Source organism: Ctenopharyngodon idella, chromosome 17 (assembly GCF_019924925.1).
Source record: "Ctenopharyngodon idella isolate HZGC_01 chromosome 17, HZGC01, whole genome shotgun sequence".
NCBI classification, from domain to species: Eukaryota; Metazoa; Chordata; class Actinopteri; order Cypriniformes; family Xenocyprididae; genus Ctenopharyngodon; species Ctenopharyngodon idella.
In genome coordinates this window covers 23,211,392-23,283,480 of record NC_067236.1, presented here as the reverse complement: position 1 = coordinate 23,283,480, position 72,089 = coordinate 23,211,392, and the positions used below count along the sequence as shown (strand labels likewise).

General features: G+C 37.8%; 3 protein-coding genes and 1 long non-coding RNA gene across 5 annotated transcripts in view; 2 read left to right on the top strand and 2 right to left on the bottom strand.

The window, feature by feature from the left end:
- rnf144aa (ring finger protein 144aa) overlaps positions 1-8,520 on the bottom strand; it is a 42,323-nt gene extending 33,803 nt beyond the window's left edge. The window contains exon 1 of one of the 2 annotated variants that reach the window (XM_051866878.1): positions 8,385-8,520. Coding sequence is in view for 1 of the 2 variants with exons in the window: in XM_051866877.1 (XP_051722837.1) it covers positions 7,718-7,728 (11 nt within the window). In the remaining variant the exon portion in view is untranslated. Of the gene's footprint in view, positions 1-7,717; positions 7,739-8,384 lie in introns of those variants that run through there. The other variant, XM_051866877.1, reaches the window with a different exon arrangement.
- Positions 8,521-9,295: 775 nt separating this feature from the next.
- rsad2 (radical S-adenosyl methionine domain containing 2) lies at positions 9,296-14,285 on the bottom strand. Its single transcript, XM_051867665.1, has 6 exons — positions 13,905-14,285; positions 13,330-13,491; positions 12,117-12,346; positions 11,880-12,029; positions 11,563-11,595; positions 9,296-10,358 (listed from the first exon to the last, which is right to left on the bottom strand). The coding sequence occupies exons 1-6, from the start codon at positions 14,242-14,244 to the stop codon at positions 10,194-10,196; spliced, it is 1,080 nt and encodes a 359-aa protein (XP_051723625.1). The 5' UTR covers positions 14,245-14,285; the 3' UTR covers positions 9,296-10,193.
- Positions 14,286-14,872: 587 nt separating this feature from the next.
- cmpk2 (cytidine monophosphate (UMP-CMP) kinase 2, mitochondrial) lies at positions 14,873-21,476 on the top strand. The gene is made up of 5 exons (XM_051867664.1): positions 14,873-15,499; positions 18,409-18,523; positions 18,721-18,922; positions 19,297-19,530; positions 20,698-21,476. Exons 1-5 carry the CDS (start codon positions 14,933-14,935, stop codon positions 20,816-20,818), a joined length of 1,239 nt encoding a protein of 412 aa, XP_051723624.1. The 5' UTR covers positions 14,873-14,932; the 3' UTR covers positions 20,819-21,476.
- Positions 21,477-45,363: 23,887 nt separating this feature from the next.
- LOC127498122 (uncharacterized) lies at positions 45,364-66,813 on the top strand. The gene is made up of 2 exons (XR_007925820.1): positions 45,364-45,510; positions 65,124-66,813. It is a non-coding gene; the product is annotated as an uncharacterized LOC127498122 (long non-coding RNA).
- The last annotated feature ends 5,276 nt before the right edge of the window (positions 66,814-72,089 follow it).

Genomic DNA, 72,089 nt, shown 5'->3' with positions numbered 1-72,089 from the left:
TTAAACAAAAAAAAAAACAGTTATGAAGAGTACAGTAGCACCTATAAGCAATAGTTGTGAATAAGCTCTGAATCACAGACGCTGAGGTCAGGACATGCCCAAACTGGTCTCCCTTCAATGAGAAACACTTCATACACATTTTAATCCGCATTGTCCTGGCTTAACACTTCAGACACACACTTCTAGACATCTAACAGTCTTGCAAAAACCAAAAGGGTGTCTGAAAAAAAAAAAAAAAAAAAATATTTGAACATTATTGTACAAAACAATTAGCTGGCACAAAATGTTCTGTCTTATAAAACCTTACAAAACTGAAGTCCTGTGATAAAAAAAATGCAACTCAACGGATGAGTCAGGTTTCACTAGTTTGCTGAGCAAAACAAAGTTCCTCTTGAACTCGTAAAATAGTGGTGGCAAGCCACTTCAGCTGCTCAGAATTTGAAAAATGTTCCTGTTTCAAATTTGTTGAGTTGCAAGATAAAGTTTAAAGGGGACCTATTTTGCCCCTTTTTAAAGATGTAAAACAAGTCTCTGATGTCCCCAGAGTGTGTATGTACTCAAAATTAGCTCAAAATACCCCACAGATCATTTTTTTTATAGCATGCTAAAACTGCCATTTTTGGGGGGTGAGCAAAAATGCACCATTTTTGTGTGTGTCCCTTATATTACCCATATAAGACTTTTAAGAATTTTCTTCGGGACATTTTCTTTGAAAATTAAATTTAACCACAAAGTCCTCAGTGACTCAGATGGCAGGAGTCTATGGAAACTCTTATGTACATTGGTAATGCTAATAGGGCAGATCGTCATCTGCTGTGGGCGGGGCTTCTCTCTACGATGACGTCATCGTATGGGGGGAATCTGAATTATCTCATTTGAAGAGACTACTTTTGATTTATGGGAATTATAAAAAGAAAAAAAAATGAGAGAGTCGATTTTTACCATTATAGACTGGTTGTTCTCAAACACTGCGGACACACATCGGTGTTCAGTGAATTTTGCATAATAGGTCCCTTTAAAATAAATAAGTCAGATTTATAGGAAATATAGTGACACTGTGAGATTTAAAAAAAAAAAAAAAAAAAAAAAAAAAAAAATGTAAAATTGAGAGATATATAGTCTCAGTTGTGAGATAAAGTCTTAATTATAAGATATAAAGTTGAAATTGTGAGGTATAAAGTTGCAATTCCGAGAAATAAAATCACACTGGGGAATAAAAAGTTGCAACTATGACAAATTAAGTCTTAATTATGAGATAAAAAGCTGCAATTATGTAAAATAAAAATCACATTTTAATCATCTCATTTTATCTCATATTTTTAATTACTGAAAGAAGTAAGTAATTAAAAATTTGGTGGTTCAAAAACACTGCATCATGTATGAGAATATCATTTTCGTGACATTGAACTGTTGCTGAATTAACCATCATGATGGCACCAGACTTTAGATGATGTTGTACAGTGCTGTACAAAGAGCAACAATGAGGCAAAGCTTTGTTCGGTTTTACAGCCTTCGCTGCCTGATGAGTTCACACGTTGCCATCAAGCTATTAACATGCAAATGTCTCACTCTATCACCAGCCACATGTGGCAAAGCTTGATGCTATGGGCTGGTGTGAGCGCCAGGTTTTGAGTGGGTACCGGCTGTGAGAACTGAATGAATAAACATTTTTTACCCGTCAACCAGGTAGGCTGCAGTTTAAATCACATCAGACAGACAGTAAGCTTGTTAACCAAAACATCTCGATGATCTTATTTCAGTTTAAATGACACATTTTCTCACTGGAGTAGTTAAAACTCAAGCCAAAAAAAAAAAAAAAAAAAAAAAAAAAGTTGAATCATTGTCTGTATTACGTTAGTGTTTCCAAACTTTGAGAAGCACCCATATTTGGATGTATAATATAGGCCTATGTGTTTTGAATTACAGTTCACAGACTTAAAGTAAAAACTGCAGCTCAGAGGCGGAGTCGGATGTTGATTCAGATCAATAACCACACTGACAGATTCAGTTAGTTAATTCAGTGGCAGATTCATCAGAATTAAACCAATAACTTTGACCTATGTGAGTCTTTCGGTGTGACTCATTTATGTCATGACTCCCAATGTGTTCTTGGCACACTCACTTTGGAAAATTATTTTGCACATATGCAACTTTTATACACTAGGCTAGGCTACTGGGAATTATCCTGTGAAATATCTGACTCAATCAGATCTGAACCCAGCTGAGGTCACCTTCTGCCATAAGCCAGCCAGCCATTCTCCTGCCTGCATTACAGAGCTTTGCGATAACTGCTGTTGGGCAGCAACAATGTACCTATTGATATCACAGATAGGAATGATGACTGACTAATAGAGAAAACATGGTTTGTTATTAAGAGATGCATTTAGGTAATACTCAAATTTCAGACCGACAGAATTTTAACGCTTGCTTCTGGTAAAAACAACGTCTTGAGTGATGAAGGCATCGCAGATTTGATTCAGGAGGTATGCAGTGGTAACATGGAATCTTGAAGTAAATAATATATGATTGGAAAAGTGCATTATTCATTAGTTGGTATGGCAATAACAAAGTCCTGAGTTAAAATGTCTGTTGTCATACTCCCTCTCATAATTAAATTGCAAAATGGTTGCACATACGTCAAACTGCTGGCCATAACTTAACAGCTTTAAGTGCTCTGTAATGCATTTAGTGCATTAAATGTATGTGACTGGGGGTTGAAAAGGTCAACCAAGGACATATTTTGGTTAAGATACAGTATGCTTGTCTGTGAAGCTCATCTATAGATTGGAACACATTTGCAAAGCTAGTCAAAGGATTTCCTGTAAAAATTCCCAAGTCAGGTGCATTAAATGGGATGACCAGGAAGAGTTATTAAATATTCAATATGGCCAGGTCAAGCTATTCAGCGTTCTTTGTTCTTTTATTGAAGTAGGAACAAATGATACCAACACATAAATCAGAGTACACTATAGGCGGTGTGATGATATATATCATGACCACAATAGAAGTGGTATTATAAGTATTATATCATAAAGTATTGCAAAAATGCAATCTGAGAGAAATGCTGATGCCCGTGAAATATTTAGCATGCTAAATATCTGGACCTGTCTGCGATTGAGAGAAAAAAAAAGTTCAGGTGGAGGAGCCATTGACCTGCAACAGAACATTAGCAAGCATGGCTGCTGCAAGCAATCATTCTCTCCTTCATTCTTTTTTTCCTTTTTCGCTGCAAAATGCAAATCAATGAGGTAAAATAAACTGCATATGAGTTGACATTCTCTTGATTTGTGCCTACATGAAAATGCAAAAATTCTTATTCATAAGTCAACACCATTGCTGAGTATTTTTTCTTTAAAACTGCAGTGATCTAAAGATCTCGGTATATTTTTCTGTTGATATGAAAAATCGGGTAGATTTATCAATATAGCAGTGTATGATGTATATTACAATATTATGATGAACTATATGCCTTTCTCCACTGAAGTTCTCAGTTGTTCAAAGTGTTTCTAAGGATACTGATTGTTAGAAGGCAGCTGTTTGACTCTGAGATGGTGAACGGGAACATGGTTGTGTAACATTAGCAACACATTATTAGCTGTTTGATAACATAGTCAAGCAAAAGGCTAATCATATTAATTACCGTTATATGTCCGACGTTGTAAAAAGCGATACCATTGTGCAGCGTTTACCTCAGTAAGTTGACCGAGGGGATCTCTGAGCTCATGTGAGTGGCTAATTAGCATATTCATAGATCCCCGTATACTAAATGAAGCAAGGGTGTAGAGTTACATTTAAAATATTTTAAAGCATGAAGAATTTTTTTTTTTTCACAGGACAAAATGTTTAAATATGTTATTTTGATGATCAAAGATGAGTTTTAAGGGATAAAATTATTGACTACAGGGGGGCTTTAACCATTATTGTGCAGCTCTAAAGTAATCAGCATCCAATTAGTGCTTTTTACCACCATGCATACACGGTCTCTCTCCTTTTGTCTCCTTGAACAGGATGAGAATCTAGAATCACACTTTAAACTAGCTTAACTAGCTAATATTTCATAAGCAAAACCCTAAGGGCCAGATTTACTAACAGGTTTGTACCAGTGCAAACCCTCTTTTGGTGTTAAAAAACTAACGCCATTTACTAAAGACACGCAGTGAAAGATTAGCGATGAAAAGTTGTGGTCATTGCTGCTATTTTTGCAGCTTACCTTATTACATATGCATTTGTAGGAGTTTCTCTTTCAGGCACCAAATTTATGGGAGGAGAGGGTGTTTTCACACTTGAGTCCAACTTTGAAAGGATCAAGTGTGAAAACACCCTAAATCAGGCAACGTGATTTACTAAGGTTTGCATTGGTCAGTTTACTGGTATTTGCACCATTATTCAATGCCCCAAAGAAAAGCATGTCTTAACCCATTTTGCGTTTAGCATGGCTGCGAAAGCTGCTAATTTGCACTGCTCTTGGTAGACTGCATTTGTAATTATGGAAAAGATATGGTTGCGCCTATTTTCAATTCACACACTGTCAGTAGATTACCCTCAGAACTTTCCACTCCCATCTGTGCTTTTATGGGATTGCGGCCTCACTCTAATTTGCCCTTTTTAGCAAATCTGGCCCAACGTTTGCATGTTTATTATCATATTCTTGAGATGACTGTTGTACTTGCCACTGTTGCTGCTGGGTCATCACAACCTTTGGCTGAACTGAAGCATCTGTGAGCTCCTTTGAACAGCAGAAATAAAGCCTATTGGAGAAAAGTCTGAGTCTTTTTATTTATTTAGAATGTCTATTTATGGTGTGGAAAGATAAGTGGCCTCATTTGGGAGTGTCTTTCTGGCTGTTATGAGCAACACACTTATCTGATCTCTGTTCTACTGTTTTTCGGGTGAAAATTTAAATTGTGTATTTAAATTGTAAGTGCATATGATTGTTTTTCAGTCAAGGCTAAAATGCAGAAGCAGGCTTGATGTTAGACGAAAGACAAAGAGTTGTCTGATGTTAATGCTTTAAATACACTGCCAAGCACAAAGTCAAATCCAACCCCAGATAACACTAATCAGATAACGACTCTCCCATAATGTAAACAGACCGCCGTTATCCCATTTATAAGCCCTTCTCTAAAGTGCATGATCCTACTACATATGTTTAAAGATGATTATAATAATAACAACAACAAACATTCTTGGCCAAAACATTCAACCGATGAGTCAAAGGGCCCCATGATTTCCATGATGTGGAAAACACAGATGTGGAATTACCATCCCAAATAACACAGCTAACATTTTTCAAAACTCTATATTTGTCAAAGATAAATACACGTCACCCTCACAGTAACCCATCTAAATGATAACTCTGAACCAGTATAGTAATGAATGCTGGATGTTGAGTAAATACCAGAGGGACTGGACTACCAAATGTAAACACTGGCAGATTGCAACATGTGGTGTTGTCAAAGCTTTGCAGCCGCTAGTTACTTGAGAGGACCAATGGGAGTAAAGAGTGTTTTCCTGGACACTGACTGGAACTATTTTGTAAACCCTCTTTCCTAAGAATGCAATCTACCTTGACCACAAAAAGAAAAGAAAAAAGTATGGTGTATGATGCCACTAACTGAATTCTCTCAGTAAAAGATGCTTATATTACCATGTTCCTGATACTGAGTCTACTTGTAGGCCAACACAGAAGGTTTTGGATTTGGACTACATATGTTTCCCTTCAAAGTTGTGAATTTAACTTATGCGCAAAATTGGAGCATTGCATAAAACACTTGCAAATAAAGCAGCGTTTCAATCTCATTTTCAAGAGAACAAAATCGTCAATACCTGGGAAATTGGTGCAAAATATCTGCAATAAAAATGGAAGTTGTTGCAATTGGGAAAGCCATTGTGGGTCTTTTTTCCTACATAAATAATCATAAATTACTTGCCTCTCATAGCACGCAGACAAAAAACAATAAATTCTGTCATGTTATCTTGCGTTTGGATGCCTGGTGTTTGGGAACGCAATCATGCGAGACAGTTCTGGAAGGTCATTAAACCAAATCATTTTGATGACAGACTTTGGCTCAGGCATTTCAGAATGATCAAACCAACATTTGAGATGCTGTGCAATAAAATTGTTCTCCAGTAATCTTATCACATCCACTGTTGAGGCAAAGTCACGTGAGTTTTTTTTTTTTTGTTGTTGTTGTAGATCGAGCGATTTGTGACGTTTTTGCACACGTCTTCTTATCGGATAAAAAAAAATTAACCGCCTCAATTGAGCTCATACACTTTATGCGCTTTTTTAGAATTTATGCTCATCTTGGTGCATAAAAAGTAGCCTAAACAACAACAACAACAAAAACTATACAATTCAAAAAATATTTATTTTTCATTAAAGCAAAGTCTGAAAGTTGAGTGATTAATTTTACACTTGTTGTCAATAAGCTCTGAATATTGCTTTAAAATAAATTAAATACTTGTACTGTAAATTTACAATAATGTGCAAAATCATTCATTTTGTCACATCCGTCAGCTGGAGTGCCCATAATCTCCACCAGAGGGCGCTCCTCCCGACTCCTGGGCTATCTCATCATGAACTTTAATTCCCATAATCCATTGCCTAGACTAATGATGTTGTGATTAGGTTCAGCCTTGTATCATTAGCTTGTTAAGCCCTGCCTATATAAGCCCATGTTTTCACGCTTTCTTTGTGAAGTCTTGTAAGTGTCACGCTGCATTTCTGAGTGCTCGCACTCTGGTTTCCTGTGACATGGTTTTTGCGCTTCTGCCTGGTTTTGTTGTTTTGTCTTTGTTTTTCTTCCCTGTTCTTCTTTTGGATTATCTGTCCTGTGCTTCGAACACAACTCTGCTTTTAAATACTTTTTCCCACTTTTAAATATGACTTCACAAGTAATTTATGAGCTTGGAACTTATAATTACAAAATTTCAGAGTCCACTTGAAAGGCACATAAAAAAAAAAAAAGCTTCAAAATGAATGATTATAGTATGACTTTATGTAATTTATGTTGTAAGACAAAAAGTAAATGTTAACCACAGGCTGTATTTTACTAAAACTTAAATTAAAAACTTGTTATTCTCAGAATCCAATGGAAATTGCTGAGGGAACCCATGTCTTTAAATTAAATTCTCTTCCAGGTTGTAGAAATGCAAACCGAACATTTCTATGAGGCTGAAACCATAGTCGTAAGTTAAGGTAGAATGACACTATGAACTTTCAGAAAATATAAAATGTCTAGGCCAACATTTGAGGAAAAGAAATTTCAAATAATCAGATGATTATTACATTTATATTTCTAAATTATATTGATTTCACTGGAACTATTAAGATAATCCAACTAAACTCTTTTTAGCAAATTAAATGAGGAGGATTAAAACCGAAATAACTCTGATATCAGGAACATAATAGATCAGTAGTCACATATGGTGGGGCAGAGATAATTATACTTTTGATATTGGGAAAATAGCATTAATTCTTCATATAGCCTAACCATATATCCTCATATCTCTCCTGCCTTATTGCAATATTACAAATAACTTTCAAACCAAATGTACACCCTTACACAACTCACACAGCACATGCGCTGAGAAGATCCTGGTACCTTGGATCACACATGCAGTTTTGACAACCCAGGGAGGACCACTTTATTCCTTTATACTACACAATCCCCAAAAAAGCATTGAAAAATCCCTATAACTCAAAGCTACTTACTGTCTTTCCATGGAGTGTTCATCCAGGGTTTATGTCAAAACTTAACAATCCACTGTCGAACTATGCAACACAATCCTGATCCTCTAGACCCCTGCAGAGCACCAGCACCTGAACTGGAGCACATCAACTCCACAAACACCACAATGGGTCATTTCATATGAATATTTGCATCATCTGACTGGACGGGCCAAGGGTCCCATGATCCCAAAACAGAGTGTGCTGCCCTGCCTACCTAGGCAGCTTTTCTTAAGGCATTACAGCAGCATTTTTGGACATCACGATGCCCAAAAATGCTGTCTAGGTAAGCAGCACACTAGGTTTTGAGAGCCAGAACATCTTAATGTGACAGTAACCCATGTACATACAATAATAGTAAACAGCCATCTTAGACATCACTCGGGTAAACAAATCTATATGAGAGCTGCACATCCAGGAAGAAAGTGGAGTTTCGCCGTTATGTAGATCATAAAGCATTTCCACAAAAAAAGTAAAACGAAATTGTATGGTATACTGACTGCTGACATCTGGCTTTAAAAGAATGAACGCTGCACAAATCCTATTGCATTAATGAAAGTCAATATAGTGTCGAATACTGTGGATAAGCAAACATTTTAGTTTAAGACAGACGCATTCCTCACAGCCATCTGTAATTGCACGAGCGTTTTACCTTATGTCTTCATGTAGTTTTGCAGGCAGATATAAGAATCAGCTGATACGTCGGACGCGTTGTGAAGACGCCATTAGTCTGAGTATTTCCTAGTGCTGTTCTGTACAGACAGCGAGTCTGTACGTCTCTATATATGTATGTGTCTCTGAAGCCAAGGCGCAGCACTAGCGCCCTCTGTTGGGTGCAATACACAAACTATTTTAGCGCTTTAGGACCGTTTCAAATAATCAAGAGCAGTTTTGAGAAGCTGTAGCTGTTGAGGTAACATTACATGAGGTGTAACCTCAAATATTATTATGATTTTATTAACCATCTTTCGAATTTTTTATAGTTTTATAAAAGTATAAAAATTTCGAAAGATGGTTAATAAAATCGGTGATTTTGCTTTATCTGAAAGGATGAAATATTTTAAAGTGAGACAGAGCAGGTACTGCAACAAAATGAATCAGATCCATTGCAAATACTCATCAAGGACCTGTTTTTTCTTCTTCTTTTTTTTTCTTGTGAGTTATATTTTATTAGCTGGTATTACGAAAGACTAACAGGGTGAAATATTAGGCTACATATTAATTTGTTTTGACAACAAAGTAACATATGTATAATAGGACATATATTCTTAAAGTCCCCCTGTAGTCAATAATTTTATCCCTTAAAACTCATCTTTGATCACCAAAATGACATATTTAAACATTTTTTCCTGTGAAAAACCAATTCTTCATGCCTTAAAATAGCTTGATTGTACTGTTAATGATATGCTAAAGCCCGCCGGCACGTTGACGTGATTGGTTACAAGGTAGTTTGTGATGTCACAGACGGTTTTAAGGAGAAAATACTCAGCAATGGTGTTGTTGACATATGAATTTGCACATGGTTTGTTTTAAAGCGTATTAAAAACACCAGATAGACATAAAAACAATATTAAAAACTTTATTTTCACACAGAGGGACTTTAACAGGTGCTTTTTATATTAGGAAGGCCTAAATTTCATTTTAAAAGATGACTCTTTGAGTAGTTTGAACAATTATAGGATTGAGAACAGATGTAACAAGTAACAAGATGTTGTCAAAAATCTTTATTTACAAAATAAAATAATTAAATAAAAAAATAAAGTTACAACTTCACTGTAAAATTAAAATAGATTTTCTATAGATTTTCTTTTTAAGGTGCCTCAGTGAACTTCACTATATATTACAAGTGCCTCAAAGCTCTTCCATTATAATGGAGGAATAACAGGAGGAATCGCTGACAGTCTTTTGAGTTCTTGCAAGAATTAGAATTACACATTAGATTCCAATGTTGTGATCTGAGGAGCCTCAAACTGTGCCTCAAGTAAATTGCCAGTCCTGTATGACAAATAAAGCATCTAAGGTTCATAGTTCTAATTCAAAGTGTCTTCATGCTTTCAAAGTGCACATAATCAAACTATGAGATGATAATTCATCAACAATTTTCCTACAGGTTTACATAAAAACAATCACTTCTACTAAGAAAGTCAAGGTAAAGAAAACCACAGCACAGTAAGAGTTAAAAACATACTTTGGGTAATGCAAATACTCACGCGTGCATAAAATAATACGAACATAAAAATGAAGCACATGTCTATATAATCAATAAATCTATTTAAAAGTATTTCAGTGCAGAATCTCTTTAAAAAAAATATTGAATATGCAGACACATAGGCACCAATGTATCCAACCAGCTTATATATGGAGCTGTAACTATATTGTACAATTATTTATTGTTAAAAATGTATAAATAAAAAATCAGATTTCAATGTAAACAGAGTAAAAACAGCAATGTCGAGAAAGGTCACCACTCCAGTTTCATCTCTTCCTTGCTCCACACATATTTCCCCCCTCTCTTGAGGAACATCTTCTCATCAAAACCACTGAACTTGATGGCCTCTTCCACACCGACATCCAGAATGGACTTTGACGGATCTTTCCTCCCCTCTCGGCAATCCAAGAAGCGCATCTGCGGCATCAGATATGGAGGATTAAAAATCTATTTATGATGATTGCTCTTTCTGATGATGTAGCGTAGACAGCATGATTATTAATAGAGATCAGAGATTATCCGAGGGGAGAAGTAATTTGAAGCCTGGAATGAGGCAAATTACTGCAGGCCTTATTATATTTCTATCCATAATCCCTTTGCTACTGATATGATGACATAATGTAATTTCAAGGAATCATTTGCACTGTAATAATAGTGTATCTAATATACAAAAAATCCTTTAGACTCTAATGACAAGATAATTGAATATATATAAAAAAAAAAAAAATCTTTGCGCAGTAATGAGAAGAAAACTTAAAGGATTAGTTCACTTCAGTAAAATTTCCTGATAATTTACTCACCCCCATGTCATTCAAGATGTTTATGTCTTTCCTTCTTCAGTTGAAAAGATATTAAGGTTTTTGAGGAAAACATTCCGGGATTTTTCTCCATATAGTGGACTTCAACAGTTACCAATGGGTTGAAGGTCCAAATGTCAGTTTCAGTGCAGCTTCAAAGAGCTCTACATGATCCTAGCTGAGGAATAAGGGTCTTAAATAGCGACACAATCGGTCATTTTCTAAAAAAATACAAATTTATATACTTTTTAACCACAAATGCTCGACTTGCACTAGCTCTGCCATGCGGCACGCATTACGTAATCATGTTGGAAAGGTCACGCATGACATAGGCGGAAGTACCGATCCAGTGCCTACAAGGCAAACATGCGAAGACTAAGTCAAACAGCCTTTACAAAAAAAGATAAAACAACGATGTCGAACGATTTTGAAGTTGGAGGAGAAAATGAGAGTGACCTTTCCAACGTGATTACGTAATGCGTGGCGCATCGCAGAGCAGTGCAAGACGAGCATTTGTGGTTAAATGTGGATTTTTTAGAAAATGGCCGATCGTTTCGCTAGATAAGACCCTTATTCCTCATCTGGGATCATGTAGAGTCCTTTGAAACTGCAATTTGGACCTTCAGCCCATTGGTAACTGTTGAAGTCCACTATATGGAGAAAAATCCTGGAGTGTTTTCCTCAAAAACCTTAATTTCTTTTCAACTGAGGAAAGACATAAACATCTTGGATGACATGGGAGTGAGTAAATTATCAGGAAATTTTAATTCTGAAGTGAACTAATACTTTAATGGATGCTGAGGAGAAAATATGACACCACTTACATATTCATCAAGAATCAGGTAAGAGTCTCTCATCTGTAAAAAGGGAAATAGATGAGTAAATAAACAATTTACATCAAGTTAACAGTATGGTTTATATTCAAGTTCTGGCATCCATCTCTGAACAGAGCTATCTTTATTTAAATTCAAAACTCGTAGTGCCCACTTAAATATCTTAAAAGCTTTGGTAATGAATTGAAACCGAAAGTTTATTGCTTTATTACCCATAAATTGAAGCCACTTTATCTACCAAATTGTAAGCTATTTTGAAACACTGATCTGAATTGAGCCAAAGTATGCGCTGTGTGCCTCAAAATTACCTTTTGATTAGACTCTGGAACCAGACACTCGACGCTCTGGTGGCGGTCCAGGAAGTCTTGGAATTGCTGATCGCTAATGACAAATTTCTCTGCCTCGCGGAGGCTGTTCTCCCCTGCGTTTTCACCTTCAATTATCAGACACTGGAAGACCTGTTGTGTACATTGCAATACACATTTTCAGCAGCCTGGTTATGATGACAGAGAAATGGCAGTTTGTAGTAAAAGAAGTAACTGTACCTTCCAGCGCACTGGGTTCAGAGCAGTGATCTGCTCTGTCATATCTTCATCCACATTGTAGGTGTTGATAACCGAGTTGATTTTGAAAGCCACCCTGTAGTCTCGGCACCAGTTGTGAATTTTATGTAGATTGTCCAAATGGCTCTTCTTGCCCTGACCTCGGCCTATGACTTTATTGGTGTCTTCATTGAAACTGTCACAAGATACTGCCAGAATGTCCAAGTAGTCACCTATAAAACACAGATGCAAATTAAATTGACCAATTTAGGAGCTGACTACAGTGATATAGGCTACTTTATATGTAGAGGAAGTAGTTATTTTGTCATCATATGCAAATACCTTTGACAGTTTTAAGTAACACTTAAATATTCAAAATATCCACTTCAGTCACAAATATTCTGCCTATTTAATCACTTTTGGCATTTCATAACCTCTTAACTAAGTATTTTATAAGAAATGTATTATTCTGTTTTTAGTAAATATACAATTTAAATTATTATCTTATTATTATCAATGTTGTGCTGCTTAATATTTTTAGGGAAACAGTGATATTTTTTTCAGGATTCTTTGATGAACAGAAGGTTCAAAAGAACAACATTTATTTGAAATAGAAATCTTTTGTAACATTAAACATTTCTTTATTGTCACTTTTGATCAATTCATTGCATCCTTACTGAATAAAAACCTTTTACTCATCTTGTAGGCTACATCTTAAAACTATATATAATATTAGGTTAGGCATATTTCACAACTATGCTTTCACTTTTTTTTTTTCATGTGACAGTGTCAGGGATTCTAATGTGCATCAATTAAAAAGAAAGATTACTCGTTAGATCAAATTACTTTAAATTCGATCCTATCTCATTACACACAATGACCTCATGGAGCAGACAAAAAAAGCAGTGCATGAAAAACAGGTGTTCATGAAAGTGCTGTAGTGGATTTTGTTGCTATTGCACAAAAAAAAAAAAAAAAAATCACATTATAAATATGTGTATATTAATAGGCTACTTCATTTTAATATTCTTAATATCCAAGTGGAGCTTAATAAGTAGCCCCAAAATATGCCTTATATATATTGTGTAGAGTTGTATGTAATCAACATTGAAATCGTTATATCCTTTATTATTAACTATATAAATGTGTAACGTTCACCCTATAGGCGCTTTAACATGATCTTTGCTGCCCTCTGCTGGTCAGGAATGATTCTCACCGTATTTCTGAAACCAGGTTTCTTTGATCAGACTGCCATTACTAACGATGCTGACGCTCGGCAGCTGCAGATCCTGTTTGCAGTACCGCACCAACTCTCCCAGAAAATTGCCTCTCTCGTGAATAAAGGGCTCTCCACCCGAAAAGTTGATTTTTTCCATTCCTAAAACGTACAATTGATAATATTAACAGAGTTTAAGAATAAAAAATAAGTCTATAGTCAGCATTAAAGTTAAAATAGGAAAAAATAAGTTATATTTATATTAAATGACAACAATTATAATTAAAACAAATTCAATTATAGTAATAATTATTAATGTCTGCATATCACAATCTCATGTGATCGAGTGACAGGTTGCCCCGCCCTCGTGCCAGTAATCACGTCATCAGAGAAGAGATGTCATTGCAACAAGGAGGGGAAGTTATTTTAATTAAAGATTATGGGCACATATTTTTAAATACATAAATAAATAAATAATTTGCACGGATAAATCATTTAAAGTGAATTCTGCAATATCAAAAAAAAAAAAAAAAAAAAAAATGGTGATTTCATGGTGTCTTTAGAAATGAAATTACCTGCTTCTTTCAGAAGTCGTAAGCCTCGCTTTGCCTCTTCAATAGGCAAGACGAACGAGGTCTTCGCAGTGTGGAAGCAAAATCCACATTTGTAATTGCACTGCCGGGTAAAATGGTAGTTTACACTGCTTGGAGTGGTCAGCTGCGCGCTGGGTTCCTTCTTCTGCTCTTTGGTGCGAGTCTTCGGACGACTCATCCGTCCAAGAGGTGTTGGTTGCACCAGTACGCCTGATACCCTCATCAAAATCCATCTCAACAGGGCTGAAACGAAGCTGTGGACGTTCTTGAAACACATCTGCATCAACATTCTTGCAAGACCAACTTGGTTTGATGTCACCATGGTTAAGGTGCGTAGACACTGATACTCTGAGAGCTCACGCCTCCCTTTTTATAGGACGCAGTTACAAGTTGCTGTTCGGATAAGTTTCTGTTCTTGCTTGGGGGGACTGAAAAACGAAAGATAAATACAAACAGCTGAGTCAAACAAATAGGCGTGGCAAAGTTTCATTTTACTTATAGTCACCTGAATTTGAAGTATGCCTAAATGTAAGCTATTTATAGGCTACCACCACAGGGCAATTCAGATTTTTAAGATTTTTTTAAAATGATAGCTGAAGTGAATAAACCTGCTTAAAACCAGCTTGGCTTCTGGACTTAGTCAGCATATCTGTAGTAGTAGCCTACGTTTTTATATAGAGTTTGCAATTTATAAAGAAACATGTTTTTTTTTATTATTAATTTCTTAACTAAACTGTTGAACTGTTGAAACTACAAAAAAAAAAAAAAAAAAAAAAAAAAAAATGTTTACCCTAATTTATTTATTAACACGTAATTAGCCTATTTCACCATAACAACACTGTTGTTATTTGACTGACTCAGCTAGGCTCGTTACGTAAGTTACGTAAGTGGACGGTTCTGCTGTAGGCTATTTCGTAGCTTTCGTTTTCGGGTATAGTTTCGTTTCTCTGTAAGCGCTAGCCAGTAAGACTACTCCATATAGGCTACTGTAAACTCTAACACCGTTCACAATGCTAAGGAGAGCAATGTTTCGTTGTGGACAGCTGTGTTCGGTGGAGTTTGACTTGCGCGCTGAACCTCTTTATTTCACACTGAGTTCAAGCCCACAAGTTCTTCATCATGCTCATCAACAGCTCTTTGAAGACCGTGGGAAACTCTTCTCGCTACATGTCCAATGTGAGAACAGAATTGAGAAAGCGCAAACGCACGCAGAAATAAAACACAAGCTGTCTTCAACACTCTCGCGAGATTGCGATGTATTTGAAGCGTCTTCTTTTAGTCCGAACGTCGAAAATAGCGTCGTTAAAGGGTTTTTTATACGAGACAAATCCACTACAACACTTTCAGAGGACGTATTAAACACATTACGGCAGAGTAAAAGAGTATGTGTGTTTTCATACAAGCGCGAGGGTCAGTACTGCTGGCAGGAGCTGTGGTCACCTGTCAATCAAGTGGAGGGGTCAGAGAGACAGTACATCACACCTGCAGCAGCAGCAGAGCATCATCCATCCACACTGAACATCAGGAACTCCGATGTCTTCTACAGTATGGATGAAGCCTATAAGGTTCTTCAGGAGGTACGGTAGGATTTAAAAACATTTTGAGACCAGATTATAGTACTAGGGTAGAGTGGGGGGAAACGCCCCCTTAAGGACTGTATTTTTTTCTGTGAAACAAAAGTTAAAAGTGTCTACACAATAGTTATCCAAGTTTTCAGTGACAATGCCTTAAATTATAAAACAAGTGTGAAAAATGTCCAGAGTTTTCATGTTAGATTTTTAACAAAAATAAAATTTGTACCAAGGGGGTAAACCACAGGTGGGGTAAAATGCCCCCACTCTGACAAAGCAATTTGCTTTATACATTTACAGCAAAATCAGAGTACAAACAGTTTTAGCTTAAAGTTAAAAAGATAAGCCAAAATAATGAATATTTATTAAAGGGGTCATGAATTGAGAAATCAACTTTTCCTTGAGCTTTTGATATATAAGAGGTCATCGTACTATAAGAATATCCTGTAAGTTTCAGAGCTGAAAACTTCCTTGTTAGTCCAATAAAAGCTTTTATTGACAACAGTCCCATTGAACGTCTGATCCTGGAATGTGCCTATAGGTGAAACCCCGCCTCTGCAGAAGAAATCAATGCCTACTTCGTCATTGCAATGTTAGCCCCGCCCACTGGTGTGTTAGTGAGATGACGAGGATAGATGAGCGATACAGGTCTAAAAATAACATTACCTTTCAAAGGATCCTTATGCTAGGAATATGGTTATTTATTTTCAACAATGTGAATGTCTCAGTTAAGCTGTATTTATTTCGATTCGGTATTTCACTGTGGATTCTTTGGCAAATCAATCACATTTCGGTGCATGCTTTGCAAACAGGATTTGACAGTAATGCAAAACTGTGTAACTGTGTTCATTCTAATGCCTGATCTGATATGTAATAATTCGTGTACAGTCAGATGTTCTTTGTCTATGTCAGTAAACGGTCAATATCACCTTGTTTCTCTTAGTAGGATGAAAAATAATCTGTTATTTAAACGTTGATTAAATTATATAAAGAAAGCGATCAATGAACGCTCCCTTTGCAATCGTTGGAGCTGTCAATCAAACAGCGTGAGTTTATCAGTGACTGAGTTCTGGACTCGCGCCAAAACTCCCATTTTATTCAACGAATCTCTTAATTACATCGCGTTTGCACTGTTAGTTACCATGAAAGCATTTGTTTGTGTGCAGAAATTGAGTTGCAATGACGAGATCACTGCATTCATGCGCTCAACAACATGTCTGTGATCGGCTGTTCATCACTGCAACCTTTCATGCCACGATCTCAATATAATGCCATAGATCTAAATGTAATGCAGCACTTTTCACGATTAGTTACCCTTGAGAGCTGTAATAGTAAAAGCGTGCTAAAAGAGAGAGTAATACTTGTTTATTTTGAAATGGAAAGATGTTAGCCAATCACAGCAGTGGGCGTTTATACTGAAGTCTCATAGCAGACACGCCCCTTAAAACAGCGTTCAAATAAGAGGGCTAAAATCAGGGGAGCAAAAATGCCTTTTATTTCTAAATTATGACAATTTTTGATGTAAAAAGCATACTAACATTATAAGTGCACCCCAGGAAACATTATAAAACAACAAAACATTGCAGTTCATGACCACTTTAATGAACCATGCTGAAAATCAGCCTATTTAAAAAATATTGTTAGCTGATGCTAACTGGCTGGCTAACTAGCTAGCTGATGCTTATTTGAGGTAATTTACGACGCCCCGGACATGACATGCAGGAAAAAAATAGTAGGCTAAATCGTGCGCACAATTTATTAATTCGTTTCCTCGATTTACTAAAACGTGCACACGATTTATTAATTCGTTCCCTCGATTTACTATTTCGTTTCCTTGATTTACTAAAAAGTGCGCACGATTTACTATTTCGTTTCCTCGATTTATAAATCATGCACATGATTTATAAATCAAGGAAACGAACTAGTAAATCGTGCACACAATTTAGTAAATCGAGGGAATGAATTAGTAAATCGTGCGCGCGATAAAAATTTTTTCTTGCATGTCATGTGCGGGGCTCCGTAGGAATTTTTAAATATAAAGTCCAAATATTTTTTATTCAACTGTATATTACATTTGATGGAAAAACCAAGGATGTGATGTTCAGAATAACTTCAGTAATTATGATAGTGGGAAGCGATGCCCCTTGGCGGCTGGGGGGAGCGTTTTACCCCAAAAACTAATAATAATAAAGTCAAATTACATCATTCTGAAGGTATAATTATATTTTACTTAAATAACATGTACTCCCTAACTACAGGCCTTACTATTCTCATAATATATATAACTGTGATGTTCTGCAAAACAAATTTTAAAAAACTTTTTTCTTAGTGCTGAAAATTAGAATCAGTTTTCTCTCAGGTACGTCACCGGTGTAAGCTTCACAGTGAATACTTCCACGTCAATCTTGTCAACATAGTACATAGAAACAACAAAAATGTATCTTGACTCTATTTAGTGGTTATTTTGGGAAAACAGTTGGGGGGCAGTTTACCCCAAGGGGGCATTTTCCCCCACTCTACCCTATAGGCTGTAGTATTAGTATTATACACATAAATATAATAATAATATAGCCTAACAAAATTATTAAGCAGCATGACTGTTTTCAGTTTCTTGAGCAGCAAATTAGCATATTAGAATGATTTCTGAAGGATCATGTGACACTAAAGACTGGAGTAATAGCTGCTGAAGCTTTTAATATTTAATATATTTAAATTATTCTATTTTAAACATTTTAAAATAGAAAAATAAATAAGAAATCCCAAACTTTATATATATAAACTGCTGCAGTTATACCTGTCTAGATTATTTTACTTTGATTACCTGAACAACAGGTGATAATTTAACCAATGCAATTCAGTATTATACCACAATACAGCTTGAGGTAAAACAATACATCCTCCTCTGCCCTTCCCAGTGCACTGACATTATCCCTGAGTCAAAGGAAGTGCTGAAGCTCGTAGACGAACAGTTGGAGACAATCAGGGGTGATGGATTTCCTGTCATTGTGATCGAGGGACTGGATGCTACAGGTTAACACTGAGCCTTTGACAAATATTTTGTTCAGCTAATTAATATGTATGCACTCAAACAATACTTTTCACCAAGCAAAAACTAATATAATCTAAAAATTCATAGCTGTCAATATGATTCAAACCATGCTCAATCAAATAGTTAGCACTCTAAATTTTTTTGACTTCTCTCCACACCTTTCCCTGATTTCACACAGGTAAAACTACTCTCACAGAAGCCCTGCGGGAGTCTCTGAATGCCACTCTGCTGAAATCTCCTCCCCAGTGTCTGGCTCCTTTCAGACAGCGCTTTGACTCAGAACCACCCCTCATCCGCAGGGCCTTTTACGCTCTGGGGAACTACATCACTGCAGCCCACATTGGAAAAGAATCCTTAAGGGCTCCTGTCATAGTGGACAGGTAGAGATGTGTGCGCCACAAATATACACTTACCTGATTCAGCTACTGTTTGGGCAGCACTGTGGAACAAATAGGAATGTAGCATTTTATATGGATAATGCTTCTTTAAAACACTTATTTGTGTGCATTATCGAGTGGGTGTTGATACTGTTTCCTGTGCAATGACGTTAGCCAATCATAACAGTGGCCGTTTACTGACAAGGACCGGCCCATAAAAATGATAATAATTTCAGACAGAGGATCAGAACAAAGGTTGAACTTTTTTTGTGTGTGTGCAAAAAACTTTATTAACATTATAAGTGAACCTTAAGAAACATATTTTTAACATCTTTAGTTCCTTTTGCTGGCACTGATATTTTTTTTGTCTACTTTAGGTATTGGCACAGCACAGCAGCATATGCCATTGCCACAGCAGTCAGTGGGAGGGTTGAAAACCTCCCTAGGCCAGGCTCAGAGCTCTACCAGTGGCCAGAAGACCTGCTCCAACCAAACCTGGTGCTGCTTCTCACTGTCAATCCAGAAGAAAGACTGAGAAGACTCAGGGACAGGGGACAGGACAAGACCGTTGAGGAGGCTGAGCTAGAGATCAATCAGTTCTTCCGACTTAAGTAGGTCAACTTGTTGAAGTGTTTTATGTTTTAAGGTACATCCCAACGCACTTGTTTACTGTATGTGATAACACTTAAAGATATCAGATGTTGTTGTGCATATCTGATTACTCCAAAGTAAACTTCAATAGCTATTTCTAGGGGATTTTCAGGTAATGGTGCTATTTGTGAGAGAAAATGTGGCTTATCTTAAATGAAACACTTAATATTAGTGCTGATTAATAGCAATTAATCACATCCAAAATAAGTTTGTTTACGTAATATATGTGTGTGTACTATTTATTATGTATATATAAATGCACATACATACATGTATTTATTTAAGAAATATTTACATGTATACATCTATATTTATATATTTATATTTATATGTAATTTACATTATATATATATATTTTTGTTAAATATATACATGCATGTGTGTATTTATATATACATAATAAATATACATAACACACACATATATTATGTAAACACAAACTTTTTATTTTGGATGCGATTAATCGCGATTAATCATTTGACAGCACTAGAACAATATTAATAATTCATAATAGAATTTATCTGTAAAACATGTTTGTGCCAACCCCATTAAAATGTTTTAGGGTTGAATACAATAGGTAAATAAGACTTGATAAAGACTTTTTTTTACCCTGTAGTCAAAGATTATATGATATCACCCCTTCATGATGTCAGAAACATCTAATCATTATTGTAATGTTGAATCATAACAGGCTTGAACAAAAATTGTAGAAACAATGACAAATTTTGCATTTTCTCAGGAAATGCAAAAAGCATTTTAGATTTAAAAAAATGCACTTTAATTTCAATAATGGCAACATTTTGGTAGAATTAATTATTTAAATTGTATACACTGCTGTTTTAAAGAAATTAATACTTTTATTCAGAAAGGATGCATTAAATTGATCAAAAGTGACAGTAAAGACATTTCTATTTCAAATAAATGTTCTTTTAAACTTTCTATTCATCAAAGAATCCTGAACAAATGTATTATGGTTTCCACAAAAATATTATTGCTCCATTTCCTAAAGATGACCCCTATTGGTAGCCAAGTCTAAAGATTTTCATTCAAACACTATCAAGTATATTAAGAAAGACAATAAGCAAAACAGCTTTGGTGCACTTATGACAAATTGCTCTTTATTTCAGAGTGGAGGAAGCTTACAAGAGAATCCAGAATCCCGCCTGCATCATCGTGGATGCAAGCCCCTCTCCACAAGAAGTGCTGCAACAAGTGCAGCATTTAATTAGGAACAAATGTCACTTGTAAACAACCGGCTCCCAACCCAATGATGAAGAAACCCTGCAATCCCTCCGCAAACCACTAGATGGTAGTGTAGTGTTATGATTCAACTAAACCCACTATAAGAGCCCCAGTCAGCTGAGCCTGTTGATTGAAAGGGAGGCTGGTGGCTAACTGCCAGCATATATTTCAGGGCTCGTATCTGGACATGTCACAACATATTCCCCTTCCCACAGAGCTTTAGTGATGACACGAGAGGGAAAGTTATTGCGGGTGCTGTAGCTGGATGTCAGCTCTCATACGCAGGGTCACAGCGTCCACTTTCCTCACTCTGACTTATTCCCAGTGAAACACAGGAACTCAGCTAAAGAGGTTTGAGAATTCATCAATCACTTCAATTAGATTTAAACACAAGAACTCATTGTTGGTCAGCTCGGTATTCACTCCTATAGGAGATGGAATCAAGGGACCTTATGGAGGTATTAAAAGCAATACATCTGATCCAAGCAATTTAAACTTGCTTTGATTTGTTGCTGTTGCTTTTGGACGCAGAGTCTGATCATTAATTAAGAGTGATATGCTAGGGCTAAAATGTACATGTATATAACTCAGTTTTTAGTTCCAGAGTCCTTAAAGCCTGTTTATTGTATTGTATTGTATCATAAGAATAAATTTTAATATAATACACATCTTTGCTTTATTTTAAAGAAACAGTTCTCCTAAAAATGAAAATTCTTTAATTTAATCTTAGTATCAATCTCTGTCAAAACTTGGCACAATGCGTTTACAAACAATTTATGAGATTTCAGAGCAATCACCAAAAAGACAGAAAAAAAACACCATAAAAGTCCATGCTATATTCCAAGCCAAACAATATATTTTTGTGAACAGACTGATTTATTATTACTATTTTTTTATTTTTATTTTTTAATTAATAATTTTTTTTTTAGTTATTTAATTTCAGTCACTATCAAAACTTGGCACAATCCACAAAACAAAACAAAGAAACAACAAACAAAAACATTAACCTACCATAAAAGTAGTCCATATATTCCAAGCCAAACAATATTATTGTTAACAAACTGATTTTTTAGTATTATTTTTAGCTATTAAGCTATTAAATCTCGATCTCTTTCAACATGTGGCATGATGCTTTTACAAACCATTCTGAATCTTAAAGGGGACCTATAATGCCCCATTTACAAGATGTAATATAAATCTCTGGTGTCCCCAGAATGTGTCTGTGAAGTTTCAGCTTAAAATACCCCACAGATCATTTATTATAGCTTCAAATTTGCCCCTATTTGGGTGTGAGCAAAAACACACCATTTCTGTGTGTGTCCCTTTAAATGCAAATGAGCTGCTGCTGCTCCCGGCCCCCTTTCCAGAAGAGGGCGGAGCTTTAACAGCTCACGCTTCAGTTGATCAACAACAACAAAGCTGGAGAATCTCACGCAGCCAAAATGAGGATTGTCAGTAACGGTGTTCAGCCTTACATTGTTCAAACCGGAGTAGGACACTGATGGAGAGACTCAGGAAGAAGTTACAACTTCTGAATGGTTAGTGGATAAATTTATGTAGTTGATTCAACTCATCGACTAGCATGTGCCGTCATGTTTTGTGCAAATCCAGCGTTGAATTGATCCTCGTTTGTGAAGCAGTCCGGCGTAAAATGACGGCATGGTAACAACACTCTACTACAACAACTCTTCCTCTTCTCTAAAGCAGCCCAAGGACCCCTTTAACACAAACAGCAATGAGATTTCAAGCTTTGGCGGAGGGGGGACATTATCAGTGAACATCAGCTTAAATTTTGCATCAAATAATCTTTTAATTATACATATGATATTCAATAATCACATTTAGCGCACATACACGCCATAAGTGCCACGGCATGCATGTAGGCACCCACCTGCCCTCATGCACTAACAATACCACACTTATCCTATAATTCATTTATATGGTGAGCACTGCATTTACCCAGTGATAGCAAGATTAATTAAAGGTTTTAGTAATTATGAGCTCAGTGAGGATATGGGCCGGGAAAGACGGAGTGACCCGTCTCCCTCACACTGATGCCTCAGCAGTGCGGAGAAGAGAGTAGGGTATATTCATATGGCAATTAATGGAGTCCTGTAGATCACTGTCAGACGGCTTTCCACACCACTGCGCAATTACACACTCCCCTTAGCCAATTATTGAATCTCTTGCTATAGACGCAATTAAATGTTTATTTTTTTAACACACTGTTTATATGCCTGGTGGTGGTTAATATTAATGCCCCACAGGCGTAAAAGGCCATATTTAAATATGCGGCGTGAGAAATGTACTGGTCAGTGATTTTAATAAACTGGCTCCAGTTAAATTCCTGAGATTTTCTACTTGGAGACCATAGTGGTCCCCAGTGGTCAGACAGTCAGGTTGATCAATTTTACATCTATTTTCAGTTGCTCTCAGAGGGAATATACAGTGTTTAAGGATTGTTCGGTTGCTATGAACAGACACTCCTACAGTGCAGTTCTTATGAACGTGCTCTTAAAATACTGTAGGCGGCTTCTAAGTAGCTTGAGCAGTGCTTTCTTATGGAGCATTAGGATTAGCTATAGAAGCATGTTTCTGTAAAAAATTTAAATGTACATTACTGTTCAAAAGTTTGGGGTCGGTAAGATTTTTTAAAATGTTTTTTGAAAGTGTCTTATGATCATCAAGGTTGCATTTTAGTTTATTAACAATACCGTAAAAACAGTAGTATTGTGAAATATTATTACAATTTAAAATAACTATTTTCTACTTGAAAATATTTTAAAATGTAATTTATTCCTGTGATGTGAAAGTTTAATTTTCAGCAGCATTTCTCCAGTCTTCAGTGTCACATGACCATTCAGAAATCATTGATTTGGTGCTCAAGAAACATTAAAACATTAAAAACAGCTGTGCTGCTTAATATTTTTAGGAAAACCTTTTTTTTTTCAGGATTCAGTAATGAAATCGAAATATTTTGTAACATTATAAATGTCTTTACTGTCACTTTTAATAAAATGCATCCTGGCTTAATAAAAATATACATTTCTTTTTAAAAAAAAATTCATACTAACCCCAAACTTTTGAATGGTAATGTAGTTGTAAGATTAAGTATAAAATAAGAAATATGGTCAAAATTGTGAGACAAAGCTGCAATTACAAGTAGTACAGTTACAACTGAGAAATAAAGCCACAATTACCAGAAATTCTGAAATATAATATCAATTTGAGAAATAAAGTTGCAATAAAAAAAAAGGTTAGAATTTGAGAAATAAAGTTACAATTATGATAAATAAAATTTATAAATGTAAATGTAGACTTCATTTCCAAATGCTTTAATCTAAAGCAGTTTACAAATGTGGATTGCAACGACTTTTACAGTAATCATCAGCCGTGTTGAGGAAAGTTACTTTTAAAAGTAATGCATTACAATATTGTGTCACTCCCTAAAAAGTAACTATTTGCGCAATTTAGTTACTTTTTATGGAGAGTAATGCGTTACGTTACTTTTGCGTTAATTTTTCTCACCTGGGCTGGGCTTGTTTTTTGTTTTTACAACAACAAAAAAGTTCTATTTTTGGCAAATGTAAAGGCCCTTTCACACCAAAAGTGAAATGAATAAGCCTCAGGCTGAAGGAAATGCAAATTCACGCCTGTACAGTAGAGGGCGCAGCTCAAACAAACCTTCAGCTATGCTGCCATTCTGGATCAAAGAAGAATAGGACAGAACAAAGTTCAACACTCTTACTTAAGCAATAAAAACAAAAAAATGAAACACAAATGTGGTTCATCTAAAATCATTTTTGCTTATTATTAGTGTTGAATTGGATCATCGATGGTCAGCAGCAAAGGCATTTGTTAATAAAGTGAGATTAAATACATAAAGTATATTTGTGTTATTTAACATATTTAGTTATTGTAGGTTTGTGTAATATTCTAAGTTTTGCATTTCACCATTTTTATTCATTTTAAGGAATACTGTATCTGTTTTTGTGCAAATGAGATGAGTAAATGCTCACATTTAGTCTAGAACTACAATAACCATCATGTTCACACAAAACCTCTGCACTTACTCACGATTTCTCTCAAAATGGGGACAGGAGAGCTGTCAGTCAATAAATGGGTAAATAAAGTAACTTATTTGAAAAAGTAACTCAGATATTTTGTTATAAATTTAAAATGCGTAACTTTACAAGTTACTTAAAAAAAGTAATCGGATTACGTAACTTATGATACTTGTAATGCGTTACCCCAAACACTGGTAAACAGACATAAAAACAAAGCTCTTTAAATAAACATATCATATGTGCTTTTGAAATATGAAAAATCAGGTCAGAGTGCAGAAGGTCTGTGCAGAGGCAAAAGGTAAGCCACCATCCTCCTCAGCAGGCCCCACACAATCTACATCGGCCACTTCAATATTTCATTAGCACAACAAAGAACAAGACAGAGAAAACCCTCTCTGCAATAATTAAAGATCCAGCAGGGATGGAGCCGCACAGCAGTCTGTGGTCCCCCCCGCCTAAGTAATAGATCAAATGAAAGCTGTCCCTATGAACATGAATAATGAGTGAAGTGTGGTGAGAGAGGTGGGGGTGGTATAGGAGGGTGGGCTGGAGTGGGATCTAGAGACCTGGCACTGACACCCTCCTTCTCCGGGCCCAGCGACGCTGCCAGCTGCAGGGGGGTGAGGGGGGCTATAGAGGCCTATAGGACACTATGGAAGAGGTGGCGGGAGGAAGAGGGACTATGTGTGTTTTATGCATCTATAACTGCAGATATGCCACCAGATGATAAGCAGGTGACTTTAGATTAGGGTTCATGACCTTCAGGGGGTTATTATGGAGATTATGATTTTGTGATTAGTAAAGCTTTACAACAAAGTTATATATATTACCATTTGCACATGTAACATTCTAAATAATCATCAATTAATGGATATATTTTTCACATGTCTTAGTTAATGTTCATTTATAAATATACTGTTGCCGATTGTTAGATCATGTTAGTTTTTAAAGGCACAATATGTAGGATTTTTGGAATAAAATATCCAAAAATCACTAGAACAGTGTTATATATTTTGTTGACTTGTGTACTTACATTATCCCAAATGTTTCCAAGAATGTTTAAATCCAGAGAAATAAGTCATTTTTACAGGACACGGACCGTCTGTGCGTCGCTTATTAATAACATCATACCTGCGTTACCCTAGATTTCCGATTTTATCTTGTAGAAACCATGGAAACACCAAAGACACTTTATGTGTTTTATTAGACAGGTGAGCAACTGTTCGGATACATTTATAGACAGAAAAGTAGTCATTGTTTTCAGTCGTTCTTATTGTTTGAATCTTCTTGATTTACAGTAAGTACCATGTTTTACCATGACTAATATTGATCTAGCTTACTGCAGTGTGCAACAAGAGTCTCATAGTAGCTGCCGAGCGAACGCACAGAGTAACGTTATAATATTTTCAACACACTCAAATGTATTTAATATGATAAACAGTGCTGCTTTACCCCACATACACTTGACCGGAAGAAGCGGAGACTGTGGCACTCGAGACATGTGTGTCGCTCGTCTCTCATTAGCAATCGCTCCAGCGGCCTCGTTCCACTCCCACGGCACTCGGCCCTGCGCTGCTTCATACTACAGTAACGTTAATAATCTCATCCATCAACATGATTTCTGCCCGAGTCCCGTTCCAATTCTTTTTCACCGGCTGTGAAATGAAGATGACATCTCCTAAGAATCCACACTCAATCTCGGCATTATCAAGCTATGCCTTTGTTTTGAATAGGCGACCTCTAGTGGCGAAAAACTACATAGTGTGCCTTTAATGGTACATAACCAAAGACTATAGATATAGAAACACAGTTCACTCCTATTATTTGTGAATGGGAGAAACTGCAATGCACAATATGGTGGAATAGGTCCCGCCTTCTATGTAAAAGAGCCAATCGCTAATTGATAAAGTCATTGCATCACTGCAGCTGCCGTTAGAAGTTCCGGTTCCCATAGAAACCTGAGACTAGCGTTTAGGACTGCACATTGGCTCATTTAGCCTGAAAAAATTAGATTTTTTACACTATTTGAGCATAAGAAACAACATTTATGGAACAGTTCATGTCAGATATTGTTGCTGATTTGAAATATGTTATTTAATTGTGAGTTCGGCAAGCAGTTTTTAAAATTTCAGGATTCCCCATTCAAATAGACAGGACTTAGATGAGCGAAATTGCTTTTTATTAATAGAAATAGTAATATATATAGCGTTGCAAATATGCCCACCGAATCAACAGACTTTCCTTGAAAGGGACATAATTGTATTTAATAAAAATTCTCTGGACCAATGATAATTCTGAGAGAAAATGTGATAGTAACAAACGCAACTTTCATGCACATTTGATTTACAGGTCAATCAGATGGGCAGTTTAACCCTGAATGAATCAGTGTTTTGAACGAATCATTGGTTCAGTGAATCATTCAACTCAGTCATAAAGATGGGCTCCATCTGAATATACATATTTCCTTACTGTATAGTAGAAAACTATTTGTGAAAAGAGTAGAATGCCCGAATTCACAGTATTCATAAAACAGCAAATGTACCTTGATGACCTACTATGTCCAGCAAGATTCTGCAGTGTACATCTGATGGACATTTAACATGACAATAACAATATGTCGAATGTAGCATGGCTGGATTACATGAAGTAATATCCGGATATACTGTAACAGTTGTATATAGCCTAATGCAAAATAAACCTTGTTCAAAGGGTTAGTTCACCCAAAAATGAAATTTCTGTCATTAATTACTCACCCTCATGGCGTTCCACACCCGTAAGACCTTCGTTCATCTTCAGAACACAAATTAAGATATTTTTGATGAAATCCGAGAGCTTTCTGACTTCCCTATAGACAGCAACGTCATAACCAATTTCACTGCCCAGAAAGGTAGTAAAGACATTGTTAAAATAGTCCATGTCACTACAGTGGTTCAAACTTAATGTTATGAAGTGACGAGAATACTTTTTGTGGGAAAAAACAAAACAAAAATAACGACTTTATTCAACAATATCTTCTCTTACCTGTCAGTCTCCTACGCTGTTTACGTTGTAAACAGTGCAGACTGTGGAGTATTTTAATGATGTCTTTACTACCTTTCTGGGCCTTGAACTTGGTTATGACGTTGCTGTCTATAGGGAGGTCAGAAAGCTCTCAGATTTCATCAAAAATATCTTAATTTGTGTTACAAAGATGAATGAAGGACTTACAGGTTTGGAACAACATGAGGGTGAGTAACTAATAACAGAAATTTATTTCTGGGTGAACTGTCCCTTTAAGAATAGTGACAGTGATCAGTTATAAAGTTAAACACTTGACCACAGGATGCTACGATTGACCAATCAGAATCAAATATTCCCGAGACCCACTTATAGACTTTTTGAACAGCCCTTGTTCATATATAGAACTGGGCAAATATAGGCTCTTTACATTTATACGTAGATGCATCCTTAAAGATATACAGAGATAACAGCACAAACAGAAAATGAGCCGAACATCAATGTGCATGTCACATTTTTTGGAGCATTTCACGGAATTGGGATGAAATTGCAATGGGTGTTCCTGACAGCAGATAGAGGAGCTACTCCAGGAATTGTTAAATATTTAAACACGCTGCGAGATCTCATTAAAATCTGTACAAGCACAGCCCACACCAAAACCCCCATCGGTGTCTAGCACAGTCATTTTGGATACTAGTCATAACTCAGTGAAGTGTGACACAACACTTATTATCTAAAGCTTCCTTGTCATACTAAGAACATCATATATCATCATTTCCAGTGAAATGAGGCAGCCTTTGACGGAGATTCATAAAATCTCGGAGTGATTCGCTCTGCTTGAATTCTGACAGCCGAAGGCAGAAAACAACAAAAAATGGATCGAGGGGAGAAAAAAGTAAGGGGAAAGAAGAGTGCGTGACAGCTTGACTACACGACTAACTCCGTAGAGTAAACACAAAACAGGATGGTGAACAAACTTGGGTTCTCCCTAGTGCTCTCTTCTACCAAAATCATGCCAATTAATTCTTTGTACTCTTAGAGTTACCCTATTTTTAACTGGGATGCCCTCTCACACAAAATGATTTCCTGTGGAGAACTTGAATCTTCCTTGTATGCCGTTCAAGATGTTCCCGTCCTTTCTCTTCCCCTTAGGAATAAATCAAAGACCACGGCTGCCTAGTTGCTGCGCGGCTGTGTATCTTTTTATACTTGAAAACGGTTTATTTTTGTTTTAGTGCCATTAATGGTGGGGCACGCTTTAAACTTCATCAGTGTCAACCGTCGAGATGAAGCACTGTGTCTGTTTATCCCTCTCCCATCTCCTTGTTTATGTATTTACTGAATACGCGTGCGACGTACCGTTTTGGTTTTCACAATCCCAGTCACCTAAAATGATTGCAAAGCTGACAAAAAGCTAAGATCTTGAATTGTGGAATAAAAAAATGTTTAAACAGCCTCTGCTGCACACATAATTAAAAGTAGAGTGACTTCTTTTGCTCTTGTTTGAGCGTCAGGGGAAAAGCGTGTCTACGATGAATGTAATGAGATGTATTGGCGCTCTGAAAGAAGGAAGTCTGTCGAGTTGCAGCAGTTTCGAAACACTGGAGAACGTATATCCTTAATTATCACATACAACAACCAAGACCAAGTTGGCTGTGTATGCATATTTCATAACTATCGTTCTCTATCTGAAAAAAAAATTCTGTCATGTCGTTTCAAACCTGTATGATTTTCTTTCTTCTATGCGTGTAGTTTTTCCACCCTCCAATGAATAACTGAAGCCTTTGAGTGTCTAAAAGGCATGCAAAAGAACCATAAATGTATCATAAAAGCAGTCTATATGACTTGGGCACTATATTTCAAGGCTTCTGAAGCCATGCGATAACTTCGTGTGAGGAACAAACCAAAAAGGTTGTTTCTTATTGATAATCTAAACCGAATGATTTGTGAAGGACTCTTTTGGACCGGTTTTCTGAACTATATCAAGCAATTTTTTAAAAGATCTGACTTATAGGAACTGATTCATTCAGAAATGGGGCATTACTGCTTCCCTCATGAAGTAGGAAATGAAACTAGGCAGAGATTTTCAGAGAGTAATGACTTAAATGTTGGTCTGCTTTCTCAAAGTTATCATATGATTTCAGGAGAGTTAATAGCATGTATGGGCAACCTGATCTCATGGAAAAAAGTAACTATTTTACAAGGTGTCGATTTCGTATGAATTCTTACAGATGTGAATTGTACAAAAATGTACGATTATTAGGAAAAAAATATAGCTGCGAGCTGCAATTATCGGGGTTCAAGTGCTTTAAGCACATGCGTAAAAATGTATTATGTTTTATTTAGCAAGCCTGTAACAATCTCGATCATAGATGGAAAAGACCATTTACAGCCAATACAGGCAATTTACCTTAGGAAATATATGGTTTATAAAGCTTTTTGACAGTTATCGAGGTTAAGCAGAAAACCTAGGACTAGTTCGCCCTAGTTGGTTTTTGAAATAATCTCTAATATTTAATGAATGATTCGATGGACAGCGGCGGTCCTAGAGGCAAAGTTGCTCAGAATGAGGAGTTCTACCATGTGGTACAAATGTTGTGGGTATGCGCGAAAAATCGCATGATACACGATCCTTTACACAGGTAAAAAAAACGTGAAGGCGCCCCCCCGGTGGCCAATTTCTTTCGAATTTCTCACAGGCCTCTAGGGCCATGAGTCAAACTGGCCCAGCGAGTTTCATTCTGATCGGCCTCCGTTAACTTTGTCTGATAGTTGCTCAAATTTCATTGGCCAATGGCGTGACAAGTTTTTCGAGATGGATCAGTGTCCTCATAGACAGTCATGGCACCTTGGACGAAGACATTGCATGCCAATTTTCAAGTCGATCGGACTAACGGTGAAGTAGTTATAGCCGTTTTTGTGTTTTCTTTCCTGTTATAGCACTATCAAGTGGCCAGTTGCCGCGTCCTTTATCACGTGACCACAGAATGAGCTCTTACATAGGTGTGCCGAGTTTGGTGAAAATATCTCATTCTGTTCACGAGTTATAGCCATTTTAGTAAAAGTGGCTCCACCCACTTTGAATGTTTTGGTGGCCCTTAGGGACCGTGAATCAAAATTTTAACTTTTTTTGATAATAATTGACAATCTGTCTCCGGAGAATCTCGCTGAACTGGTTTGGTTCTGATCAGGACAAAAACCTAGGTCTAGTTTGCGAAAGTGGGTTTTTCAAAAAATCCCAAACGACTTACGGTTTGGTTTGCCCAATCACTTTTAGGGGAGAATGCTGATCATTAGAAAATTTAACAGTTACGATAGGGTTTCAGCGCTACGTGCTTGAACCCCTAATTGAGCATTAAGGTCCGCCCATAACCCTAGCCCTAAACATGCCCTTCACTGGAGCTTAAGCATATCATAATAAACGTAAGAATGAGATCGTTCAAATTCATATGAGTTAACCACCAATTCACCAAAATGCAAAATAGTTAACTGCCATGAGATTGTGTTGGTATGGACCACTTTTATGATACTTTTTTGGTATTTTGTTTCCTTTTTAGCCATTTTTAAGCACCAATATCCATTCATAGCAATTGCATGAAAAAGTCTTGACGTTTGCTTTTCTACTCCAATGTGTCACCTCATTGTCGTGGGCTGTTGAAGGGTGTTTCAGAGGAAGCCCTGAGGTGGGAGGAAGAGATGAGTGAAATCCTCACTCCTTATCCAGAATAAGCTTCATGAATCCCTTTACACCCATTTAGTTTCCTTACAGTGCGATTCTTCTGACTATGACCCAGACATCTCCCTACTTTAGAGTTCACTCACTCCTCCTCGTAAAATATGGAGCTTATGGCCGTTCATCTCTATAATCATCTGTGTGCGTGCTTGGCGGCCGGCTCCAAGACAAGCTAACAAAAACTCGGGCTCCACGCCAGCTTCCTATAGCTCAGTTCAAAAAGTCCCCACTTTTTCAAAAGGTAACACTATTGAATGACCCTTTGAGGTTGAAAGCCTTCACGATTTGAATTGCTATTCTTAAATATGGTTTTATAAAGAGAAGCATTATATTGTCACAAAGAGTAATGCATGCAGTTCACACAGCGAACTGTGGCTTAAATATGAAGCTTAATCAACAAGTCAAATGCTCTGAAAACCTTGAAAGCCTTGGTAGCTTTAGGTGGGATTTCTTTAAACAACTAACTGTAAAAGGCAGACATACTGCAATAAGAACATTTTCTGTCCAAGCCGAGCTGATGTAAAACTCAATATCCATATTATGAAGTCATATCTTTACTTGAATTCCAAGTAGTACATTAATTTAACATTTAAAGACCCCATGGAGCCAAAACTGTGTGTGTGTGTGTGTGTATATACACTATACACTAGCCACTCACAATTTCACTCGCCACGATTTTGACATCAGTACCATTGGGAAAACTGCCATATAGATATTTTTAATATTATCTCATAATTTGTCAGCAGGTATATTAGGCTGCTGTCACTTTAAGACCTGACGCACAGATCCATTATACTGTTACACATGCGTTTTCTTTCTCAACTGTTTACATTCACCTAAAACATAACTGACTGTGTTTACATGGATACTCCCCAAGACCAGCATTTTGACATTATTTTGTGTGTATTTGACTGTTTAAGCTCAATAAGCAGCAAAAAAGAACCCAATTTAGTACTGAGAGGCAGCTTTATGTGTGCACACTTTGGGTGTGAGCACAAAATCTGTGGGAATGAGTAAAATTATGTGCAATACGCACAATCCCACGCTGAAATTCAAGCCCTGTAACACCAACAATATTCATCCTGAGCAAATGAAACGAGTGAGGGGAGGCGGGTTTGTGTGTCAACTCGCTGTCGAAGAGATGAGTGAGAAAGAAAGCACAGCTGGTATTGTATTCTGCCGAAAATTAGCACTGGAAGCATTTCAGATATTTCAGTATTGATATGTATCAAAAAATCTATATTTTTGACAACACTACATTGCACTTAGTTTATTATTTCAGATGCCTTTTTTAAAAGACTACAATTGAAAAATGATTATATTATGTATAAAATTCAACCCGCCAAAGTGGCTAGTAAGACTGCGTTACACACATCACTGCTGAAATCCACCCGCATTTGGCGGGTCGGTGGGTGTTAATGGCAAACCCTGTATGAAATCATTACTGTGACAGAATAAACAAGGAAAAGTCAAAACAGTAAAGAAATGTGCTCATCAAGCTATTTCATGGCATCTTAAATTCTGTTTGGCAGCATAGGTATTCTACATTCTCTGAAATACTTTAGCAGGTAACATGAAGTAAAAAAAAAAACAGGAAGTGTCCTTCTGAGTACTCCAAGATGCAATTCTATTAGGGGCCATTCGTGTGTTTGCATAAGACGCATTAGACCTATCTGCCAGGTTGAATCTGGTTAAAAGTAGTTCAAGAAGGTCTGATGGCCTAGTGGACGTCTCAAGGACAGTCAGGCCTGTGCAAAAAAATAATCATATATGGTGCAACATAATAAATACAGAGAGAGCGTCAGTATGCTCAGTCACACTCACTGTCTGTCACAGCATCGGTTGCTCAGGGACTGTGACACGGCACTCAGCACCACAGACACAAACGTGTGAGCTCATGAAAGTGCCAGCAGGGGCACTGCACCTAATAGCCAGAGGATTTATAACCAGCAGACTGAGAAATAAAGAGAGAGAGAGAGAGAGAGAGAGAGAGAGGGAAGCGTAGAGGGAATAGAGAGCATGTGTGAGGGGAGATTGCTGCAGGCATTTCTCAGTCTGACCTTCAGTGTCCCGTCCCAGTCGAGCTGTCTAAATGAGTCTCTACACCACCGGCGGCCAGGCAGCCATCCAGCCGCAAGGCAGGGGACAACACATTTTATCCACGCATTCACGGTGGTGATATGTCCAATTTTCACCCAATCCCCTGAAGAGTGTTCTCAACAGATGCACTAAATGTATTTCAATGAATAGAGCACAACAGCAGTCTCCATATAAACCTTTTAATGCAAACCAAGCATTTGAAGACACTTCACTTCTAAAAAAACAAGTTTAATAGCCAAATTGACAGTAACTACAGTACCCATAATCCCGAAGAGATAAAAGCCAATCAGAGAAGTTGATGTTACCATGGAAACAAGAACCACATCAAAAAATATTTTTGTACATGGATCGATGATGTGACTTTTTTTTTTGGCTGAATTGATTAAGTTATTTAAAAATACACATTAAAATTAAATTTTTTTTTTTTTACAAAAAATTATATTCTTTCTCTTCTGATAAACTTTTCACTTTTTTAATGAATTAAAAATGATTTTATTTATTTCTAAATAGATAAAGAATCATTTGAGTTCTTTTTTCGTGAGGCTTGAAGTAAAAATAAAGTTGCAAAACAATAAAGATAAATTATAAAATATTGTGCCAAATTTTCTATTTGAAAAAATAAGCATCAAAGCTGTTTTTATTGTTTTAAAATATTTTAAAAATATTTTAGTGATTATTATTATATATATATAAAAAAGCCAAAGACAAGTTGAGTTGAGAACCACAGGTGTAACTAAAATTCAGGAATCCATTTTGAATCCAAATTAATTTAATTGACTATTTTAGTACTTTTTATTGAGCGTTACACCACTAGGATAGGTTACCCAATAATGAAAATTAACCCATGATTTACTCACCCTCAAGCCATCCTAGGTGTATATGACTATCTTCTGTCAGACGAACACAATCAGAGTTATATTAAAAAATATCCTGGCTCTTCCAAGCTTTATAATGGTAATGAAGAGGGGGCGTGTTTTGAGGCCCCCCCAAAAATGCATCCATCCATCATAAATATAATCCATATGACTCCAGGAGGTTAATAAAGGCCTTCTGAAGCGAAGAGATGGGTTTTTGGAAGAAAAATATCCATATTTAAAACTTTATTAACTATAATAACTAACTTCCAGAGAGGCGTCTAGGCTTACGATACTCCTACATCCTATGTCATACGTATATCGCTTCAGAGGGTTACTCATTTGGCAACTTGCACAGTATGTATATGGTCATCTGGCGGAAGCTAGTTATTTTAGTTTATAAAGTTTAAAAATACAGATGTTTTTCTTACAAAAACCCATTGCTTTGCTTCAGAAGGCCTTTATGAACCCCCTGGAGCCGTATGGATTATATTTATGATGGATGTATGCATGTTTGGGGAGGCCTCAAAATACGCCCCCTGTTCACTACCATTATAAAGCTTGGAAGAGCCAGGATATTTTTTTAATATATTTCCAATTGTGTTCGTCTGAAAGAAGAAAGTCATATACACCTATGGCTTGAGGGTGAGTAAATCATGGATAATTTTAACCCATTTTTCATGTGATAATTTTAACCCATTTTTGGATGAACTATCCCTTTAAATAAAGAAAAAAATCTACATTTTCAAATACTTATTTGCTTCAAATTTTGTTTGTTGTTATATTGGTTTGGTTTAAAGCACAGAACTCCCTACTTAGAAAACAAATGGGAAAAATACTTAAAAAAACCAAAGCTGCTGAAAAAGTGGGAGGTCGCTCTATTCACGAGACTGTGAAATTTGCCTGCGAGCAAAACCAATCAGAACGTGCTGTGAGCCTTTCCTGTCTGATTCAGTTCGGGCCACTACATGTGCTCATAGATGAATAGTGAATGATTCAGTGCATCAGTCCTGATACCAGCAGAGGTGCAATGTCTGTGCTGGAGTAATATCTCCTATAGGAGATGCTCATAAAACACAGCCGTGATACCAGAATGCTTTACAACCACAGGGTCTCCACCCAGTCTGCATGGCCCTGCATACAGAAACCAGATAAGATAATGCGTCTGTGTTTGCGTGTGTGCGTAATGCACATGATGGGCATTTATGAGACACCGTGGCTGATCTCTTTCTTTCATAGGGCATTCATAACGAAGCATCCGGATGTGCGGTTGTCTGTGAATACTTACAGAGGGTGGTCAGAGTTTACAGTGTTATCAGACAGGGGTATTATTCAGTCTGCTGCTGGCAGCGCGGCGCTGTAATTGGCCGAAAGGGATGGGCGTCCCGGCGGGTTCACATGGGGGCTTGATGCTCCTTGTCTTTCAGCTGCTCCTGTTACACCCTGATGTGCTGAGACGACCGTGCTGCGGCCCGTCTGTCAGTCCCGTGGTCAGACACAGACATCCTCACCGCTTCACTCTCCAGTTTCGATGTCCTGGGCCGAATGTCCTCTGTGACCATGAGATGGGGCGGCAATACACTTCAGTTATTAAAAATAAAGAGCTCAGTGCTGGCTCAAGCTGTCAAGATTAATGATCAAATAGTTTTATCATAACAGAAGGTTATTAATTCAATTTTCACGGATTATTTGATTAATTAGGAAAGGCGCTGTTGTGCTATTCAGTGTATCCTACAGAAATTAAGAAGGACTGATGAGTGAAATAAAAACATGTAAGCAGTTACAAGATTGGAACAGATTAATAATGCTCATATTTTTTTTATCAGAGCCGTAACCACCATAGGCATTGAGAGGGACAAGTCCCCTCCCAATAATTGGAAATGGCCAAATTGTCCCCCCAATATTTGATATTTCTCAGTGCTGCTCTCCATTACGCACCGCTCTGTTTGTTGTTATGATGACAGACAGTTTAACAAGTTACATTTTTAGGTTGGTCTGACTAGTTTTTACAGTTTTTACAGTGCGTGCGTGGTACGATATAAGTAGCTAAACATGTAATATCTGTTTTACGATGGATATGTTTAACGACCCACAGTAACATACAGTGATGCAAACTACTCAACTTTTTATGGAATTTCTCCATTTTGAAGTGAAAATATGCTATCATTTAAATGTCATTCAAAACTGAATGTGATGAGACGAGACGATTTTTACAATTTTGACATATAAGACACACAAACAAGAGTAAATGTGTGCATATTTTTAAATAAAATATTATTTGTTAAGAGTTTAAATGGACTACTTTACAACCTAGGACTTCTTTTACCAATTTAAATATACACATAAATAGTTGGCTATTTTAGCCAACTAGGTAATGGTCCAAAATGGGTTATAATTCAGTAAAGTTGCTACAGTAAGTATTGGTGGAGGTTTTGCTGCTAATGGAGGATCTATAAGTTACTAAATTCAGGGTTTCACTTACTTTCACCACCCTGCCCTGTCAGTATTTACTGAATCTATTCAATTAAACATACAATTATTAATGTGTTATTAGTTTAGATTGTGTTTATCTATAATTAGCTATGTTTACATTACCCTGTTTTATGGGCATTTTGAAGTATCGCATCAGAAATGAGTGATGGAAACGCTAAATTTTGGGTGGAGATCCAGGGGGTGGAGATGGGTTAGGTTTAGATCCAGGGTGTGGAGACGGGTAGGGCTGCGTTCCACTCCACATTTAGACACGCACTCGCGAATTTCCCTAAGCACTTCCCCTTGGGGGAATCCCTGCCGCCATTTTGAAGTGCGTTCCACTTTGTGAAGTGGACGAGGGAAGTTGATATGGACAGACCCTCGCTCCCTCAATTTGGACAGAGGGAGCGAGTCTACTTCATATGTACACTTCAGGCAGCTCCATATACCACAATGCAACATGATTGTGACGTCACTGTATATTGCGTTTAATTTACCCCACCACAAACAACTTAATTTTTTTTTTTTTTTTTTAAATATCTAAAACAACCCAAACACACCTATATACATATAGAATGCTGCATTAAACCGTTTCGTAGGGAAAAAAATTTAAATAATAAATCAACTCCATAGCAGATTCCAAGTGATCAAGGGCTTAGGACGTTCTAAATCAGCCCATTGCACGAGTTCCGCCAGTAGTGGGCACTTGTGCAACGTAGGCAATGACGTACATCTGAGTCAACGAGACTGAGGGAAGTTAGCGAGGGAAGGGCATAAAAAAATGAACTGGAACGCAGCCTAGGTTTAGGCATATGTAAAGTGGGAGGAGTTGGATCTGGATCCAACCTCGCCCCCTGGATCTCATGTTCTGCAGTGAGGACCATCTCAAAATCATAGCAATGGAAGTTAGTAGGTTTAAGGAGGAAGGAGACGTAGGTGTGTTATCCAAGCATTAATGGCAAGGAAAGCCCCTTATACTTGGGAATGGCCACGTATGAGGTGTTTCTGGGTGTTTCTCTCTCCTATCTGCCTCGAGGTCTTGATAAATTGCGGCATTTCTTTGTTGTGTAGAAACCAGGATTCCTGTAATTCTTTTGTCTTTTATGAGTTTAATAAAGAACTCTTCTCGTCTTCTGTCTAAACATACCGCGCCATTTTTAAACAATAATAGACTTTTACATAGGCCAATTGACCTGTAAATGCAAAAAAAAGTTTCCATTGCAGTTTTGCGAAATTTTCTTTTTTCCGAATTGCCTGAAAAACCACCTTATGCCAGCGTAAAAACTTTTTTGCAATATATGGGAGTTTTTGCAAAATGTACTTTTTTTTTTTTTTTATTGGACGTATTTTCAACTTGCACAATTTAAAGGGTAGTGGAAACGCAGTTACTGAAACAAATGTTTTTGGATCAACATGAAGGTGAGTAAATAGCGACAGTATTTTCAGTTAAAAACTTCATACTCAAGAACTTTTTATTTCTACTATCAGGTTTCTTTCTCTTTTCTCCTCATCTGTCTCTCTGCTTCGCCTTCTTCCTCTCATCTTTCTCTCAGGCCCCTTGCTGCTCTGCCTGCCTTGCCTTTGCCCTGTCAGTGGGGCTGCAGGGATAAACTGTGTGATTAAGCAAGCCCGGCTGTGAACAGAGGAGAGATTGGAGCAGCTGTTCTCATAAAAAATGCAAGCCAATGAGACTCTCATCCAGGCCAGAAATCATCCTGCAGTTTAATGCATTCATTTTTTTGCTAGAGAAAGTTGCCCCCAGCCATTTTACAATGGCTAGGTCTTCACTATAGGTGAACATAGAAAATGAATCATAACGCACACAGATAAAAAGCACACAGGAGCACATACATTTAGAGGTTACTGAAGGTTTTAAGTCTTGCTTTAGGTGCTGTAAGGAAGGGCAAAGTTCTGGGTTTAACAACAGGGTCATTTTAAAATCAATCAAACTTTAAAGATGCATCAATGAAAGTATTTGTGAACTACCTTTTGTATACTCAACAGAAATAGTTTAACATTTGAAAAAAGATATTTAGCAAATATAAAAACACCACACAGAACTGACGTCTGTAGCTCCACGGAAAACTTAACAGATTTAAATCCATTCAAAAAATTTACTTAAATCAATAAATCCATTTCAGATTTCTGCATTTTTTTTTTTTTTTCTCAAAATCACTGCGGAAAATGTGCAGCAAGTTTCATCTAGGCCTTTGGCTACAAGATCAACAACAATCAAGGCAATAAAGCTTTCATTTTTTGGCAAGCAAGCTTTTAGTCCTGTGGTGAAAGGCAGAACACATTCAGGACATTCTCTCAATTTTCTGCTGACACTTCAAAAAAGAAGTGAAACAGAGGAAGGGAGCGTAGCCTTTAAAGTGGAGAACCAATGAACTGTACAAGAGGGCAACCTAAACAGGCGGTGTGCAGAACCTCCCGAATCAATCACCATCCACTAACCCCCCCAAGAAACTTCATAGCAAGAATATGATCACTAAAACTGTGGCTCTGCACAAGATATAAGCCGCCATGTTACATATTGTCAACACAGGATGCCATTTCTCTTGTACTGTCTAAGGGGTTGTAGAGTTTTAAGGGGATTTCCAGACTGGATGGGCAACCTCTGGCTTTCTTCAAGCAGCTGCTGAACACAGGGGGTCATGGGAGGAGGAGGAGGAGGTTCTGATGGATTACCATTTTCACCTCTGAGATGGACTCCATTAGCACACCTCCTCTGTGCATGCAGATAAACACACATGCAAGCACCAGAGAGACGTTCAAACCTGGGTTACAAATCAGTTTCTTAGTCTTGTTTCAGGACACGGACAGACATGACCATATGTGTGAGGTGATTTAATGTTATATCAATATAGGAACATCTTCATTCACCAATGTGTCCAAATGCTTTGGGAATGTACAGTCCTGTTTGGTCATATCTGAAAGTAAATTTCAATTGGGATGGGACTAGTTTTTCCTGAGGAGTTTAGGTAAATCTGTGTTTCACAGACATACTGTGTTTTTATTTAATTCTGACTCTCAATTATATACTTAATGTTACATTTAGCACACATGATCTTTCGTGATGGCTTCATGAAGACCATAGACACTCCCGTTAAAATAAAAACTACAGATATCCCAAACTCTGAATAAGCAGACAAAGTCAAAAATGTCCCAAATGTTAATAAGCGTAACTCAGATGTTGCTTTCAAAATTAAACCAATTAGAACAGTGCAGAAGGAAAAAATGAAAGAAGGATGTTAGCAAGGAACATAGGAAGAAGTAAATAAGTAAATATGTACGGTAAGGAAGAGAGGAAAAAAAGAAAAGTAAGGAGGGAAGGAAATAAGTGACTAAGGAAGTGAATAAGTGGTACCAAAGTAAGGAAAGCACAAAAGGAAATAAAGGCACGTTTCCACCGAAAATACCCCGAACAGTTTGTCCCAGGAACTTTTTTCCCCCCCGTTCCTGTTGCTGTCTGCGTTTCCTAAAGTACCGTGAAGATTAGGCAAATTAGTCTGGTGACGTAAGACTGCACGAGACTTTCCAGTTCCTGCTGGAGCTCATCCTCCGCATATAAGCTTAATAAGCTTATGTGCCTCGTCGTCGGTCCATCGGTTGTATTTTTTAGACTCCATTGTTGAATCAAATAGCAAACAACTCTTACTGCACGCACCGCAACAGACTTTTAAAAATGGTGCTTGAAATAAAATGCTGTGTGGAGTCAACCAATCAAAATGCTGCGTGAACTCAACCAATCAGCATGTTCAGTGCCCAAGTCCCACCCCCGAAAGTTCCTGAACTTTGAAAAAGTACTACCTCAAATTTTACCAACAAATTTTACCCGGAACTTCATTTAGACCCTGGTCCCTGCGGTCGAAACACACCAAGTACCACCCCAAAGTCCCTAGTTCCTGGGGAAAGTTCCTGCGGTGGAAACACGGCTTAAGTAGGTAGGTAAGGAGGGAGTGATTGAAGTAGGCAAGTAAGGAAAGAAAGAGGAAAGTAAATACACAAGTAGGTAGGTAAATAAGGAGAAAAGAATAGGAAGTAAGTAAAGAAGAATGGAAATGTGTAGGTAAAAATGAGGTAAGGAATTCAGTAGGTAAGGAAGGAAGGAAGGAGGTAAAGTAAATTAGTATCGTCAGGAAAGGAGGAAGGAAAGAAAGGAAATAAGTTGGTAGGTAAAAAATAAGGAGGCAAGGAAGGAAGTGACTAAGGAAGAAATGATTGAAAGAAAAGAAAAGAAAGAAGAAAGAAAGGAAGGCAATGACTAATGAAGTTAGGAAGGAAGTGACTAAGGAAGTGAATAAGTGGTACCAAAGTAAGGAAAGCACAAAAGGAAATAAGTAGGTAGGTAAGGAGAGCAAGGTAGGCAAGTAAGGAAAGAAGGAGGAAAGTAAATATGCAAGTAGGTAGGTAAATAAGGACAGAAGAGTAGGAAGTAGGTAAAGAAGGGAGGAAAGAAGAATGGAAATGTGTAGGTAAAAAGGAGGTAAGGAAGTAAGTGGGAAGTGGAAGTAAGTAGGAAGGGAGGAAGGTCAGTGTGTCAGTGGGTAGATAAATAAGGAGGGAAAGAAGGAAGTGACTAAGGAAGAAATGATGACAAGAATGAAGAAAGGTAAGAATGAAATGAAGGCAATGACTAAGTTAGGAAGAAAGTGACTAAAGGTTCAGTCACATTTACCATTGTTCAAAGAATTTTCACGGGTGAAATCCAGTCATTTCAATAGGAATTGACACGATCGGGAATTTCGTTTGAGGGTGAAAGATTTCCCTGAGAAGATTTCGCAATGGGTTCAAGTTGGTCACACAGAATTATTGCATTGACCAACAGAGAGCTGCTTGGTTTGAAAGTGACTTCTGTGTGAATGGTGCTTCATACATTGCCACAGTATGACCAATAGACTGTTTCCATCCAAAGTTTTGAATTTAACTTGTGCACAGAACAAAATCGTTATTTCCTGATAAAAAAAATGAAAGTTGTTGCAATAGGAGAAGCCACTGTATGTAATAACTTTTGTATATAATAGATTACTTGCGCCTTGGAGCGTGCAGCTGAAACACAGTAAATGCTGCATGTTATCTTGCATTTAGATGCCTTGTGTTTGTGAACGAAATCATGTGAGTCGCTTCTGGGAGGGAGTTATACCGAACCACTTTAACGACAGACTTTGCTCAGGCACTACAGAATGACCAAAACAGCATTTCAGATGCTGTACAACGAGATCGGTCCGCTGGTTGGTCCAGTTATGCCATCCCATAACTTTTTTTGATACGCATCAAGGATTTTATTCAGTAAAAATGTTTCCATCGTAGTTTATGCTCATGATTTCGCTAATGTGTCCACACCCTGTGGATAAAAAGAAAGGATTGAAAGAATGGAAGAAAAAGGATGTTGTTTTTCTATAGTATCTGGTGCATCCAGGTGCCTCTTAAGCACTATGCAATTGTGCAGAGGTCAGTGTATATCTTTGTTAATGGACAGCGTAAGGACAGGGTGTTACGTTTTGAGTACAATAAAATCTATCAGTTTCTCCGGGGATTGATATTTAATTGAATTCGTTTGCAAACAGCTTTAGCCGACACAGTCATGCAGAGGTTTGTGCCATTGTGTGAGGTCAATTGTTCCACAATTTCATCGCATTAGCATAAGCACACTATACTGATAATAAATAAAATTGATTTTGCCATCATATCTGCTTCTTTTAAAAAAAGAGATTACTGGGTTCTTGGGACACAGCTGCAGACTCCAGAAACCCTGCTTGAGTGTCACGCTACCCTAAACTGATTTATGAGAGTTTTCCAGCTCCTCATAAGACCTCTCAGTGATTAACGGCAGCAATATCAGGTGAAATGTTCCCAAACAGTTTACATAATTCACTGTATTGCTCCTAAAATGGCATTGTTGTCACTTAGTGGATTATTGGAGGAAAGACTTTACCCTCACCGCTGCGCACAGTAGCGCAACAGTGAACCGCATATAGTCAATAAACCAAATGGCCGCCATGAGGAACAGATTGTGTAGTTAAAGCAAATGTTGTTTGTAGCACTCATACACTAGCAGAAGTTCAACATAAAAACAGCAATAATGTGCATGTTTCAAAGATTTATGGATTCTCACCTCCTTGCTTCATACATACAAAATATTGCTAAGTAGCAAATGGAAATAGCTGCACTTTTGCCCCTTTTATTTACAAGCATGTGTGCTATAAACACACACACACGCAAGTATATGATATGCAAAATCTCATCTGAAATACTCAAGTGTGGTGTTTATAGTGGTGAATGAAACTTTAACAGGCCTTTTACAGGTAAGTATTAGCAAAAACCTGATGTGCTAAATTTGTTACATTATTGTGTTAGCAACATAGTTGAGTCCCAAATTGTGTTCTATACACAATGTAGTCTGCTATCTCGTGTATGAATTTTAGAAGGGCAGTGTTTCCAGTTGAAGGATATGATGTTTCAAATGCACCTGGTGTGTTGTGACTAGCTTTAGCATGTTAGCTCCTCTCCTTTTGCTACGTAGGCAACACTGCAACTGTTGAGGGCATAAATCATCCAACTTTCCACACTTACAACATTTGGGTATTCCTTGGAGGATATAATCAAAAATGGAGTGGGAAGGTTAAAGTTTTTAATTGTCAGTAAATAAATAAAATAACACTTAGCTAAAACAGTAACTCACTAGGTGTAAATTGAAAAGGGGACCTAAGAGGGATTAAAAGTTGGGCTACACTAAGAGGCTATATTAAAATGCATATAATATTGAAGATGTCACCTAATATTTGCAGAGATTTAATCTTTCAGTTTGACTGTTAACTCACTAAAAAAAAACATAGACCCTTTCAAACCGAAAATCTCTGTTGGGAATCACTGTAAGCAGATGTGGTTCTGGGTGACTGTGTGTCCTACGTGCCTCCTAGCATCAAAAATGGACACAACAAAATTAGGGATTTAACTATAACGAACGAGAAATTTGATCACACAAAATTAAAAGTATGCATAATAATTCAGTAATATACATAAAAGTAAATAAATCTATATGCTAACATTTGTTAATGTCATTAAGTCATTAAGTAACAATAATTTTAGAGCATTTATTAGCGTAATGTTAATTTACAAAAAATACTATTGATCTTGGTTGTCATATACATACTTATATTGTTACATTTATGTTGTTACATAATGAATAAACATATGATGACCATAATCAGTGGCATATTTGTAAATTAACAAACAAATTAATGCTATAAAATATTAATTGTAACTAACAACAACAACAACAACAACATTTTGATTACACTTTACATTAAGTTTATATATACATATTAATAAATTATTATTAACATTTATTACACTCTAAAAAATGCTGGGTTGAAAACAACCCAAGTTGGATTGAAAATGGACAAACCCAGTGATTGGGTTGTTTTAACCCAGTGGTTGGGTTAAATGTTTGCCCAACCTGCTGGGTAGTTTTATATAACTCAACTATTGTTTAAAAATTACTGTATTGCTTGCTTAAAATGAACCCAAAGTATACTGGAAATGAACATTTAAGTTTGATGAATAATAATTAAACAATAAACATTTATCAAATTGCTTATTAATAAATGTTCACCTTTTGATTATTATTGTTGCCTCTAGTCTGATTTTTAATTTCCAACCTATTTTGTGTTCATTTAATTCAGCCATATAGTATTTTAAACAATAGTTGGGTTAAATAAAACCGCCCAGCACGTTGGGGAAACATTTAACCCAACCGCTGGGTCAAAACAACCTAATCACTGAGTTTGTCCACTTTCAACCCAACTTGGGTTGTTTTTAACCCAGCATTTTTTAGAGTAGAGCCATATAGTAATTTTTAAACAATAGTTGGGTTAAAAAAAACTGCCCAGCACATTGGGCATATATTTAACCCAACCATTGAGTTTGTCCATTTTCAACTCAGCTTGTGTTGTTTTTAACCCCGCATTTTTTAGAGAGTGAGTATATGTCACTGCCCACTGACTGAAAAAACATCAGCACAGCATCTTGAACCTGCAATTTATTATCTACAGCCCTGAAAAACACTTTGTTCAAATGTTGGGAATGAGTTCACTTTACTGCCCTCTTCACACATTTTCAATTTTGTGAGGCTGATCAGTAAATCAGCATTGATCAAACCAATAAGGTATTGGTTTTATTATCATATCTTGTTTGCTGATAATTATGCTTCCGTACACAAATGCTCTCTCCCTGATATCTCAATATCTCTCTCTGATATAGCCGAAGAACTCAGTTCAAGCAGCTGGCTGGTATTAAACCTGATCCCCTGGTTCCCTAGCAGCTTTGGGAGGCTAGCTCATAATAAAAGCATCTCTACTGGCCACAGCCCAGTGGGAAAGGATGGCCTTCAGCCAAGCCAAGCACTCTTTTGCCAACCACACCCGAACTGTAGCATCTGCTCTGCTTCTCCACTCAGCTCCAGTCATGACGGTGGGTCACGTTCAGTTCCACTGCATACGTTCAAACCTCACTGGTGTCATTAGAGTAAATAAACCAATTGCTTATTTCAGGCTGTTTTGGAGAACGGAAATGGACCTGCTTAAGTTACAAGCTTATACGAGGCAGAGCTTCATTTTGTTTGGATGGGGCCCGGTCCAAATTGGAGATTTGCCCTCCAGTGCCTCCAATTTATGTCAAAACATATAAAAGCCCTTGTAGAGCGCTATAGGTATTGAGTCTGCTTTGGGTGGACTGAAAGCCCATCTTAGTGTGTGTGGACAGCTGCTGTTTTATGTGCTAGGCTTGTTTTATCACCGGCTTTAGTTTGTGTGAGTACATTAATGCATGGGATCACCCAGGCTGATGCCAAAACAAAGGGAGGCATGAACATAGGAGAAATGCGCACACAAATGTGGTAATCTTTACAGCAAAACATAAATGCGTCTTTGCAATTTCAGATATTGCTTTGAAAAACAATCATGTAAGCACCATGGTTGGGTGAAATTCAGAATTTAAGAACTGGCTCCTTTTCAGTTGATTAGTTGGAATTTGATATGAATTAGCAACGGCTCACTGGAGGTTTAACTGGAATATGAATTGGATTGAGAGGAAGAGGAATTTACGGAATTGCTATCCAACGATTTGAGCAATTTCTAGGTATCTTCTAAATAAGAAGATTTCATTTTGTAAGCTTGATTTATGTTATTTTGGTCTGTCTAGTTTACCTCTGACAGCACTCTTATGAGTATGATATTGCTTCAGTGGTTCAATAAATAACTTAAAATCATGTAACTTACATTTCAGACCAGTTTGTAGATGATTCTTCAGGAAGTATGAGTGGAGCAGTAACCACTCAGCTCCAACTCCACTTCAGGTCTTCCATTTCCTGTTTCTCTTCCACAGGTTTCGCACTCAGATTATAAAATGTTGCATAGGAACCATCCTACGTTTGACCTTACAATCATTTCTCAAATGTGCGTATATACATGTAATTGAGAATGAACTTACACACAAAAAGCATACGCATGCTGATCTTCTAGATTTATATAAATCACAAATGATCTTGAAATTGTGCACAGCTGAATGGTTTCAGATCTCTGCCTTGTACACGCTGCCTATCATTAACATATTAGAGAAGAGACAAGAGAACCAGTCAACTTCTAAATCCTTTAAGAACTGCTTAATACCTGCAGTACTCCGACTGTCTGCCACAAGGAAAAGTATGTAAAGTATGAAAACAGCGTTTTCTCAACATGTCGACAACACGAACCAAACTCTTCCAGGCCTCGGCTTCAACTACAGTGTTTGAGGGAAGGTCAAAATAGACATTCGCCGTTGCTGGCTAAAACTTTATAAGTCAAAAAAGAAGCCATATCTAAACATGATCCAGAAGCGCAGGCATTTTCTCTGGGCCAAGGCTTATTTAAAATGGACTGTGGCAAAGTGGAAAAACTGTTCTGTGGTCAGACAAATCAAAATTTGAAGTTCGTTTTGGAAAACTGGGACGCCATGTCATCCGGACTAAAGAGGACAAGGACAACCCGAAGTTGTTATCAGCGCTCAGTTCAGAAGCCTGCATCTCTGATGGTATGAGGTTGCATGAGTGCGTGTGGCATGGGCAGCTTACACATCTGGAAAGGCACCATCAATGCTGAAAGGTATATCCAAGTTCTAGAACAACATATGCTCCCATCCAGACATCGTCTCTTTCAGGGAAGACCTTGCATTTTCCAACATGACAATGCCAGACCACATACTGCATCAACTACAACATCAAGGCTGCGTAGAAGAAGGATCCGGGTACTGAAATGGCCAGCCTGCAGTCCAGATCTTTCACCCATAGAAAACATTTGGCGCATCATAAAGAGGAAGATGCGACAAAGAAGACCTAAGACAGTTGAGCAACTAGAAGCCTGTATTAGACAAGAATGGGACAACATTCCTATTCCTAAACTTGAGCAACTTGTCTCCTCAGTCCCCAGACGTTTGCAGACTGTTATAAAAAGAAGAGGGGATGCCACACAGTGGTAAACATGGCCTTGTCCCAACTTTTTTGAGATGTGTTGATGCCATGAAATTTTAAATTTCCCTTAAAATGATACATTTTCTCAGTTTAAACATTTGATATGTCATCTATGTTGTATTCTGAATAAAATATTGAAATTTGAAACTTCTACATCATTGCATTCCTTTTTTATTCACAATTTGTACAGTGTCCCAACTTTTTTGGAATCGGGTTTGTATATCGCTTCATGGTATGATAATCTAACAGTTAAACAGAAGAACAAACTTTCACAAATAGTTAATCAGGTAAATAAGCTCACTTGGCATAAAAACTCTCACTCCAGGACTTATTTTATCATTTTATGGAGAAAAAAAAAAAAAAGGCAATTGCAATTTTTAAAGACCATACTCACCCCCTTCACTCTATTTTTGAAATGCTCCCATCTGGGCATAGACTCAAAATTCATTTGGACAGAAGAAATACGTGTAATTCTGTTTAATTTTGTGTTTGTGTTGTTAAGCACTCATGTGGATGTATTTATGTATATATGGATGACACTAGTATCAAAGACAAATTTCCGCTCTGTGACAAACAGAATGGACAATAAAGTTAAACCTTAAACCATTTTATCCTCGTTGTGTCCATTTATTGAAAGTCTATGTAATCAACAATTACAACAGACTCTCCAAAAGTAATCCACATGAATCAAGATGTTTAATCCAAGACTTCCGAAAAGACACAATAGCTTTATATGATGAACAGATGTTTTAGGCTTTAATGCAGATATAAACATTAAATCAAAGCAAATACATAAAGCACGTCAAATATGATAAACGGCAGCTCAAATGTGCTTGCTTAACCACTGTAGGGCAAAAATAATTACAGAATATTAAAAATACCTTATTTTTTGTTCCACAAATGAACAAAAGTGGTTTGGTATGACATTAGGATGAATAAATGATGACAGAATTTTTATTTTTGGGTGAGCCTTTCCTTTAATAACAACACATACAACAGTTATTTCTATTTCTCATTAATATAAACTCTAATTATACCACCGTAAATTGAAATTACCTACAATTTTGGGATCTAAAAGGCATTTCCAATTCGGTAGCAATTTATTTTACAGTCCTGTTCCCCATGTGCTTATGCTAATTACAATAACTGGGTAATAACTAGGTACTAACCCTGAACCTATCCCTAAACCTAACCTTAACCCCTGTAGTTACCGTACATTACCCAGTACTTTCTTAGGTAAGTACACTGTAAGTACACATACTGAAAATAAAGTACCTCCAATTCAATTCTGAATGGTACACACCCTTGGTAAAGACAGCGTCACCTCAGACACTGTGCCCCCTCACCTTGGCGACCAACCCCCCACCAGACCGTGATTTCTGCTGCCCCAATAGTTAATACAGCAGCTATTAAAGTGAGCAGAAGTGAGGTGTGACAGTGGAGTGCGGGTCTGATACAGACAGGCCTCTCTAGGCCATGCTGGATAATGTGGGGAATCTAATAACTTTGTTTTGCTTGTTAACCTGATTGTTTTCTTACAAAGCTAATTAAGTAGTGGACACCTTAGGGATCTTCTTGACTGCCCGGCTCCCCTTCTTTCCCCGCTCTGCAGCCCTGCACCTTTCCGCTGTAGCTCTTGTTCCTGTCACTGGAAATTGATGGGAGGCTGTGAACTGTCTGTTGCAGTCCCAAGGTGCCTTTGCTCAGCACATAGACAGTGCCTGAATTCCTCTTTCCTTCCAGTTGATTGCGATAAATCAATCGGAAGGTCAGATGTAATGGCAGAGGCAAAGTTTTCTCCACCGGCTGCAGCTGAGCAAGATTGTGAAGGGGAAGCTTTCTCTTGACCTCAAGGAGTGATCTTATATCCATTGCAAGACCTTCATTAATTGAACCTGTGAAGGCAAGAAGACAGATTGAAAGGGTGTCTGTGTTAATATTTAAACTCCTGTGGCTTTCCTGTAAGAACATGGAGTATTCTGGGTACAATCACACACACACACACGCACACACACACACACACACACACACACACACACACACACACACACACACACACACAATGCCATTTAGAGAAGCACTGTTTATATCAGTGTCTGATATGTGGCACATTTGAAAAGTCATTTGAATAATATCACAAAACCAACCCGATCTCACTGCAATTCATACTTTTACGAGGTAATTTTACGAGGTGGCGAATTCGTACGAATTCACACGACCACACTCGTACAAATTCATATGTTTTTTGCTAAATCGTACGTATTTTACGAGTTGACAAATTTGTATGAATTCATACGAATGACCTACCCCAAACCCCACCCCTAAACCTACCCGTCACCGGGGTTTAGACAAATCGTACGAATTCGTACGAGTGAGGTCGTACGAATTCATACGAATTAGCCACCTCATAAAATACGTACGAATTGGTCGTGAGCAGTTGAGCAGATATCGGACACTTTGGCTTGTGGTGCGAATGTAGCCTTAGATGGGATCCCACAAGTTTATGTGCTAATGCAAACAAAATTTGCCACAAAAACAACACTCCCTCCACTTTGGAGAGATAATACTGGGATTTAATCAATGTCTTAAGAAAAGCTGGCTAAAATCAATAAATCCCATGCCTGTTTGTTTTCATGCGTAAGGGTGAATCACTGCCCTGCTTCTTGAATTGGACTAATTGAAGTGTGCAATTTATAAGAAGGCTTTAAGAAGGATGTCCATGACAGTGTGATACATGAGAGCATAATTGATCTGCATGGTAAGAGACTGATATAATGGGCTGAAAGAAACCTGGATCAAGGGAAATGGATCAGCTCTCAGTGGGGAGTATCTTTGATGCTGATATACTGCTGCGAATGTAATGTTTATTCTCAAACAGAACTGATCTGGACTGCAAGTAATTCATGAAAAAACAGAACTATGATATTACATTAAATACGAACTGCTTTATATGAGAGATCTACAATAAGCATAAAGGGGAATGTTAAAAGTTAAAGGGGACATATTATGCAAAATTCACTTTTCCATGGTGTTTGAACATAAATGTGTGTTGGCAGTGTGTAAACATCCACCCTATAATGGTAAACATCCAGCCACTCCTCTTTTTTAATCCCCATAAATCATAAGCATTGTCTCAGAATAAGCCGTTTGCAGTTTCTATGCAATGTGGCGTCACATTGCACAGGCCCCGCCCACAACTGCTGACGGACTCTGCACTATTTGCATAGACCCCGCCCTGAGTGAGCTGTACACAGTCCGCCATGTTTATTTCCTCGCCAGAGCATTTAACAGCAGCATTCAAGTAAGAAATGTATTCTTATTAAAGCTACTGAAGTTATTCAGTCAAGAGCAGAGAGTGATTTTCTGTTTTTCTTTTGTTGTTTATTTTATATTAACAGCATATACAGCAGTAGGTACTGTATATTACGCTGCTTTCACTTTAATACGCAGATCTAATATACACATATTTTTGGCAGAGTATCACAAGATGTACAGGCTCCGCCCTCTTCCGTAAAGTGGGGTGGGGAGCAACAGCTCATTTGCATTTAAAGATACATGCACGAAAACAGTATGTTTTTCCTTCCACTCAAAAATGGGTATTTACAATGTGGTGTAATAAATAATCTGTGGGGTATTTTGAGCTGAAACTTCACAGACACATTCTGGGAACACCTGAGACTTATATAACATCTTGTAAAAAGGGGCATAATAGTTTAATCACAGTTTTTAGAAAACACTCCACAGTGACACATTCTTCTAAGAATGCATTAGTTTAAGCATTCCTCAGTCTCCAGAGAGAGCACAAAGTGAACTGCAGATGTTGTATGTATCGGTAAACACAACTGTATCAGGAAGAACAATTGATGGTAAGTGCAAGCCTGCCAACGACCTCATTCGACCCATTCTCTGAGGAAGCGGAGCCCCCTCAGGACCAGCAGGGTCTTAGTCTCCTGCTCTGGCTTAATTAATAAGTTTGACAGTAGTAGCCAGAACAACAATAGGTTTTAACCTGGCAGGATTGTGGAGCATGTAGTGAATGGGGGGCCTGTGATGAAGGTCCTGGGCAGGAATTAAAAGATCTTTGCAGGGATTGTCTCCCTCCACCAGGCAGGAGATTTGAGTCTGAATGAAATGATTGTATCAGATAGAAATCGATGGCAATCCATGGTTCCCTTAATCCAGCCGCAGTGCACAGATCAGGCTCTGATGCAGGCAATCTTTCAGCCATCATTACACAGAGCGGATCGATCGCACTCTTTGCAAGGCCTGAGCCAGCCCTTGCTCTGCCTGAGACGAGGCCTACATAGCTTAAAGGGCTCTGGGTGCCTGACATGATACAGAGTTGTTTGTTAGAGGTAATTAACACGAACAAGAGGGAGAAGAGAAGGAGAGAGAGTAGTAAACTAAAAGTACAAGAGGTCTCTAATGGGAAAACAATGCATGCAAATAGCAATTAGAAGACAAAAAAATGATGTTTGTTTTTTAAATGCATACCACAATTAATTTAGACAAGGTAATGTCTGCAAAATGTGTTAATGTGCTATATGGTTCAACTGTTATATGCTAAATACTAATACACTTAGGGCGACTCACACTAGGCACATACTCCCCACTCCCCCGCTGGCCTACACTCACATTGCACTTAACATTCCAGGCCAAAGCACGCTTACGTCATTTATGATGCAACTGTTTGTTCTGAAGAAAATGCGGAAAAAAACACTTTCGCTAATAGACTGCCTAATAGATTTATCATTTATGCCACGCAACAATTTTCACTTGATTGTGCTGCACGTATCAAAAGATTATTACAGAGGCAACTGACTTTGATAGATGAATTTAGAGTGAGGTTTACATGCACAGCTCTTACTGGCTTACGACAGTTACACTCACCCCCCTAAACCTCACTCCCATCCGGGTCACGGCACCAATCTAACCTCTCCTGTTTGAACCGCCTGCTCTAAGCGGGACTTGAACCCGGGTCCGTCGGCATGGGAGTCGGGTGCTCTAACAAGGAGGTTAAAGACCGCAGTCTACGACAGTTACAGTAGCACACACAAGAGTAGTAGCATGTGTACCGCACCTGAGCCCACCTACAGTGTTTCCAAGTCCGCGGGTTGATTTCCACCCCCGTACGTATGATTTCAGTGCTCCAAAACACCCCCCCAGATGTACAAATTCAGTGGAGAATTCAGCCCCCCGTTGGAGTATATCACATTGGGCTATTTTTGGGCTACTTTTGACTGTCCACTGGGCTATTTTTGTTGCACAGACCTGGCAACCCTTCCCACCTCTTTAAGTGGGCAAGGGCACAGCACGGAGCAATCACACTAGTCAAACAAACCAGACTTTGGGGGTCAAACATGCTCGGGCACAGTTCAGATCGCCTAGTGTGAGTACACCCTTCATACACTACCTACATAGACAGCATTTTAAGACATCATTCCCAGCACCAAAAGATCCCCCAGCATTTGTATCTATATTGTAGTATTACCTTAGCAACATGCTAACACTAAACTATATCCGGCATGTTGTTAAGGTAATACTTGTACACTACAGTCTGTGCTCTTGGCGTCCCAGACACAAATATTTTAATGATTTATAAAAGATGAATCACTGTCTGGCCATCTGGGATTTCGGTATGGTGATAATGGGTAGGATTATATCGATTATATCGGTATCGTGAGTGTATATTTGAACCGTTTGTTGTTTTCTTGGGGCACATGGTCGAGCGTTTGTACCCGGAAGCGGTGACATGTGACGTCAGACATAACAAGCTTCTCACTAACCCTGTGTTCAAATAATCCTAGTTCTCTACTATATAGTATAGGCAAATAATATGTAAAATGTCAAATTCATAAGTTCATAGCTGCTTTAAGTTGGTGTTCAGCTGGTTTTAGTTGGTTGGTCAGCTGTCAATATTGAATTGTCAGTGTTAAATTGTGATTACAAGCTGATTATTATTATTACAGTAAGAGCAAATTTCTACAGGTCTGTTTATTAAAAAACAGCTAAAAGCGAACACCCTTTGATTTAGCTTAAAGGACAAAGCAATACATTGTGAAAGTAACAATGTTTGTGAAATAAATCTCCAAGCAGCAAACAACTCCATAAGCAACTCTAATTGTAATCATCGGCAATCTCAGACATTGTTAAGTTTCTTCCCCAGTGCGCACATCAACTTAGCTCTTAAAGCCCCATTCTAATTTCCCACCTCCGTCAAAGTCTGCTCTGCTCCCAGAGCTTGCTCTCCCTTCGAGGGCTTTGTCTGGATCTATGTAAAACAAGTAATTAATTCCCAACATCAATATTCTACTCATGAGTGGTGATCAGAGCCGGTACGTGCACAGGAGAACCGCGCAGTTAAGCCATTGAGCCTCGGTTGTGAAGCGTTTTCTTTATGGGTCTTCCATAACTAACCTCCGCTCTAGTGTTTATTTCAGCCCCCTGTTCCAAAGCCTGCCGGCATCGAGGAACTTTCTCACAGCAATTAAGCGAGTGCCGCTGAGCTCGTTAATTACGCTGGCATAGTGCTGTTGTCACAAATCTAGATTTGCCCCTGGTCATTAAAAATTGCACTAAAGGATATTTTGAGATGAATTATTCAAAGTGATGGCTCGCTCTCCATTATTCATGTGCTGAGAGGACGATTTGCATCGCCACGCTGTAAATGTTATTAATCTTGCCAATTACAAAACTTGTTGCAACTTACTTGCGCATGCTAAGCCCAGTGTGCATGTCATGAGTTGGCTTTAATGTTTAAATGTTTGGATACCAATGAAAATTAAACAGTAATTGTGTAAACAAATGGATTCCTCTACCGTAGCACAAATGTAACCACATATGCTGTAGGACATAAACAAATTCGCCTCTGGCGCAGGAATCTGATCATTGCCGGCACCGCTGTAGATTTCGGCAGTATGACCGCTCTTCCTAAAGGGATGACTTCCAACATATGCCATTTAGAATTCTGATTGAGAGTTACTAATGAGTCTCATGGAAGAGCGTTACATATAAAAACTACTGGATTTGACAACAAGCCTGCTCAATTAATACATATCCTATAGCTATTCTTGCGATGAGGCTTTCAAGTACAAAAGACATCCTCAACACAATTAAAACATGGCGAAATATTGGTCCTAATGAGGGGTCGTTCTTGAACGTATATTCTCTGCTGTTGGAACGGTGAATGAAGGCCTTGATGCAAAGATTTCTAATCCATATAGTCTGATGTAATGTATCTCAACCCTGAGCAAGCTAAATTACATCAGAAGCACACCCTCATTAATTACTAAGGCTGTCGGCAGCATCTGAGATAAAGGAGACTGTAATAGCAGTGAGGGAACACATGCTTTAGATTGTAGAGTCAGCAGCTCTTATGTGTGCAGCTCTGGAGCAGAGCAATAAAACTTACTGACATCATATGTGCCTCTGTATGATCACTAAGATTCAGTATGACCTTAGCAAATTTTAATCTGCATATGCAGAACACTGGAAAACATTAAATTTCTCAGAGCAAAATTTCAATCAATATTTTTAAAAGTGTAAAAAAAACCATTAATGGAGATATAATTAATTTTGAAGTTTTATTAAGTGTTAACAATGAGATTATGTGGTTTTTATAATCAATTAGCACTGCTTTTGGCATTTTTTACAAGATGGACAAAATTTGTCACCAAAAAAGTCATTCGGTTTAACCAAAATTTTGGTTTTACCGAATGACACTTTTGGTTATACCGAATGACGATATTTTCAAACAATGCTAACAGGCTGATATCTAGCTAACTAGCTAGCAAAAGGACAATCAAACATTTTATATTTAGTACAAGTTTTTAAATATTACAACATTTTCCACGTTTTATAGCGGTTGTACCGAAAGACCTGATGTTTCAGGACATGCGTATGAGCAAGTGAAAACATTAATTTTTCAAATAGTTAAGAGAGAGTTAGTTACTTTGCTTCACGACCATGTGGTCCTTTGCAGGTGTCTGAATGATGTCACATCTTGTCACATGATATTGACCGCATGACTTGATCCAAAATGGTTCCTTTATATTGGTTACTCCGAATGACATCAATAAAATTAATTTTCCCGGACATTCTTTCTCATAACAAAGCAACGACTTCTACACATAGTTTTAATACCATTTTGCACTATGTTGATATATGATGTTATAAAATCATGCCAGAATAAAAAAAAATATATACATTTATTACATTTTAAGATATTTTATTCACAAATGAAATGGCTGTATTAGCCTTTGGACGGTTAAACCTAATGACCTTTTGACAATTCAAAATCTTTAAAATACTTTTATATGTAGCAAAATATAATTAAAACCTTTTGGATACAATAAAACAAATCTACCTTACATACTTTGGATGTCATATCTTTGTTTTGTTTTTATTATTATTATTAAGGCCTTTGGACAAAAAATGATGCGTCACGTCATTGACCCGTATAGTAGTGCAGACTGGAACCTATTAATTCAGCCAAATCAGTAGGCACTGTCACAAAGCATTGAAATATGAATTTATTCAAATGTTGGTTTCAGCCATCTTTAAAACCTGGGCTGTGTCCGAAATTGCCCCCTATACCCTTAAATAGGGCACTATTTGAGGGGACAGCCATTTGTAGTGGTGTCCGAAACCATAGTGGACGATGTTGAGTGCATTCATTCAATCCCACAATGCACCGCAATAACGAGTGTACAGCTGATGCACGCTCAACGGCTTGAGAATACCCATAATGCACGGTGAGAGTCGTGCACTGAATGAATTCCGGCGTCTCGCCAGGAGATGGCGCCCGCAGCTGAATCAATCATCCATTCATTTTCCAAACCGCACCGGTCCAACATAGTATAAATTCTTTTTTAAATTGATCATTAAATCGTTTAATTAAGGTTTGTACATGCTAGTTTCCATGGCAGAGTTCAACATAAATATTCATTACTACTGGAGCTGCCAGTTTGCTATGTTTCAAATTATTATTATACAGCAAGCACAAACTATGCGAAAATGGCAACCCTTCCGGCGCACTCAGTGTCCGAATTCACTCACTCGTTTCATTCACTCCTTCAAGTGGACTATATTAGTGGAGTAATGTAGGGAACAGTGAATGAGGGTATAGGGGGCAATTTCGGACACAGCACTGGAGAAAGCTATCTGTTAGCATCGCTATTCATTCTAATGACACTTGTTTGGTTGAAGCAGGTCTGTGTCATTTGAAATTGGCCGTATTCTGTGATTCAAACAGTAGAGGATGGTGTTAGCAATGCCACGGTCATGGGCTTAATTCCTAAGGAATACAAGAACTAATAAACTCTCCATATATATATTGTTTTTCCTGCCAAATTTCTGGGCTCAGCTACTCTAGGTAAATTGTTCTTAAAACGATAAGGAGATCATCAGGGATTAATGTTAAATGCACTGTTTGTTCAGTGATGAACAAATTATTCACAACAGCAAAGATCGGGCCATTAGCATCAGGATCAGTTAGAATACAAAATCTTTCTAATCTTTCATCATCACATCTCTTTTGTCTCGCAGATGATAAAGAATTGAATTAACAACCACATTTTCCATAATGAAACCTCTCTATACCTCATCTTATCACTATGATAAATTGATATCACACGAATTAATTCCACTATAAAAACAGTATAAATAATGTGTCTCTTTGTAATCAAGCCAACATTAAAAATATTAAAACATTTAGGTGAATTTTTAATTAATGTATTGTATAATTGAGTACTTTAGATTCTGAATGCATTCCATATAACCCTTGGAGGGGTTTGGCGGTCCAGTGCAATTGAATAAATCATCGGCCGTGACTAGATTAATCAAAATGTCAGACTGCTGCTGTTGCTGTGCATGGCTGTCTTTCAGTGCTGTTGGTTTGTAGTGAGTTAAGTCCTCCTCTTACTTTCAGAGAAAGTATCAGCCCATCACAACTTAATCTCACCGTTTCACTCCCTATTTGTGTCAGGCTTGTTATAATATTGTCATATTCTATTCTGAGGAAAGAAATTGATCATTTTTTGAGGTTAAACCAGGGTGTCCAATCCTGTTCCTGGAGCAGGGCTTAGGGGGGTTAATGATGATCTCAAGCCCCCCCTGCGATGATCTGAACCCCACCCACGGAACATGATTTAAACCGGAACGCCAACTAAACCAAAAGCGATTTCAACCGCAAGCCCCTGAGAATTATAAAAGTCCCCCAAATCGTGTGTCCTGGAGGGCCACTGTCCAGCAGAGTTCATCTCCAACCCCAATTAAACACTCCTGAACCAGCTAATCAAGGTCTTACTTGAATAGTGTGCATTTGTGATAAAGAGGGCTGTTTGTGTAAGGGCTCAGATTGTTTTTTAAACACCTGCATTGTCTTTTTTGTGCTTCCTTTTCACACAAACACACACACACATATGCTTATACACAAATTAACAACAAGATCAGCATCTCCCACCCTCTTCCATTCTAACATTCAATGTGAGAATCTCTTTTTGCTTGTAGTAATCTCATAAACATGGCTTTCTCTATCCCCATGACGCAGGCCCAGGCAATAAAATCACTTATATAAACGTCTGCACCAAAAAAAAAACCGATGTGATAAAAATGGCTAACATATTACTAGTACCACTTTGGATTCCATGGATGTGCTGCGGTTGATTTCCTATAGGAACGCTTTATACCCACTTTTTATCACTAGCTCTGTCCTGCTGTTTGAGAGCCTGTTTTAATATGGGCTAACACTGCCCTGTAGGATAATGAGAAGTTGTGGTCCATTATGCTCCAGAGGGGGTTTTACGGTCTCACCTAGCCCATATTGTCATGGCATGTGAATACAGAAGATCACACATGGACAATATACATAGACTGGTGGTATGGTTTTACAAGTTTGTTTAAAAACATCAATCTGCATTTTTGTTCAGATTTTTTTAATCTTATGTACCAAGCAATGTTTTAATACCACAATTATAATTTTTGACAGATGGGAAAAAGTCTTGCATGAACAAATCAGTGTTACCCTCAGGGACCACAACATAAACACGCTCTCACATCCAAGTAATTTAAACACTACAGGCTTATTTTTTCAATTGTCTATAGCAGTCGTTCCCAACCCTGGAGTATCAAGTACTGCACATATTGGGTGCCTCCCTAATCACACACACCTGATTCAAATGGGTGTGTCAGATAAGGGAGACATTAAATTGTGCAGCATTGGGGTAGGCCTACTCCAGGGCCAGGCTTGGGAACCACTTGTCTATAGAGCAGTGTTTACCAACCCTGTTCCTGAGGCCTGTTCTATAAAGTGCCAAAGAAAATTGGGGATTCCAGTCCAAAACCTGACTTCAATTAACCTAACAAATCAGTCGGGGCTAAAGTGGTTCTATAAAGGACTATTTAATTTCAAGCAATCCCACTATTTTGACACAGGTTTAATGAGTTAAGATCATTTGATGTGCATGCTATTCTTAAGCAGCCCTTAAGGTCGATCATGGATCATATCAACCCACCATGGCAAACAGCATATATATATATATATATATATATATATTGTGCATTTTATGCGTTTGAGACGTGGTATGTTCCTCAGTGCATAACTTACATTTCACAGACACAAATGTTAAAAATCCATGCAAAATTTTCATTTTGCTGCTAAAATTCAGAGTGAACGAGCGCTGCTGCGTGCATGTGCGCCAAAATGAAGCACAATAGAATAGAAGTGCAATAATTGGTTACACTTTATCTTACAGTGCCGTAGTTACATTGTAATTACTCAAATAAGTACTGAGTACTATTAATTAACTACATGTACTTACTATAGAGTTACAGTTAGGGTTAGGGTTTGGTTTAGGGTTAGTTACTTGTAATATAATTTACTGTTATTACTATAGTAAGTAATATGTGGTAACGTGTAACTACGGCACTGTAAAATAAAGTGTTACCCAATAATCCTGACCAAAAAATACATTTTGTTAAAATAGGTGTTGTTGGACATTAAAGGATTAGTTCTTCTCAGAATTAAAATTTCCTGATAATTTACTCACCCCCATGTCATCCAAGATGTTTATGTCTTTCTTTCTTTAGTCGAAAAGGTTTTTGAGGAAAACATTCCAGGATTTTTCTCCATATAGTGGACTTATTGCAGTGCAAGATGAGCATTGTGGTTAAAAAGTATATCATTTTTTTTTTTTTTAAGAAAATGATCGATCGTTTTGCTAGATAAGACACTTATTCCTCGTCTGGGATCGTGTAGAGCCCTTTGAAGCTGCTTTGAAACTGGAATTTAGACCTTTAACCTGTTGTACCCCAGTTAAGTCCACTATATAGAGAAAAATCCTGGAATGTTTTCCTCAAAAACCTTAATTTCCTTTCGACTAAAGAAAGAAAGAAAGACATAAACATCTTGGATGACATGGGGGTGAGTAAATTATCAGGAAATTTTAATTCTGAAGGGAACTAATCCTTTAAATGTGCCTTATGTATGAATTTTAAACCTACAAGTAAGTGTATTTTTATGATACTAGTAACTGTAAAGGGACTATTGTAATGGGGTAGGCTAATATAGGCTAATATAATGTGTGTTCATCTTACCAGTTAAAATTTAGTCTGTGCTTTTGAATAATGTGTTCTAATGTTCTTCTAATAACCATAAAAGATACTACAGCTGCCATAAACAAAACCAGAGAGACATGTATTTAAAAAAAAACAAAACAAAAACATTCAAACAGTCAGTAAAAATACCTTAAGTTTACATGCAACAACTCAGGCTTAGCCTGACAGTTAGCCTGCCCTGGACTAGGTTAGTTTCCCAGCATAAGATGCCAGAGTGACTGAGCTTGAGCTATGTTAAATTTGCTTTATGGAACCAAATCAACTGACAATGAGTCAGACTAACTGAAAAAAGCCTGGCTTATTTGGTAAACTTGTTTTATGGAACAGGCCTCTGGAGGCACACCAGCAGTAACTATTTTGGAAGTCTTCCTTATCTAACCCATCCATTTCAGGTCTTGCAGTCTTTACTAACAAGCTAATTGAGTTGAATCAGGCATGTTTGATTAGAGAGTTCTAATGTTATTCAGTGACAAAAAAGTCCACTATTTTCCTCAGATTAACCCACCTCTAAACAGCACATAATCACAAAACAAACAGTGGTTTGTTTTCCATGTCACTCTTCTTGGCCAAAATAAGATGCAATGTGGACCAGACCTTTTGCTGTTCAATGACTACCAGACTACCGGAGACAGAAAGAGAAAGAGAGAGAGACAGGGACACAGAGGTGAAAAAGACTGAAGAGGAAAGAGAGCAAAAGAACGAGCTCTGATTAGACTCCATATTATGTATGCATCTCCATACTTCCTCTCTGCTCCTCTTTTATTAAGGATCTTATGATGTGCCATCATTCATGTCTGTGTGTCATTCTTCCCTTCTGAATGGGATCATAATCTCCTCAGCTTTGCTTTTAATGGCAAAAGTGACAATATGCTAATACCTGCTGGGTGTGCACCTCAATTTGACACCTCTGTGATTCTGTGGGTTAGCGTAGGCAGATGTGCCCACTGAAGTGGAACCGGCAGGGCCACGTAACAGGCTTACTCATTAATGAGGCTCTGACAAACCACAAGCATGCCAATTAATGGGACTGAATGAACCCTTTAAACTGGAAGATTAAGAACTGGCGCGTACTGACGAGACAACGGAGGCCGTAGCTGTAATGTATTCCAGACTATGGCGGAAGACTCTGATGGTAATGGTTTCACACAGGACACTGTCAGTGCCAGTGCTCTCACATTGGGAGGTGAAAAGGCAAGACAGATGGGATGTTCTGTCAAAGAATTGTAAAGATTGTAGACTGGTGCACAAAGTGCACCAAAGGTCAAAGCTTGTTTATCTCGAGCACCACAAGAAAGTCTTCTAAAAAGGGTCTTGTAAAAGGACTAATAGGGAACTGACAGTTTATGGATCTCGTTGTGTGGCAGGCCTGATTAGGTGTGTGTCCACCTGACATGTTACCTCCCTTTGTCTGGAAGAGACTGTAGAAGTTGAAGTCACATGAGAGATGACCCCACTAGCACCTTGTCCACCACTGACAAATGTCTTCTCCGCAGGGTAGTGTCAATCAGGCAGCACAAGCACTTTATTGAACCGCTGCCATGCTTTGGGACAAGACAAGTGACCATATGAGTTTTTTTCCCCTTTCCCCATCCTTGTTCTGTTCACCTTGTGTCCCATTTGTACCATCTACTGTATGTCTTGCCTTCTGAGATGGGTGAAGGTACACCGAGGAAGCATGGAAGGGTGTTTGAGAAGATTGCTGAGAAGCTGCAACGGGGAAGTAAAGCACATAAGGGTGGTCAGCCCAGTAAGTGGTCTGACATAGGCCCCTCAGTAGGCTGCATTGATTGTTCTCCCCTCTCCCTCGACCCCTCACTGTAGCAGGAGGCCTCGAGCAAAATGCCGGTAATTGATCCTACAGTATATCCCCTTGTGCGTTTCCCTGGCCTGCAGATGCTGCAGGGGATGTTTCACTACTAATGCACCCCCTTGTTTCGGCACTTGCTGTTCCTGCTGCGGTAACCCCTTAAGTCCCAGCAAGAGTGGATCATTAGGCCGAGGAACATCCAGTCTCCAGAAGCCGCCTACATCCTGGGTCTTTTTATTATGTTTTCCACCATCCCAATTATTATTTACAATTCCTATAGAGGTTTTGATGTAGAATCATTGATATTTCAACATTGGACCCCACATTCTCAGAAAAAAGGTACAAAAGCTGTCACTAGGGCGGAACCCTTTCAAAAGGTACATAACAGTACCAAAAGTGTACATATTTGTACCTATATTGTGCATATTAGTACCTTTAGAAAGGGTACAGCGGCAAGGAACCCAAACTGATGGAGTTTGGGTTCCTTGCCGCTGTCGCCTTTGGCTTGCTTAGTTGGGGACACTTGACATTTGACTTGACATTTGATACTCAACAGTGCTTTGATCTGCCTGCATTGACACTATTCTTTTAAGAGCTGCTGTGCAGCCAAATAATGTACCAGTTATCAATGTAAAGCTGCTTTGACACAATCTACATTGTAAAAAGCGCTATATAAATAAAGGTGACTTGACTTGACTTGACTACTGCCCCAATGACAGCTTTTGTACCTTTACAGTAAGAAACCGAAGCTTGTGATCAACTCCAGCCACTGCCCATGCAGATGGAAGTAAATGTGACCCATGCTGGCAAAATGAGTTGCAACGAGCAGTTATTCTCACATTCTCTATTAAAAAACCTTCAAAATGATGTATGATTTGTTGGAATCCGACAAAAAAAATGACTGAGCTACACCTGTTTAAAGTCGATAGAGTCAGCAAAGTCAATTTTGAGAAAGTCATCTAGCAACTAAACCTTAAAATCCCTGGTAATAACACCAAATTTAGCACAAACCAAATCAAAAACCCATATCTATAGGAAAAAAATATATATATATATTCAACTTTTTTCCCCATGATTCCACAATTGTTTGATTAACATTAATGAAACAGCCTATATATTATGTGTGACAGTAGGTCTTACTGTATCATATGGATCTAATAAAATGTTACACATCAGATGTTTTTCCTCAAAAGTTAACCAAATGTTCACTTAAGACATAACAGATAATGTTTGTGTGAATACTCGCCAAGACAGATATTTTGAAATACTATTAATCTGTGTATATGTGTATATCGGGATCGTGTGCTGTCTGAGGCATCTTTGTGCGTGCGCTTCGGATGTCAGTCAGCGTGAGTAAGATCGTTTTGGTTACATCAGCATGAGTTCACATTTCATTGGTTTAGACCCATGTCATCGAGAATTCGCTATGAATATTCACAAAAGTTGGAATGCTACGCTTTAAAACAATACCAAACTTGTGCTGAGAAGCGAGCAGAGAAAAACTGCATTTTTCATGATCAAAGTAAAGGTACTCCTCTCAGAAAATGTACAAATAAAGATATTTTTAGATGTTTAATTGCTATTTGAAGCATTGGGATTGCTAGACGAGGGCCTAATGAACAAATTTTTTTTGAAAACCTCAATTTCGATTTTTCACTTGTTTTGCCTGTAGCTCAAAATTAGCGTGCGCATTCCGACTCATTTTGCCAGCATGGGTCACAAATCATCACTACCAGTTTGTTCCATTGTCCTGCTGCAATCAATCACCATACTAAGTTTTCATATCCCAAATACTGATTTCCGCTCTTGTATCCAAACAAACATAGTATCAGATGGAGTTCTTAGGTACTCTTTAGTTGCTCTGTTTGAGTTAAGCACCTGCCAGAAAGCTCTGAAACCAAGCATAAAGTCTATAAACTGACAGTGTTTCTGTAACTTTTTCAGGGCTAAATTAGGTATTCAGGTTAGTTTTCACCTTCTGCAAGTTGTAAGAGAACTGCATATGCTAAATTATAAGCTTCATTGGTCAGGCTAATTAATGGTTCATAGCATCCCCTTGAATTGATTACTCTAGATGAGAGCAGCCAAATCACACAAGATGGACCCTCATAGCTAACTGCGAATGAGTTGCGAATGACTGGTCCATGGAACATGACACTTTGAAAAACCAACTTGTTATTATCGGTCTGTTCATTACGTCCTCGCTGTTACAGTCTGTCATCGTACTGCTCTAGTCAGACAGCTCTTTTACAAACTTGCTTTATGACTCCCTTCACCCTGGCTGCTAATGAATAACGATTTGGGTTTCGTCAGGGTAATTTTTAAGAGCATAGTTTTAAAAAAGGAACTATGTAGAGGCAATAGGACACTAGAGAGAGCTACATCTTGGCCCTGTTTACAACTGGTATTAAGATGCGTTTTGGTCAATCAGATCACAAGTGGACGACGCTAAATACAAGTGTAAAAGAGGTCTAAAATGTTTTGAGCTTGTCCACTTTTGACCACTTTCAGAGGTAGTCGAAAACGCATTAGACTGGATTGCTTTTGTAGTGTAGATGCTCATGTAATCGAATGTGTTCGAACAGCTACAAAAGACCACCTACTGACCAAATTCTTAAACATTATGGGAAGCGCGCTAACAAGACGGGATTTAAACTTTGTTGGCTGAAGCCCCCAGTTTGGTTTGAAGACGAAAAATGTACCAAGCACAATGTTCTCTCACCATTCCTGATTTCTAACACGCACAGCTGTCAGAGCAGAAATGAAAGTTGATGCTCTCCGTGTTTTTTTTCGTCGTCTCTGGTCGCGTTCATATGTAAATTGGGCTAGCTTATTTCGTCCATTAGATCAAAAGATCTGAAAAAGCCTATACATTTACCCGCCCATAGACCCTGCCCTCAAAGAAATCAGGACAGAAGTGGTTGAAAGTGGACAAAAGAGATGGATTAAAACACCAGGTGTAAACGGGAATATGTCTCCCTCGTCTACTTGTGATCTCGACCATAACGCATCTTAATATCAGGTGTAAACAGGGCCCTTGTATTTGGGTATCTGTAGTTTCTCTTGTCATTTTAAAATCATCTCAAAAATGGGTCTCGTACATGTAAATAGGTGTCTACAACACATTGTTATCAACACTTACTTTCTTCTCCTCTACAGTGAACATGACATCTCTACAAACACCTTCCCAGAATGAACGAAGTCTGCCCAGCAACCAATTGGCTGGAAGCTTCAGTCCAGGAAGCACCAATTACAGCAGCATCTGTGATAGTCCCTTATGTTTTGTCTGATGCGGATGAGGTGCTACAAGTTGTCAGCCGCAGACCTCTCTCGTGTGGCCTTGCCCGATGTCACACTCTTGCATCATGAGGTGAAGATGGAGTGTGTTGTCTCAGCCACAGACGGATGTCCGCAGTTGGCCTCTGGAGTCTCAGACCACAAAGTGAGAGGAGTAATTGAGTATCAGTGGTCAGCCCCCTTCAGGCTTACTAAAGGGGGAAGAGATCATGCCTCCAAATACCTTTAAGCTCAGTCGAATCTGGCACACATTAATCTCTCTGCTTCCAACTGTTTAAAAGCCTACTGAACTTTTGAGATTTTCACAAACTGCAGGATAGCTGAAAGTTTGGAATAAATAATTAATCTGCTTTAAAACATACAAATACAGCATGAGTATGAGTTTTGCATTATATATATGTGACCCTGGGCCACAAAACCAGTCATAAGTCACACGGGTATATTTGTAGCAATAGCCAACAATACATTGTATGGGTCAAAATTATCAATTTTTCTTTTATGCCAAAAATCATTAGGATATTAAGTAAAGATCATGTTCCATGAAGATGTTTTGTAAATTTCCTACCGTAAATATATCAAAAATGTATTTTTGTGAGTGGATATGCATTGCTAAGGACTTCATTTGGACAACTTTAAAGGCGATTTTCTCAATATTTTGATTTTTTTTGCACCCTCAGATTCCAGATATTCAAATAGTCGTATCTTGGCCAAATATTGTCCTATCCTAACAAACCATGCATCAATAGAAAGCTTATTTATTTAGCTTTTTAGATGATGTATAAATCTCAATTTCAAAAATTTACCCTTATGACTGGTTTTGTGGTCCAGGGTCACATATATTTATTTATTTAACCATTAAAAGGTAGTAAATGACATTTACAGCATTGTGCACAGTGCCAGCATGTGTTTGCCAAATAAAATGAGCATTTCCAATTTGGCTTCTAACAGTAACTGACACACCAATTCATTTTAATATATGACTATATTTCTTCTCTACTCTGTAACTCTTAGTTCCAAATCATAACACTGCCCTATGTCACAAGGAAAAACTTCAGACACAATATTTGTGCTTAAACTTTACATCACCGGTGACAGAAATGGGCTTTGAAGACTATTCACAGTGCGGCGATGTCACCACCATGTCTTGGATTGCCTTTGAGTTGCACCATATCGAACCCCTGCTGATGTGGTTACCTTAGTCCCACAGTGGTGAGATAGAAAAAGATATTTTAAGTAAAAAAAGAAAATGAACAAAAAGCGAGCAATAACTCTTCATGTTTTCAGTCTTGTGGTGGAATATCCTCTTTTCTCCCGGGAATGGCTTTTGTTCTAGCTGGAATCAGAATATCAATCAAAGCAAACTGTAAATGAGACACAGAGGGATGTGAAAGTAGTGCTGTTGCTAATTGATCAATGGCTTGTTCAAGGACTTAAGAGTCTGACTGGTCTCATTAGCTCAAATGTACGGAGGTCTTTGAATACGGCACCTTTCAGAGAAAACATCGCCAGAGGGCATTCTTACTCCCCTCAAATAAAACTGCAACTGAAAATATTGGTGAGTTTATTTGGTGCTGTCATCCCTTCAAAGTGTTGTTGTTTCTTGCAGTTGGCGGACAGATGCTGTGTTCAAAGTGTTAGATTCCTTGTTTTTTTCCCTCAGCTACAACTTAGGGCTATCAAGGACTTAGCACACAACTGATCCTCTAATACCCTGAATTTCATACAATTGTGTTGCTCGAAAATGAAAAGAAATACAACATAAAACATCTCTGGCTCTTACGAGGGTGGCCATTAGCGCTCTAAAGACTGGACTGGGTTTAACTTGTCAGAGAACTTCAAAGCCGGCGGTGCTGGTCTCTCTGAATCTGCTCGGGCTGATGGGGAATTATTGATTGTGTGCTAAAACATCTCAGGGTGCTGGTGTACAACATTGGGCTTTTAAATGCAGCCCCTCAGACACAGGGCATGCATAATGCATTTGTTTCCATCAGAAAGGTAGATACACTAGAAATAATGAGGTCGATCTGTTGATTTAGTCAAACTTGTGCTAAAGCACTACCACAGGTTTATGCAGGGGATTTAGTGTGAAAATTATACAACGACTAAAAGTACAATATATTATCCTCTCTAAAATCTTTTTGAAGGTAAAGTGTGTAATTTTTGTGCAACTCGAGACATAAAACTGACTTCAAGCACTGTCCCAGGGGTTGATTTTTATTAAAACAGATTCTAACTTTTTTCTTTGGTATTTACTACAGAAAGTGAAAGTAAAAACTGACAGAGCTTTTGACATCTGACGCTGCGTTAACGGCACATATTGAGATGATGAAAGCTGAATCTACTTCAATATGTTCTGATAACGGTATATAATGCTGCCTTCACGTGCTCTTGGAATTATCGTAAATACGAGTTTCCTAGGTAAAAATTGCACATGAACGCCCTCCAATTTCGAAAGTTGAATGCAATGAGCTCATAATCACAACTTCAGAAGTGGGAATTATCAAATTTCCGATAGCACATGAAAGCAGCATTAGTGTCTTAATTAATTCTGTTAATATTTCTCTTGTGGCCATACGTAGTAAAAAAAAAAGAAGTATTGGTCTACTGAAAGTACTGGTCTAAATGAAGTTCTGGGTAAAAATTTCGCCCTCAGAAAGTCCCTGCTCATGAGGTAGTACTTTTTCAAAATTCATAAACTTTTGGGGGTGGGACTTGGGTGCTGAACATGCCGATTGGTTGAGTTCAAGCATCATTTTGATTGGTTGACTCCACGCAGCATTTTATTTCAATTACCATTTTAAAAGTCTGTTGGGGTGCGTGCAGTAAGAGTTGTTTGCTATTCGAATCAACAATGGAGTTTAAAAAATACGACCAATGGACCGCCAATGAAGTTCAGGCTTTATTAAAGGGTTAGTTCACCCAAAAATGAAAATTATGTCATTTATTATCACCCTCATGTCGTTCCACACCCGTAAGACCTTCGTTCATCTTCGAAACACAAATTAATTCAAAACACTGCTTCGAAGCTTTATGACTTTTGTTTCGAATCAGTGGTTTGGAGCACCAAAGTCATGTGATTTCAGTAAACAAGGCTTCGTTTCGTCATAAGTGTTTCGAATTTCAATAGTTCTCTTGACTTTGGCAGTTTGATATGTGATCCAAAACAATGATTCGAAACAAAAGATTCGTAAAGCTTCGAAGCAGTGTTTTGAAATCGCCTATCACTAGATATTGTTGAAAAGTCGTTATTTTGTTTTTTTGGCGCACAAAAATGTTTCTCGTCACTTTATAATATTCAGGTTGAACCACTGTATTCACATGAATTGTTTTAAATATGTTTTAGTACCTTCCTGGGCATTTGAAAGTGTTAATTATCTTGCTGGCAATAGAGGCCTCACTGAGCCATCGGATTTCATCAAAAATATCTTAATTTGTGTTCTGAAGATGAACGAAGATCTTACGAGTGTAGAACGACATAAGGGTGAGTAATTAATGACAGAATTTTCATTTTTGGGTGAACTAACCCTTTAAGCTTATATGCGGAGGACGAACTGGAAAGTCGCACGCTGTCCTACGTCACCGGAATAATGTTCACGGACCGCGATGGAAACACAGACAACAACAAGTCTGGGTAATTTAGGTGGAAACACGGCTATTGTAGAAAAATTAGTAAGAGTGTAAAAAGTATGTTCTAGAAGTAGCCATAGTTGAAGAAACAACAAATTTAAATAATAATCGTTTCCAAATAAGTCTGCAAAGGCCTTGCATTATTGTTTCTCCATCTTTTCTTTCTTACTCAACTTAGTAGGCTTCCATATATTTGAAAATTACCATTATTCCCTGAAATGACATTAGCTGCCCCAAGTAGCAGCACAATTGCAAGTTTTTTTTTTATATACTTATAATATACAAATCTATAATAAAACGCTAAATAACGACAATGAAAAACGCTCCAACATACTTCTGTTCCTATGGTTACCTCCTCAGGCAAACAACTTCTGTTTGCAAGCATCTGTTCAGTGCAAGGTGAAAGTTCACTCTCAACATTTTGTTTTAACTTCCTTTGAAGGGAAATTTTTTGTGGAATTATTGCTTGTGAATTTGGGTTCCATCCACCGTCCATTCCTAGAAAATGTTTTTTTTTTCCTTCAGCGCAAATTAAAGACTAATTCAAACATAACACAATTTCTCATCAAATTGCTCTGGGACCATTTTTTGGTCCCTGTGATTAATAAGAGCCGGAGCCGCATTCAGATCACACAGGTGCTCTAAATGAGCAAGGTCAAAGGTCAGATGGTCAGTGCTGAAGCAATTTGCACCCTGCGAATAATTTCGTTCTAGCCTGCTTCTGTGAAAATGTCCATTTGTTTAGCAATTCAAATATTGATCCGTCTGCTTCCAGGGGTGTTGTTCTGCACGGATGTTGAACATGCACCTTTCTATTGAACCTGAATAAATATATTGTAACGACCAGCCAGAGCAGCATTTATCAGACCAGTACAACTGAACTCTGACATGAATACAAACAAAACTGCTAGCAAACACCTACCATGAAAAATGCACCAGGATCGTAATTGGGTGCCATGTGGAGCTCATCTCAGCAGACTATCCTCCAATCAAGCTCAAAACAGGTGCAGAAAACAGCACAGCTCCTTCCTCTTCTCATTTGGCTGTGTGCATGCGTGTGTGATGGGAGAGGAAACAGCGGCTGTCCTCATTACCAGCAGGCTAACACCTGAGGGATGAGATGTATGTTGATGCCCAGACCTGATTTTCACCCCTATTATCACCAGCAGGGGGTCGATGCTGTGACATTACGGGGGGACCGAATGAGCGCGGATGGGGCGCAACTGGCGGCTTACTCTAGAGGGCTACAGAACTCCGGAGAAGAGCTTAATGATGAGGGGCTGAGTGCCATCAGATTGGTGTTTAGTCAGTGCGGCTAGGCTAAATCAATACCACCTGATGAGGTGTCCGATGGCCTTAAGATGTGCATCAACACAGAGTATGTTTTACCTCTCATTCCCTTCTCCCTGTGTGTCAAAACTAATTGGGCAAGACTGCCTATCGTTTATTGATCCATCAAGCAGAATAGCTGTGGTTGGTGGTTGACAGGTAAAGGTGCCATTTTTTTTTACTAAAGGGTTGGATCACCGAATAAGCTATAAGCTATAACATATTTAGATTAAAAATTGAGGAATAACACAACAAAACATGACAGTAGACAGTAGCATGAGAAGTGGAGCTATTCTACAGTATATTAAAAACCCTACTAAAGTGCCTTAAAAATGTGCAGCGTTATTCAATGTGTTGACGTAATTTCCACTGAAACAGGAAGGCAGGGCAGAACATATCAAACAGCCCCTCCCCCTTTTTTAAAATAGCCAATAGCGTTGCGTTCATATCACAGCTCGCCCAGAGCTGTTGAACTTGGTAAAGCCACATTTGACAGCTTATAACAGCCACAGTCTAATAGATTCCCCTTTTAAATTTAATATGAAACTGTTACTAAAGCAAAACAGTGATCATAATCATGCTGAGGATGTGTAGTTTGAAAAGTGTGTAATTTATGTTGGTGCATGGCACCAGTGTTATCTCTTCTACTTGTCAGTGCCATTTATAATGCAGAGTCTGTCTAACTGTTTTTCCTCCTAATCTCCTCCATATCACTTTAAAATATAGCATTCTGTGTAGAATTCAAATGGGTCTGATACATTCTGTGGGCTGTGCCGAGTGCACACTGTTGTGGTTCACGTGACACTAACGCAAATCCAGACTTCATTCACCCTAATGGAAAGCATTACACTGTCTGAATTGTTCCCTATCCCCTATATATTGCACTACGTGCAATTCATCATATAGAAAACAGTAAATGTGTGAACAAGTCACCGATTTCAGCCACAGCTTCATTGTCTATTTATAGTGCAGGGGGCGGGATGCTTCAGATTCTAGAGAGCATTTGATTGGACAGAAAATCTAATGAGAAGCTGAAGTGCAGAGTGAAGTCATTTTGAATGCTTATACTGTGTCTTCTAAATTCTGTCATTGTTTTGGAGCACACTAGCTTATTGATAACCTTAAGGCTAACATATTCACACTAAAAGCCAAAACACTTAAATTTTGATTTCATGGGGATTTTAAGTTCCAGAATTGCTCAAAGAAGTACAAGCTACAATAGTACAGAGAAGTACATAGAGAGAATGTTTTAAAGGAACAGTTCATCTAAAAATTTAATTCTGTCAGTACTTACTCACTGTCATGTTGTTCCATATCAGCATGTCCAAGCTTCTTTTCATATGAAAGTGGATGGGGAAACCAGTGGTTGTCAAGTTCCAAAATGACAAAATAAATATCATCATAAATCTTTTTAGGTACATAGAACACTGAATTCATTCAATTAAAAGGCTGCTTTTATTGTATTTAAATTAATGAGATGAATTAAATGTTCAATGTCATCACATTTATTTAACACTAATTTGACATAACCTTTTTTTATTCTGTTCAGTGTGATTTCTGATGCTGCATTTCAACTCATTTCAAGGGATTCCATTGCTTTGTTTTAAAATGATAACAAATATCTATATTATAGTATATTGTAACTAAAATGAGCATTGTACATTTATCTGCCTTTTCATGTTGTTGAGTAGTTAGGTTGAGAAGACTTACAATACAAATACAAAATACAAAGTTCTGTCATGAAACTCTAGATAGGGAAGGTGATAGGTCCTCAATTTGTAGCTATAACAATGTTATCTGCATAGCACAGCTGATTGGTTGCTGTGGCATCAGCAGCCAATGAGCTTGCTGCTCAAACATTAAAATACTTGG

Coding starts and splice junctions, on each gene's coding strand:
- rsad2 (XM_051867665.1), bottom strand. CDS start 14,244: ATGGTGACATCAAACCAAGTTGGTCTTGCAAGAATGTTGATGCAGATG. Junction 13,492..13,904: donor ACGACTTCTGAAAGAAGCAG/GTAATTTCATTT, acceptor TGTACGTTTTAG/GAATGGAAAAAATCAACTTT. Junction 11,596..11,879: donor TTCCAGAGTCTAATCAAAAG/GTAATTTTGAGG, acceptor CCCTTTTTACAG/ATGAGAGACTCTTACCTGAT.
- cmpk2 (XM_051867664.1), top strand. CDS start 14,933: ATGCTAAGGAGAGCAATGTTTCGTTGTGGACAGCTGTGTTCGGTGGAG. Junction 18,524..18,720: donor CGAGGGACTGGATGCTACAG/GTTAACACTGAG, acceptor GATTTCACACAG/GTAAAACTACTCTCACAGAA. Junction 18,923..19,296: donor GCTCCTGTCATAGTGGACAG/GTAGAGATGTGT, acceptor TGTCTACTTTAG/GTATTGGCACAGCACAGCAG.